Raw genomic sequence first — 72,089 nt, 5'->3', positions numbered from 1 at the left:
AATAAAGAAAATATAGGGGAAGGGTATTTGTGTTCTACTGTGGAAAGGACAATAACTTGGTATCTATAGGCATTCTTTTTATTTTTTAGCACCATATTGATAAGGTTGAGGTAGAATATGTCTTCTGCTTGAGAAAGTTCTTAAGGCTTGGACATGGGCCAGGGATTCTGTGTAATCACTTTCATTTACACACTTAGATGAATGTTAATATAGAGAGATAAGTGAAAATATATGTGAAAAATAATGGAAATCCAGCACTAGATAAAGCAGAGGATAAAACTACTGGAAAGCTTTGAACTAACAGGGTGAGTGGCCATGGCAAGGCATCCTAAACTTGTTAGATTCCAGTTTCATCTATGTAGAAAAACAACTTGTTAATTGTCCTGGCTCATATCCAAAGGACAGAGAGACTGCAAAGGGGCAGTCATTGAATGCTGTAATTGTAGTGAAAACCTTGATTATATTTGGTTCTCATTTCAAAAATGGTAAAAACATTTAAGATATATAATATGGAATTGAAATTGTATCTCTACGACAATGCTGAAGCAATAAAGATACCTGCATTTCACCTAAAATGCAATAGAGATGCTACAAATCCAATCATAAAAGTAAGATAATTGTACACAGATTTAAAAACAAAAGACATGATCATTTCAATAGATGCTGAAAGAGCATTCAATACAAGATTCTTTCATGTTGAATTTTACAAAAACTTTCTACAAATTGAGTATAGAAGAAACATACTTCAGAATAATAAAGGTCATTTATGTAGAACAAACACACAACTAACATGATACTGAACAATAAAAAATGAGAGCTTTTTTTCTCAGATCTGGAACAAGACAAGGATGCCTATTCTCACTGCTTTTATTCAAAACAGTACTGGAAGTCCCAGCCAGAGTAATTAGGAAAAAGAGAGAATAAAGGACATCTAAATTGGAAAGGAAGAAGGATACTTACCCTTTTTTACAGATGACATGATCCTATCTTAAGAAAAACCTAAGCACTCCACCAAAAAAACTGTTAGAATCAAAGAATGAATTCAGTAAAATTGCAGGACACAAAATCAACATACAAAAATCAGCAACATTTCTATACACCAACAACAAACAATTTCAAAAAGAAATCAGAAAAGTAATTCTATTTACATTAATAACAAAAATATAAAATACATAGGAATAAACTTAACCAAAGAAGTGAAGAAGCTCTACAATGAAAACTATAAAACACTGATGAAAGAAATTTAAGAAGACACACAAAAAGGAAAGTTATCTTGTGCTCGTGTTCATGGATTGGAAGAATTAATAACGTTAAAATGTCCATACTATCCAAAGCAATCTACAGACTCAATACCCAAATACCAATGATATTCTTCACAGAAATAGAACAAAATTATAAAATTTATATGGAATTACAAAAGACCTTGAATAGCCAACATAATCCTGAGCATAAGGAACAAAGTTGGAAGCATCACACTACCTGCGTCAAAATATACAGCAAAGCTATAGTAACCAAAACAGCATAGTACTAGGATAAAAACAGACACATAGACCAAGGGAACGTATTAGAGAACCCAGAAATAAATCCACACACTCACAACCAACTCATTTTTGGCAACAGTGCCAAGAACATACTTTGGGAAAAAGACAATCACTTCTATAAATATTGTTGGGAAAACTGGATATTCATGTGCAGAAGAATGAAACTAGACCCCTGTCTTTCAGCATTCCCAAAAGCCAAGTCAATATGGACTGAAATAGTAAATGTAAAACCTGACACTATGAAACTACTAGAAGAAAACATTAGGGAAACACATCAGGACATTAGTCTAGGCAAAGATCTTTTGGTTAAGACCTCAAAAGTACAGGCAACAAAAGCAAAAATGCAACTACATCAAGTTAAAAAGCTGCTCCACAGTAAAGGAAACAATCAACAGAATGAAGAGATGACCACAGAATGGAAGAAAATATTTGCAAACCACTTAGCTGATGGGGGACTTATAAGCAAAATATATCAGGAACTTGATACCAAAAAAGCAAATAATAATAATCAGATTAAAAAGTAGACAAATGATCTGACTAGACATTGCTCAAAGGAAGACATACAAATGGGCAACAGATATATGAAAAAAATGTTAAGCATCACTAATCATCAGGGAAATGCAAATTAGAACTACTATCAGATGTCATGTCATCCCACTTAGAATGGCTATTATTAAACTGACAAAGCATAACAAATGCTGATGAGGATGCAGAGGAAAGGGAACATTGGTAACTGTTGATGAGAATGTAAATTAGTATAAATTAGGTTAGCCACTGCGGAAAACAGTATGAAGGTTATTCAAAACACTAAAAATAGAACCAACATATGACTCAGTAATCCTACTACTAGGTATATATCTAAAAGACAAGAAATCTTTATATCAAAGAGATATCTGCACTCCCATATTTATTGCAACATTATTCACAATAGCCAAGATATGAAATCAAGGTAAGTGTCTATCAATGGATAAGTGGATTTTTAAAATGTGGTATATATGCAAAATAGGATACTATTCAGCTGTAAAAAAGAAGAAATCTTGTCATTTGCTGCAACATGGATGGAAGACATTATGTTAAGTGAAATAAGTCAGGCACGGAAAAACAAATATTGCATGTTCTTACTTGTATGTGGCAGCCAAAAACGTTGAGAGTAGAATGCTGGCTACCAGAGGCTGGAAAGAAAAGGAGGGAGGGGTTTGGAAGAGAAGTTATTTAATGAGTACAAAAACACAGCTAGAAAGACTGAATAAATTCTAGTGTTCAATAACACAGTAGAATGACTATAGTTAACAATGATGCGTTATGTGTTTCAAAATAGCTAGAATAGAAGATTTGGACTGTTTTCAACACAAAGAAATGATGAATATTTGAAGTGATGGATATCTTAATTACCCTAATCTGATCATTACTTACTGTACACATGTATCAAAACATCACTGGTACTCCATAAATATGTACAATTATCATGTATCAATTAAAAAAAGAGCAAAATTGTAACATAAAACAAAATAAGGACACATCAAAGATACTCTTGGGGAATAATTGTGGGAAATGATGTCATAATATAATCTATCTTCAGCATGACCAAAGCAGATACAAAAAATCTAAAGAGAAAAACTTAATTCACTGAATCTAGAAAGAAGTACTGTATATTTGCAAGTTTTTCACAGCAGAAGTTATTTACAAGCTGCTCTTTTCACTTCGTAAATAATGGGTCATCAAACTACACTCCTCAGACCAAATCTGGCCTCTCAGCTATGTTTGTAAATAAAGTTCTGTTCCAGCAGAGCCACATTCATTCATTTATATGTTGCCTTTGACTGTTTGTACAGTATGATGGCAGAGTTGAGCAGTTGCCACAAAGATCCTGTGGCCCGAAAAGCCTAAAATATTTACTATTTGCTGAGTTAAAATAATTTTTCCACCCCCTGCTCTAAAACATATTTTATGCTTCAATTCAAACACATGTAATAGTTTTTTGTTTGTTTGTTTGTTTTGTTTGTTTGTTTTTGAGATGGAGTCTGGCTCTGTCTCCAGGGCTGGAGTTCAGTGGCATGATCTCGACTCACTGCAACCTCTGCCTCCCGGTTCAAGCGATTCTCCTGCCTCAGCCTCCCGAGTAGTTGAGATTACAGGTGCCCGCCACTACGCCCAGATAATTTTTTGTATTTTTAGTAGATATGGGGTTTCACCATGTTGGCCAGGCTGGTCTCAAACTCCTGACCTAGTGATTCACCCACCTCGCCCTCCCAAAGTGCTGAGATTACAGGTGTGAACCATCGCACCCAGTCGTAATAGTTAAAATAGTATAGTTAACATTTTTACACATCAGAGTAGGAATTAGCAAGGCATGTGATGAAAGTATAAGATTATATCCAGTATTATATCATTAAGGACTAATTATTAAAAGGCCTTCAACTTTTACCTTTCAACTAGTTGGGAGTATACATTCCTTTATGGCTTTATTTGTGTAAACAGAACCTGTTTAAATATCTAATTATTCCTTTTATATAAGGACCATATGAAGAACTCAAAATGGACAACATGCTTGTCAATAGGAAACGGAGAAAACTCTTAAAGAATCACCATAATTATGGTCTTCAGACAATGTTTACATTTGGAATATTAAGTGAAGCTTAATATCTTTGAATTGCTTTTCCATGGGAAAATTTACATGCTTATGTATATATCTGCTGACTTATAGAGAAGTTCTATAAATTAAGTCTCCTTAACACATTATATTGCCCTTTAACATGGAATAGAATTCTCTGAAATACACACCTACACAGGTAACTTTAAAAATTAAAGCTACTCTTGGCCGGGCGCGGTGGCTCAAGCCTGTAATCCCAGCACTTTGGGAGGCCGAGACGGCCGCATCACGAGGTCAGGAGATCGAGACCATCCTGGCTAACACTGTGAAACCCCGTCTCTACTAAAAAATACAAAAAACTAGCCGGGCGAGGTGGCGGGCGCCTGTAGTCCCAGCTACTCGGGAGGCTGAGGCAGGAGAATGGCGTAAACCCGGGAGGCGGAGCTTGCAGTGAGCCGAGATCCGGCCACTGCACTCCAGCCTGGGCCACAGAGCGAGACTCCGTCTCAAAAAAAAAAAAAAAAAAAAAAAAATTAAAGCTACTCTTAAAAACCTAACCTACAAAAAACTGTTATATTAGATCAAAAGCAAGACATGAATCTAAATTAGAGGGAAAATTTGTTCATTTACCTGGACAAACTGTCCCCGAGGAATTTCTGCAAGTGATGATGCTGGAATTCTTAAATAGATCTTTCCAATGTAACTGCTTTTACTTCTCTTGGTGCATTATTTTTTATATGTTTATGTGCATGTAAATCAAATTAGGTGCAGTTAAATAACAAACTAAAGATACTTTGAGTTTTCAATCTGCCACACCTCTCCTGTCCACTAACCTAATATTCATTGTCACTATTATTTCACACCTTTTCTCATTATTTTGTCTGAATGCTTTTAATGTTAATTTACCTTATGTCAAAGTGGGTATTTGCCTTTCAGAACCTTGTAAGATGATCTTCAAATAAAAAGTTCCTTCAAACTCCAGCTTTGGTCATGAGGCTACCAGTGTGGACACTGTATTTAAAAAGCCATATTTCTCAGGGTCAGGAATCATTTTGGTGGGGTTTATGGGGAAGCAAGACTACATATATACTAACCTCTGACTTTGAAGGAAGTGGATTGAGTTTCTGAAAAATTATGCATTACTAAAACTTTGGCTTTTGCCCTATTTTCCAAATGATGTTTATCCCTGTGGTCATCATGAAGGATTGCTTTTCCATTTTAATAATCAGATCTGCAAATTTCCACTTAGCATCAAATCCAAACAATCCAGTCTGAAGGTGATTGACTTCCCTGTTTGTGCATCAAAATCTATTAAGCCATATGTTTTGCCTCTCCCCCTGCCAAGAGTGAGCATCTTTTTATGATCAATTGTCAAGTCTGTCCAGAGAAGCATCATTAATGTTTAGACAGGAATGCATAAGTCATTCAGCTGCAGTCATCCTATACCCTCTATCTAGGTTTGCTATTTTGCAATTACATATTTTTTAAGATGAAAATCAGTTGAGCTTTCCCTGAAAATATTTGCTAGTGTCAGAAAGTGCCTTCTGACCCTGAACAATATACTTTGCTAATTGCAATCAAAATGAAGCTCTGTTTATGTGAGGGAATAACTTGGGGCATCAAGACTGCTAGGGATTCTGAAAGATTCCATACTTTCCTCTTCAATTTAGAAGGCTATAAAGAAGCACAACTTTTCTTTCTAAAATGCATGTGTTATTTTCTGAGAGATTGCTGGGGGCTGAGGTGGCTAGGGACTGGAAAACACAGTTGTATTGCTGATGATCTTTACTGTAATCCTCGCCTCATTCCCCTTTCCAGCATAAAATAACATATTGTTTAATGAACATAAGAGGATGACATTTTAACATGGAAGTGAATTATACTGATAACATCAACTGGAAAATTTTATATCCTACTTTTTAAAACAAATGGAAAGTATGCTAGTCTTCATTGAAAACTGCAAACAAGTAATAAACGAAGCTAATTATTCCCTTGAGAGAACATTTCTAGCTATCAGAAGCAGCCTTTGGAAGATAGTTCGTTCGAGTCTTATTGTGAAATGAAATACAAACACAATAGCAATAATTAGTTCATTTTGGAATTTTTTTACTGATAGCGACAGGATCTTATGTTTTATTTTATTTTGTGTGATCTTAAAATTTGAACAATTTCCTTTTGGAGTATGTACTCTCTAAATATAATGTCACAGGGATTGTAATTTAAAAAGAGAATTGATGATTATTTTAGAACACCGATGGAAAGCCTTCACCTACTAGACTAATTCCTTTGTAGTTCGTGAGTGCTAAGTTCAGGAACAATGAGTGCTTTGTGTATGTTATTTCATTAACAAGGAGCACATTGATAAAATTATCAAAAATCTATAATGCTTAAAAACATTTGTCAACTTTCAGTTGTCCTAATGTAAGAAGTCCAAAATTGTATTCAGTTCTGAGATAAATTGAAGGATGAGATATTTTGGCTCTGTAGTAACATTTAAGAAACATAGTCTGGGAAAAGTTAGTAACCATTCTTGCTTATCTCATACATGTCCAGTAGTAGAGTGATAAAGAATGTTAACTTGAAAATTTGTGATATTATATTTCTTGGCCTTACCTTTTACGGAGTACTTTTTCTTCCTATTCTTTCTACTCCTTTTTTCCCCTTCACCTGTGTCAAATAGGCCAAAATCTTTGGCTAGAACTAAATCTAAAGACAGAAAAATAGCTTAACAAAAACAGGTATCACTATGCATGCTTTCATGAGTCACATGGAAGGTTGTAAAAACTATGTTAAGTATAAAGAATTTAAATATGAATGGATTCTTATAAATCCATTCAAGTGAAATGTAATACAGTTAGAAAAGTTTAGTGGAATTGTGAGTAAACAGAGTGTTAGTGGTAGCAAAGCATAAACTGTGTCCCAGTAAGAGCAAACCTCTTCGGGGAGTTTCTATAAAAGTGTAAAAATATTTCACTTCTGCTGTGCAGATTCCCCCGAGTATGACTCGTTTCCTAGTGAAAGGTTTGCAGGGAAGCATAGTCTTTATAACAACCTGATTCTGATATGAGCAGAAAGAACATTCTCCAGTGCCCAGACTATTCACCCTTTGTCCTTAAAACATGCTGCTGTTTCCCAGGGTATAATTTTCCATCTATAATGATAGGTACTATTTAGTTTGGTTTTATTTTACATGTAGTCTTTGAGGCCTTTATACCACAAGGATAAGAGAAGTTAACAAGAATATAGAGAGGGATTGAAGTCAGTGATACTTGTTTAGCAGGATCGTGAAATTTAATGAGCCTCTTCAGAACTCTGTGGAAAGAAGTGCCGGCGGCTGTTGGCTAAGACATAAATCTGGGCTGCACCAATGTTGTCCCTGAAGTCATCTACTATGGAGAGCGTTTTCTTCTCCTAAATTTTCTGAGAGGAAAATGACAATAAGCACTGTCATGTACTGATGTTAGAAAGGTCTCCTTTTGCTCAGTGTTATTCTCTCTGCAATTGTTTCTCATTTCTACAGATTGTTGTAGTGGAACAACAGCAAAAAAAAAAAAAAAAAAAAAAAAAAAAAAATCCCCTGACTCAGGGGAGAGAAAAGAAAGGGGCTTTAGTGATAAAATATGAATGTGTAGTCCTTCATTAAAGGTAGGACAATACCTTTTGATCATTAGTTGACGTGATTTTCTTGACTCCATGACTGTGTTCATGAACCCAGAAATGGTCATATAGGCAAGAAGAATGTCAGACTAGAGAATGCAAAGGTAAAATATTCAACATTAAGAAACTATTTAAGGAAAATTATTAAGAATAGTAGAAGACTAGTTGGAGATTCGTGCCCAAGTTAGTAAACAAGTTAGGCAAAGAGCACAGATGCACTGGAACAGGCTCTATTTAAAAAAAAAAAAAAGATTTACATCTTTTGCCATTGCCTCATCATCTTCATATGATCCAAGAACTTTACGGGGGTCCAGGCTTTCTAAGCTATTTCTGTTGATGTATTCAGGAAAAACCATGTTCAACACTACAAACAATCTTAGCCAGAAGACTGACTATTTTTCTGGTCATTCTTGCTGGGAAACCTTTAGTGACAAGAGGTTGTTTATATTCATTCAGTAGCAGGACACTCCTCAGTAACTATGTCCCAATTCATTTCAGGTATAGAAACTACAGATTGATTGATTGATTGATTGATTGATTGATTGATTTTTGAGATAGGGTCTTGCTCTGTCACCAGGCTTGAGTGCAGTGGCACGATCTCAGCTCACTGGAACCTCCGACTCACTCGTTCAAGTGATTCTTTTGCCTCAGCCTCCCGAGTAGCTGGGATTACAGGCGTGCACCATCATGCTCAGCTAATTTTTGTATCTGTAGTAAAGACAGGGTTTCATCTTGTTGGCCAGGATGGTCTCGATCTCTTGACCTCATTATCTGCCCGCCTCGGCCTCCCAAAGTTCTGGAATTACAGGTGTGAGCCACATTGCCAGGCCTAAAGATTTAATTTTATGAGGGCTAACAATGCTCTAATTAGGAACTTATTTCAAGCCGCAAATGCTTTCCTAAAGTTTCTAAGTTTGAAATATACATTCGTGAGTAAATAATGCTTTCTTCATTGCATTCTTTCTCTGTATACAATGAATTAAGTCAAAGATACTTTTTCTTTGTAGTAGAAAGCACAAGACAAACAAATGAAAATAAACACAAACCCATTATGGTCTCAGTGTAAATTAAAAATTCAGAAAAATGGAGCAATAGAAGAGAACTTATATTTAAAATTACAATTCAAGAAAAGCTTTCAGACATCGAAAAAACATAAATTTATATATCATAAAATTTCACTGGATATGTGGGAAAATTTATTATGACAAATCAGTTATGAGAAATATTACAGTGGGTCTATTGATTTTAAAGGTAAAATATAAATTCTCAAGGCCTATGCTGGGGGATTGAGGGTGGGGGAGAAGGGTCAAGAAGAAAATAAAACTGAAAATAATTAGATTGATGTCAAACTTAAAAAAAAAAAAAAGAAACATACAAAACAAGCCAGAAATGTAGCAGAGTTTTCTTTTTTAAATTTCAATAAAACAAATCTAATTAAAATTTATATCTAGACAAACTATTTTTCAAGTATAGAGGCTACAGAAAACAACTGTTTTAATTATACAATAATTTTGGAAATTCTATACTTATGAACCGTTCTTGAGGAATATATTTCATCCAATCAATAAAAAGCTAAGAAAACTTCTTCAGCAAAAGGGCTGATGTTAAATAATTGGAGATTAAAACACAGGTGAGAATGAGGGTGGAACACTAACATACAAATGTAATATACTGTAACACAGTAGAAATTATGAACCTAACAGGTGACAGGGGAAGGAAGGGTGAAGAACAAAAAAAAAAGTAGAGTAAGCTCACTAATTGTTTGCATGCAATAGGTAGGAAGTAAATTATACTATTAAAAACTGACAAAACAGATAGTAAAAATTTAAATGAGAAAACATTGAGATAAGAGCATTTTTAAAATGGTGTAAGTACAAAGGTAACTAATATAACATAAATGTGAATGATTTAAGTGCAATAATATTAATGATAACAATGATAAAATTGCAAAGAATGTGCATTTAATAGACAAAGAAGCATAGTTAATGTAATACACATAATTTTAAAATATTATGAGAGTTGATACTAAATATATTGGTTATGACAATGAATGTGAATGCGCTCAGTTCATCTACTGAAGAAAAAAGATTCACATTTTGACTCAAAATATCAAGACCCAACTATATTTTGTATGCATATTAAAAAAACCCAAAACACCTCAAACAAAGAAAGTAATACCAGAAAATAGGCAAGAAATAATGGGATGGATAAATGTATGTAGGCATGTGGAAATGATGCTTTTTATAATGCAGGAATAGTAATTGTAATACCGGGCAAAATAAAGTTCAACTCAGAACACATCAAACATGTCAAAGATGAACATCCTTCATGCTTAAAAGCATTAGTCATAATAACGATATAACATTTAAGAATATCTCTGCACTAAGTAAAACAGCAAACATGTTTATGAAGCAAAAACTATGAATACAAACATTAATAATAGTAGATTTAATATACCATTCTTAGTTAAGATAGATCAAATGAGAAAAATGTAATGTTTCATGGAAAAAGAGAATGCTAATATTATGTAAACATAAGAAAGGATGTTAAATCCTATTCACTATTAAAGAAACTCAATGTAAATAACAATGAAACAATTTCTGTACTGCCATATTGTAAAAATTATAAAATTTTGATAGCATCAGGCTTATCAAGTATGTGACTGTGGATGAATAAACTTATATTACTTGGAGGGAATTGTAGTTATCTACAATCCATTTTAAATTGTACATATTTTGACTCAGTAACTGCATTATGAGTAATCTACAATGAGTTTTCGGATTCATCTTTACAATAGAAAATCCAATGCAATTTTATGAAATAAAAGGCAAAATGAAAAAATTAGCAAATATCCATCAAAAGAAAACTAAGAATTAAAAAATATTCATACATAGACCAGTATTTTAAAATAATATAATAAACTATATTCTGATATGGAAAATTTTTAAAGATATATTGTTAACTCAAATAAGTAACAAAAGTATTTAAGAATACATAAAAAGTGTGTGAATGTGTGTGTTTATGTAAAATAAATGGGAGAATTCCTTAAAGATGGCCAAGAAACTATTATTCTATATTTAGAGGAAAAAATCTATTATCTCATGAACTTTAATTTCATTTCATTTTATAATGTGCATGTATTATTTTTATAATAATAGTAGCAAAATCAACAAAAAGTACAATTAGTAATGTTAACAGTGACAAGAACAAAGAGGAAACACTAACCAATCACTGGAAATTATTGTGACAAGTAGAGTCTTGAAGGGGTTGACTGTGTAAATGTTAACTTGTAGGAAAATGTGCTCAGTCAGTCCCTCTTCAGGAAATGTTTGTTCAGTCTTCCCAGCTTCCATCTAAACAAATGGCCCCAAATTACTCTTTGAGCTTAGTATTGTGGAGTTCTGGTGTTGCAAAGAACCTGTCGGATCATCTAATGTAACACTTCATTTTATAGCTGAGGAAAATGGAAGGTGAAGAGACTTGCCTTGATTCACACACAGTTGGTGACAGAGCTGAGACAATAAGGCATGTTTTCTGACTGGTCCATTGGCGGTCTTCCTGCGAAATGATGGAGAAGGGCCTATTTATCGTTCACAGAGAAAGTGACCCATCTGCTAATTGAGTAACATTACCGAGTAACTTGTGTTTGTTCATTATTCCTCTGCTGATAATTGTAGCTATGAATAACAGTCCAAAATAAGCCAAAGAAAACAGAAAAATAAGATAATGATGAGGCATGTGCCTATTCACATGTATAGTGAGCTATGCAGAGGCAGATTTTGACTAGCTTGACAGAAATAATTAACTAACTTACCTTTAAGAATTCAAAATGGGTTGGCTGAAAGATTAAAGTCAAATGTGTGTAGAGTAGTCAGGGCCCCAGTCTGAGGTCTTGTCTCCACATGGTCTTTAGTGAGAATACAGAAGATAAAAATGACCCAGGTAGTTTGAATGACCAGTGTCCATGATGAGTGTAAACATCCACAGAGAGCAGGAGATAAAACATAGAAAACCTTTACAACATTTACAACAATGCTTCTCTGCACTGCACATAACCATAATTGTTGACAAAAGCTTTTGTTTTTATCAATTTCACTTCCTAGGATTTGGTCCCTGTTTTATCTCTTAGAATATTTACTAAATGCTTCTAAACCAGTTCTGGCCTCTTTTTATCTTAGTTTCCAAAATTCTTACAAGTTTTCAGTCACTTTTGATTCGTAAGACTATTTTGTGAATCCCATTGTGCCTTGTGCAGCCTACCTGGGGACTCAGACAGTGTTGGACTCAAGTTTTAATCAAACATTCCCCTTGGAAAGTGGGCCTCATGTCAAGAAGGTCATTTTTAACCACCACACAGCTTGTTGTGATTCCTAGTGCAGTGAGGCTACTGAGATTCATCATGAATCATTACAAACATTGGCTGTTATTTTCAACAGATCTCCAAAGAAAGAACAGCAAATGTGGAATCAACTCAAAACGATTCTGAGCTCCAGTCATCCACGTAAATGGCTACACAAGCAACATGTTAGCACCTCTTACCCCATCTACCCCACGTTGAGCTGAGTCGTTCAGAGAGGCAAGGGGTTAAGGAGAGGATAAAGAGGAATGTTTTCCTCCAGAGTCTTCTTCATGTCTGGGGAACTTTTAGATGTTCTTTTGGAGAATGGTGAGTGCGGATTAATCCAGTTTGCAGAAGTGGTAGGGGCTTTTGATCCAAGTTATCTCTATCAGAATCTCCCCACAACACACAAGTAGCTGAGCAAATTAATCATCACTGGGCAGAGTTTCTAGACTCATTTGTGGCCTCCTGAGCTACAAGTGGAAGGAAGGTTCTTCTGCTGATCAAATAAGAAGTAATGACTATCCTGGGGCAAAATTCAACACAAGATAAAATAAAAATCAATAATAAGACATTGTTACATTAATGGAATTGAACTATGATTTTCTAGCAACTCAACTTCCTTACCAAGTAGATATTTGTCATGGGCTCATATTCGTTTTATTTATTTGTTCTGTTTTTTTATTACTATTTTTTGTTTTACTGTTTAGATGACTACAGCAAAAGTCAAGGCCTGAGTGGCGAAACATCATCTTTTAAAAAGTTATTATGCAAGGTATTAGATTTTGATTATGTGCAATGTTTGAAAGGGGCTGACTTTTTAAAAAATTGAATTCATCTTTCTTTATTAAACGATTTCTGTGACAGTCACACAAAAAAGTTTCTAGCTTCATTCATGTTGCTTCATTTATTTTTGCAATTCCTGGATAAAGTAATAACAGCTAACGCTTTTGCAGACTTACCACATAGCAGAAACTCTTTTTTTGTTTGTTTGTTTGTTTCCGAGACAAGAGTCTTGCTCTCTCACACAGGCTGGATTCCAGTGGTGTGATCTCGGCTCACTGCAATCTGCGGCACGGGTTCAAAGTGATTCTCCTGACTCAGCCTCCCAAGTAGCTGGGATTACAGGCACATGCCACCACTCCTGACTAATTTTTGTATTTTTAGTAGAGACGGGGTTTCAGCATCTTGGCCAGGCTGGTCTTGGACTCCTGACCTCGTGATCCACCTGTCTTGGCCTACCCAAAGTCCTGAGATTACAGACATCAGTCACTGCCCCCGGTCTAACTCTTTTAAGGACTTTGTAAGCATTAAAACTTTTAGCTCTTCCAACAACATTGTGAGGGAGATGCTTTCATATCTCTCATGTTACAAATGAGAAAACGGAGGCAAAGAACAGTTAAGGTGTTTGGTTAGGACCACACAGCTGAGAAGTAACACAGCCAGATTCCATGGCTTATTCCCTGCTCCAAACTGAGTCTGCAGAAAGCAGTGCAGTCCTTTCTCTAAAGAAGTTAGTGATGCTCGCACAACAGAGGAATAAAACCATAAGACCAAATTAGACACCTGATAATTGAGACGTCTAGTTGCTATATGTCCAGATATTTTTCTGAGTGCAGAGAGCCTGTGATTTGAGGGCAGTGGCTGTGTCCCATGCAATTTTGCATAATTCGCAGCACTTTTCACAATATTCAGAATAAAGATTAATGGATGCTTATTAAATAAGTTTTGTTTTTTAACCCTCCTTGACTTTATTTTTTAGTGGGTCTTTCCTGTTTACTTGTGTCCATTTGACGCGGGTTCCTGTACCTGCCTGCCTGGGCGATTGCAGCCCTGGACTTTCCAATTTACCAATTCTCTGCCACCTATCCTAGACTGGCTTTTGCAGAGAGTGCCCTAGCCTCTAAAATCACTCCTCTCTTTAATTCTCTGATTCGTTGGGAAGAGATATGATTTAAAAGGCAGGGAATTTAATATTTTACTTTCTAGAAAATTTTATTGCTGTTTGTCCTAAAGAAGATTTTCATGAGTCTCTAGTGTTCGGAGTAAAGCACAAAAGCAGGGTGACAAAGGGATAAAGATTTAAGCGAGAAACCATCTCCCTAATTTCTGGCATCAGGCTGTGTTGTCAGCTCTTCACTCTGCCTGCATGGGTAAGTGTGGTCCTATGCAGAGAGCAAGTCGTAAAAAGGAGTCCTGTGACCTTAAGTCCTTTTTCATGGTAAACAATCACACAATCTGGATTAGACTCTGACTTACTACTCTGTCCCTCCATCTAAGCTTGGCTCTTACAAGAATTTCAAGATCTGATTGCACAGTGCTGGTTGCACTTTCCTGAGTATACAGCACTCCTGGACTTTGTGGATGCTGTTCCTCTGCTTGGAATAACCTTACTCTTTCCTCCTCCCTACTCCATCCTTTATCATCCTTTGTGAAGAGTGCTGGGCATGAGCAAACTCCGTCTCACTATGAACTCATTGGGCAGCATCAAATGTCTCTCCTCTGTGCTTTTATCAAATGTTTATTCCCTAAATGTCTCCCTAGCAACTAGAGTGAGTCCCCGCATCATAAATTGACCAAAAAAAAATGGCCTCTGTATATAGTTTTTAAACTTATATAGAATGTGAGTTTTAATTTGATTTTTTTCATACATACATTTTCTTTGCCTTATATTTGCAATTTTCTAAATTCCAAGTATTATCTCTCTCAAGCTGTATGGACGCTAAATTCTTCTTTAATGAAGTCTATGTAAAAAAATAGAGTGGGATTTAAGGAGGATTCTTTTCTTTTACAGCATTTTATGACAGAAGGAGAGGGATAAAATCTCAAATTGCTTAGAAAATTAACTCAAATATATAATTCACTTTGCCTGTTATGAGCTGCTACTAAGGATATTTCTATTTTTGAAGATGGGATAAGAAATAAAATCACAAAATATATTTTAAATATCATGTATTTCAATTTAATTCTATTAAATACTTATTCAGTATTTACTATAGCCCAGGTACTATTCTAGACATCAGAAATACAGAGCAAAATAAGAAGTTCACGTTGGAGATTAGGAAAAAAGGTAACAATGAATCTGATTTAACATCTTTTAAATATAAATTTCCAAAAAGCAAATTAACCAGTAATGAATGCTGACCTATAATTTATTTTAAAGTCTTTAAAAACTCATTGTTTCTTGTCATGTTTACAAACGACTATGATAGGACTTCTAGTGTTTGTGCCTTTGTAAACAAGAGCCTGTATAGCCTGGTTAATTGCAGATACTCGAAGTGGATCAAACTAGAAGATTCTGGGAACGGATAATAGAATAAAAGGAGAATATGGGACAGTGAGAGAAAAGATTGCATAAAGAATCTGTGCCCTGATGAGAGTCTGTAAGAAATCCCATTAATGCTGGTACAGCAAATCAGGCTAGGATCTGGCTCCTGCATGTGTCCTGTGAGGTGGATTATTGGTTATCTTCAGAGAGTCAGAGAAAAAGAAAAGGAAGCCAGGTTAGGGGAAAAGTGACAAGTGTACAAAGAAAAGGAAGGAAGGAAGGAAGGAAGGAAGGAAGGAAGGAAGGAGAGAAGGAGGGAGGGAAGGAGAAAAAGGAAGAGAGTGGAGAGGAAGCAAGGAAAGTATCCCTTCGTTAGGCGTGGTGGCTCATGCCTGTAATTCCAGCACTTTGGGAGGCCAAGGGAGGAGGATCACCTAAGGTCAGGAGTTCAAGACCAGCCTGACCAACATGGCAAAATCCTATCTCTACTAAAAATACAAAAATTAGCTGGGTGTGGTGGCGAGTGCCTATAACCCCAGCTATTAGGGAGGCTGAGTCAGGAGAATCACTTGAACCCAGGAAGTGGAGGCTGCAGTGAGCAGAGATTGCTCCATTGCACTTCAGCCTGGACAACAAGAGCAAAACTCCATCTCAAGAAAAAAAAAAAAAAAAGTGTCTCTTATGAAGTGTACCCTCGTCATGTATTCCTTCATCTTGAAGTCAATACTTTCCACTGAGCCAATATCTCTAACTTTTCATTCTCTCACATTAGCACTACCAACCTCTTTTCAGAAATGTCTTCTCTTTTTTTCGTCAATCTTAAAGTTCAATTTTGTTTCCTATACTTTGGTGCAAATAGATAAACCTAACTGGAGCCTATTTGTTCAGGTGGTTTGGAACAAGTCCAATGCGATGCCCTCTTAAATGAAGACATGGCTGAACATTAAATCATTCTCTCCTCCGTTTCATGTGTTTTTTGCAGTCACCCAAGCAGCAACTGTAGCCACTCTTAGAGAGTGCAAGGGGCACTTCTCCCCAGTGGTCTGAATGTTTTCATTCCATGTCCTACGTGTGTGGTTAGTCCTCGCCATGGACAATGCTATCTCTTTAACTAGAAAATCATTTTCTATCCTAGTATTTATCTGAGAATGACCTAAGAAGTTCTAGAAAGTATGCTAACTTGGCCAGAGTAAACATATTTTCCTAGGAAGCAATGCTTACAGGGGTACTTGTACTTAGATTTTCAGATGCTTTATTTTATTAGCAGAATTTATTCGCAAAAAAATATGAAAAGGGGAGTTTGGTAGTCTTAATATTCAGAGAGATGTGTTGGCATGACAGAGAATCTGGCAATTTTCCAAGGAGATAAACTGCTTTATTGGAGCAAAAATTGTGCTTTTATTCCAACAGAACTGAGTTAAAGCTCAACATCCATTTACAAGTATTTAAAAAGTCAGGTTAATAGCTCTTGGTCTCTAGCTAAGACTTGCTCCATTCTGCTCAGATTTTATTTATTAGAGTTTAAATTCTTGCTGAGGAGAGGATTAATCCCAGAGCCCGAGGCAACTTTTGACCTGTGAGTAACAAGTGGCCACAGCTGTGGGGACTGGCGGACCAGCGTGGCTAGGATCAATCATGTTTCCTTATGCAAAATAAAGATAATCCATGTGTCCTATGGCCATCATAATCTCTTAGATTTTCTGGAAAGGACAACAGTAAAGTCATCCTAATATCCATAGTGGAATTAGTTCTGCAGAATCAAAGAGTTATTTTTAGTCTGTTAGAATAGCAAGACATATACTATTCTGGGTAAGAAATGAGGATGATTTCATCAAGGGAAGGGAAACCAAACAACTTAATGCAATAAAGCAGGCATATTTCATATGAACTGTAGTAACACAATGTTTCGAACCTGATGCACAAGTTATTTGGATGAAATTCTGAACTTGGCATCCCGTCACAGCACGAAATTTTAGGAAATTCTTTTCTTGTTTTCCATTACTGTTAGGAATAAAAATATGCAACAGGAGAATATAGAAGAGAGATAAATTCACTTGTAATGCGTTATCAGTTCCAGTGAAATAAATATAATTTTCTTGTTGTTTTTCAGTTGTTCCTGTGCCCTGGACAGTTTTTGCCATCTCCAGACTTTGTGGAATCCTTTGATCTATTGGAATAAAAGCACAATTTTCTCAGCATTTCATGATTATAAACTCATGACGTAAACATTATAGTGACCTAAATAATGTTGGTAACCCTGTCTTTAAGATAAAGTAAAATTACTTGCCTGAAAATTTTGCAATCTCTAAATTATGATACTCTTACATAGTATAAATCATCTTTTTTCTAAACATGAAAATTTTGTTAAATACATTATGACATTAACATGAATGCTTACGTGGGTTCAAGTGAAACCAACCTTATGATTAAATGCTATTAAAAATTTTTTCATATCTATTTCAGATTGTTTGCTCTTAGAGAGAAGTCCTAACCAAATATTAGTATGAAAAAAAGCAACTGATCCTACTATAGATATTATAATCACAAGCAGATTTCACTTGAATAAGAAGATAAAATATAAATGAAATATCATTATCACGTAAAATGTAAGTATAACATAAAAAGTTTTCATTGTATTAATTCGTTTTCAGTACAGTTATTTTAGTACCTACTATAAGCCGAATCATAATATTTCTCTGCGTATATTCTTCTCAAAACTTCTCACTGCCATTAGAGCAAATTCCAGTTTTCTTTCCATGTCCTTGAAGTTCTAATTGACCACATTCTTCTCTTGAACTAACAAACAAATGTGTAGATGTTTTTATACATCTCCAGAGCTCAGAGTTTTCACTTACTGTTGCATCTCTTGGCAACACTCCTTTCCTTCCCAACTCGGCCTCCAACTTCTGCTTTTTAAATGATTGGTTATTTTTCATCCTTTACAACTGAATTCAAATCTCATTCCCTCAAAGTGGCAGTCTTTGACTCATTTAGTTTCTTTTTCTATTTCAAATTTATTTGATAGTTTATAGATTTAAATAGACATCTAAATATATGAACATATTATGAGTAGTTGATATACCTTACATATCTCTTAAGCTATATGTCTTCTTCCATCTGTCTCATTTTATTTTCTTGCAACATACTGCTATTTATTGAAGAACGTGGATCAATTGCTCTGTAGTGTTTTCTGTGTCTACATTTTAATGATTGTGTCTCTGTCATTTTGTTTAATATTTGTGATCTTAATTGATTCTTTCTGTTAATTATTTACTTACTTTTATTTCTCCACATTATGGATTTCATACATAGTGTATCCTGTATACTTAGACATGTCCATCTCACAGTAGGTTTTTAATAAGTACCTTGTGCATGTTCTAGATGCTTCATATATAATCGTAAAGAGTTATAGTTTGGTTCTTAAAAGGGTTTAGAATCTCTAATGAACAGGACACAGTTTTTGAAGACAAAAACTTCAAAGCCAAATGAAGGTGTATTTTTAAATCTACATCACCATTCAATTTTGCCATATGAACACATGGTTTCGTAGGTGTAGTCATAGCCCTGGCATTGTACTTGAGAAAGTGAATTTCTCTCTATATAAAAGTAAAAGAAAAATATACAGGCCATATATATGACAGAAAAAGAAAATATTTAGGTTTGGAAATTTTTGAATAAAATCGTGATAGATTTACAATGTCTCATTATTCCTAGCATACAAAGGCGCTTTTATTCTTGGTTGCCAATTTTCTGAGAATCAAGCAACCCTCACGTTTTAGAGATTGCAAAGTTTTTGAGCAAGTGTTTTTACTTTATCTTAAAGACAGGGTTACCAACATTATATGGATCACTACAATGTTTATCTTGTGAGTTTATAACCATGAAATGCTAAGGAGTACCTATTCTTAGGTAGGTCTTAATAGTATTATTTTTGAAAGAAGAATAAAAGGGTTGGGAAATAGTAATAATAAAAATATTGCTACCTTATACATTGAAAGTGTATGGTTCAAGCTGTGTTTACAGTTTAGCAAATAACCAGATAATGAATAAAACTTTATTTAAATGCTTAGATGATTTGATGTAACAATATCAAAGTTATCAGACATCAAATATGGTTTTAAAATTCTCTGATTTTGTCATCCTTAGAAATGAAACTTCAGCAGCTTTCAAAACAATAAAATCCAAATATTTAAGATGTTATTTTAATTCTGCTTTGTCATTCTCTACAAAGATATTTTAAATTGTATTTTTGCTCATTTTTTTTCCTTTCTGATTTCCTCTTTTATTCTATCTCTACCTTTCAAAACTTACTTGGAAACCCTATCTTTTCTATGTGGGAAGCATTTTCTCAATTCTTCTAAGGGATTATGACCATTTGCTCAGTTCTCATAGCACCAGGTGTATTTCTAGTGTTCCTGTTCTGTCCAGCTCTGTTTTAAGTATTTGTCACAAATAATAAATTTTAATATACCTGGGAGCAGGTAGTGTTTTTCATCCATCTTTGCATCCCAGTAGTACCCAGCATAGATTCCAGGATGCCATTTTCAGTAAATTGTTATGAATCAAGTATCTCCATGACTTTAATTCCAGGAATATAAAAAAAGTCAGGTCTTGAGAACTAGGTGGAGAGAATCCATTATGATTGACAAATGCAGGACTAGTAAATATAGTTCCCCTTATGAGTAAAACATTTATCTTTTGGGTTCTGATAGCAATAGGAAAAAAGATACTAGAAATTTAAACCAATAAATTATTAACAAAAGAACTGAACATTCCAGTTGATGTCATTTGATATTGTAACCTATTAAATATAGAATAACTTACATTTCCACAAAATGCCTCAATACCTTAGTGACTCATGAAGGACATTTCAAGTCAGATGAAGCAATTATTTTTCAAAACAAAATTCCTGCCATTTATTTATCATTTTACTTGTTAAATTACATGCAATATAACTAATTTTTAAAAAAATGTTTAGACATCAAATGAACAGGTAAATAAAAATGGAGCCCCTCCCTCTGTCTTTGGACAGAGCATGAAGCTAAATCAAATGTTTCACCCAGAAAAATGGTTGAAGAAAAGCATGTCTAAAATTTAAAAGTATTTAAGATTTATTGGGAACTTTATATGTTGGGAGCACACATCGTTCTCAATAGGATTCGTTTTTCTAGACGGAGTCTTGCTCTGTGGCACAGGCTGGAGTGCAGTGGCGTGGTCTTTCCGCTCACTCTAACCTCCGCCTCCTGGATTCAAGAGATTCTCCTGTCTCAGCCTCCCAAGTAGATGGGACTACAGCCACCCACCACCACACCTGGCTAATTTTTGTATTTTTAGTAGAGATGAGGTTTCACCATATTGACCAGGCTGATCTCAAATTCCTGACCTTGTCATCCACCCGCCTCGGTCTCCCAAAGTACTGGGATTACAGGCATGAGCCACTGTGCCAGGCCTAGGATTTTTTTAAGATTCACGTTAGAAGGATATCGGGATCAAATAAAGTGAGTACGACTGGGCTGTCTTGAAGGGATATAGTGATAGAGAGGGGTGTGTATCTAAATGGTGACTTGAATATTCCATAATTCCATAGAGGAAGAATAACAAATGACAACACAGGGATGAGGACCTTAAAAATGGTTTCAGAAACTATGCTTACAGTTTTATTAATAAACTAACAACGATCAAACTTTTACTATAATTACTATCGCCTAGAAAATAATACTGAATATGTATTTTATAGAGAACAGAGGGTTATATGCTTAATCAATATATTAATGAATTCAATGAATGACAGAAAGGTAAAACCAGTCATCGGGTTAAATGAATTAGATATCTGTAAGGACTGGAGGTCATTGTGTTCTTTTAGTGTGAAGAATAGTCTCAACCTCTTTTTCCTTTTTAATAGCAATATTTTATTTATTTATGTTTACCTTTTAAGTTCTGAGGTACATATGAAAGTTTGTTCTATAGGTAAACTTGTGTCATGGGTTTTGTTGTACAGATTATTTCATGATTCAGGTATTAAGCCTAGTATCAATTAGTTATTCTCCATGATCCTCTCCTTCCTCCTACCCCTCACCCTTCCCAAAGGCCTCAGTGTGTGTTGTTCTCTTTTATATGTCCATAGGTTCTCATCATTTAGCTCCCGCTTACAAGGGAGAACGTGTGGTATTTGATTTTCTGTTCCTGTATTAGTTTGCTAAGGATAATGGCCTCTAGCTCCATCCATGTCCCTGCAAAGGACATGATCTTGTTCTTTGTTTGTGGCATAGTATTCTAGCGTGTATATGTACTTTTGCATCAATGTTCATCAAGAATATTTGCCTGAATTTTTCTTTTGTGTGTGTGTCTCTTCCAGATTTGGTATCAGGATGATACTGGCCTCATAGAATAAGTTAAGGAGGAGTTCCTCCTCCTCAATTTTTTGAAGTAGTGTCAGCAGGAATAGTACTAGCTCTTCTTTGAACATCTGGTAGAATTTATCTGTGAATCTGTCTGGTCCTGAGCTTTTTGTCATTATTGATGCTAGGCGATTTATTACTGACTAAATTTCAGAGCTCGTTTTTGGTCTATTCAGGGATTAAATTTCTTCCTATTTCAGTCTTAGGAGGGTGTATGTGTCAGGAATTTATCCATTTCTTCTAGATTTTCCAGTTTATGTGCATAAAGGTGTTCACAGTAGTATCTGATGAAATAAGGGACTGATAAAATAAATTTTTACTTTTATGGGTCAGTGGTAATATCCCCCTTGTTTCGGATTTTGTTTATTTGAATCTTCTCTCTTTTCTTCTTCATTAGTCTAGCTAGCGGTCTATTTATTTTATTAATTATTTTTTCAACACACAGCTCCTGGATTCATCCATTTTATTTATTTATTTATTTATTTATTTATTTATTTATTTATTTATCTATCTGTCTATCTATCTATCTATTGAGATGAAGTCTTGCTCTGTCGCCTTGGGCTGGAGTGCAGTAGCTCAAGCTCAGCTCACTGCAAGCTCCGCCTCCCCGGTTCAAGCAATTCTCTGCCTCAGCCTCCCGAGTAGCTGTGATTACAGGTGCCTGCCACCACACCTGGCTAATTTTTTGTATTTTTAGTGGAGACAGGGTTTCTCCATCTTGGCCAGGCTGGTCTTGAACTCCTGACCTCGTGATCCACCCGCCTCGGCCTCCCAAAGTGTTGGGATTACAGGTGTGGGCCACCGCGCCCAGCCGGATTCTTCCATCTTTTGAATGGTGTTTTGTGCCTCAATCTCTTTCAGTTCAGCACTGATTTGGGTTACTCCTTGTCTTCTGCTAGCTTTCTGATTTGTTTGCTCTTAGGTCCCTAGTTCTATTAGTTGTGATGTTAGGTTAACTTGAAATCTTTCTAACTATTTGATGTGGGCATTTAGTGCCATATGTTTCCTTCTTAACACTGGCCTAGGTGTGTCCCAGAGATTCTGGTATGTTGTATCCTTGTTGTTACCAGTTTCAAAGAACTTCTTGATTTCTGTAGAAGAGGCTCGATCTTTATCATTCTTCAATATTGTATTGATTCTGGACCTTTGCGTATGAAACAGATTTATAAGAAATGAGACCAAATAAACTATTAAAATGTGTTATAAACACTAGAAAGTTATTTCTTCATCCACGGTGCTTACTGCTAAAAAATATCATATTGTTATAATCATTGATTATGTTGATTATTTGCCACCTCTCACAATAGTATATATTAAATAGACTAACTTAGAAAGCAGTCCTTGTAAGCTTTGATGTTTTTCCCTTTTCTTGGCATTTTTCATCACTTTAAGTTAGACTTACATCATGTCTCTCCCAGACTTCCATAATCATTTCCTAATCATTCCCCTTGCTCCTAGGGCACTCCTCTTCAAACATTTCTCCATGTCGTAGCTGGAGTTTTCTTTCTTAACATTCAAATATAATCATATCACTCCTTTGCTTAAAATTTGACTTTCCCTCCCTCTGACTCCAGACACTCCCCTCAGAATAAAGAACAAACTTTGCGGTGCAGCAATTATCCCTGCTCAACTAACTCTCCCTTGTAGCCGCGCTAACCTATTTACTGTTTCATCGAAAATTGATTGAGTCGGGGCGTGGTGGCACATGCCTGTAATCCCAGCACTTTGGGAGGTCAAGGCGTGCAGATCACTTGAGGTCAGGAGTTTGTTACCAGCCTGCCAACGTCTTGAAACTCTGTCTCTACTAAAACTACAAAAATTAGCCGGGTGTGGTGGCGTGTGCCTGTAATCCCAGCTATTCAGGAGGGTAAGACAGGAGAATCGTTTGAACCCAGGAGGTGGAGGTTGCAGTGAGCCAAGATTGCGCCACTGCACTCCATCTTGGGCTACAGAGTGAGATTCTGTCTCAAAAAAAAAATAATAATAATAATAAAAGAAAGAAAAACAAAAGAAAAGAAATATTTATTGAATATGTCCTCTTTCAAATACTATGCCTATGCTTTACATGCATAATAATATTTATTTCTTGTAGTGGACACTGTTGATGTCCTAACCAGATCCCTTTATTGGCCCAGGTACCACCGCCAGTTGCTGTGAGAGCTAATAGAGATGTGTGAGCTTCTAATAGCTAATAGAGACATGTCCTCCATTAAATGGGAGTCACCTCATTTTTGAAATTACACACTGCTCACTCCCACCTCTTATTTCACCCCCAGCCAATGACTGACGGACTAGGTTACCAAAGTCAGCCACCTTCCTCAGGCTGGGACCAACTCTGGATATTTCATGTCCCTAAGCTTCCCATGGGATTAAACTGAGGCTGAAGCTCATCTCTAGTTGAGGCCATATTCTTACCTAACTTATATCTTCCTGTTTTATCCTTGGTTTCCATGACCCTTCTGAAAACTCTCTTTCTACGAACCCCTGCCACAGGAACTTGCTTGTCAGGCTCTGTCTCTAGGAAACTTAATCTAAGACGGATAGTCTTCAGGTGAACCTGAAGGTGGTGGTGGTATTATGATTGCTGTTTTATAAATAATAAAACTAAAGTTCAAAAACAATATAACTTCTTTCTCTGTTCTTTTATAAAAATTAATAAATTATTTAAAAATACATAGTAAATTTTACTACAGTGGGTCGCAAGCACAAATGACTTCAGAGTTGAGGCATGTAACACGCACATGTACGAGCTTAGGAATAAGCCAATTACTGGTAGAATAGTTGTTGAAACTGAATCTCAGATCACTGCAAAATCCACTCCGATTTTGTGTTTTTTAAATACATACTTTATATTATCATATTATTTATGTAGTTATAATATTTGCTCTGTTTGAGACAGTACATTAAACAATTTAGTATGTGATCTGTTTGAGCCTCCCCTCTGCCATGTAGACAAGGAGCTTGGGGTAGACATCTCTTTCTCCCTGTGGCCTTGTGGGCAGAGCTTACCTTGGATCATCATGGCTGACAATGGCGGATTTGTACCCAGCCTTCCTGTGGCTAGGGATGATCATGTGATCCCATTCTCTCCTTTAGAATTCTGGAAATGATTCTTTTCTCCTATTAAAAAAAGAGAAACAAAGAAAGGTGTCAAATAAGAAAATGCAACTCATCATTCCTAGCTTTTCTGTGAGAAGGTGATATATAGACTGCTGCATCCATTTTCAGACCACAAAGGGCGAAAATGACAGCACAATGGGAATGGAGAGCAGAGAGGTGGAAACAGCCATGGCACTGGATGATGAAGTTGCACACAGGTACTAAACCCACTCTGAGGATCCATTCTTCAGATTTCTTGTTACATGAAACAAATAATAGAAAACACTTTTGTTTGGGTCACTTTTCAAACAGGAAAGTATTCTATTATGTGCAGCAAAAAGCATCCTAAATGATATAATAGTAGAAAAGTAAGCCTCAGAGAATCTTAGTATCTTGACTGATTTTTATATAGTTAGTTAAGTGGCAGTGTTACCATTTAGACTCAGGTCACCTGACACTTCTGTAGAGAGGATTTTTTCTTCCATTGAACATATAAAGACATCCACATTTTTGTACAATTCTCACTATGCTTCTTCCAAATACTAGGTTGACCAAAGTGTTCAGAATGCCTGAATTTCTCAGTAAAATAGTATGTATAGGGAAGAATTTTCCTGGAAGTATAGAGGATGAGCGAGCACCTGGCTCATTTTTATGCACTATAAATTTGAAAATAAATCTTTGTCATCTGAAGTAATTGGATCTCAAATATAACACACTTTCCTACCTCCTGTTCGCATTTTCCTTGAGGAAAAAAAAAGCAATATTCTATTTGATTAAAGAGCAATGTAATCTGGATGTTGCTACTCAAACTTTCAGGATATAGGTATTATTTTCCATACTCAAGAGATTTTCAGAAGGCACACTTAAACAATCTGGAAAGTTTATGTCTTTACTTCAGTAAATGCAGTATGCAGAAAAAAGTGAAGACAAGACTATTTCCCTAAAGATAAAGTCTCAAAATTGTCCATGGAAGGTAAACATGTACAGATTCAAATAGAGATTTGTATAAAATCACCAAAGAAGGCATTTGCATCAAAGAATATTTTTTGGCAAAGCGTTTTCTGTTTAAAAATTTGGGTTTGGAAGAGCGAGTCATGTTCATGATCACCTTTGCATTCCACTGGAGTTTTATGTGTCGATTGCAAAATGCTTACTGATTCTTTTTGAAAGATACCTCTGGATGAGGCTTGATAATGATGGTCTTATTGCTACAGTAAAATGCCCTTCTAATATATCACAGATAATTACTCCTGTAGCAGAAAAGCCAGAAAAGCATAAATACCCAAGGGGATAAAATTTTAAATGAAGATATTTGTTACCAAGACGAAATCAAATTAAAGCAAATGAAGTATAAACATTTGATTAGCTTTTGAAAAGTTCAGTGATTTCCTGATCATGAGGTGGGAATGATTTCCTTTGGGAATATATCAGAAGAATTTGAAATCTTTCAAACTAATTTGTCTGATAAAAAGTAGGACTCTGTCTTTTATAGTTCTTTGAAATTTAAAATGGATTACTATGTGCATTTTCTCATTTGATTGTTATAACTTTTCTGTAAGGAATATAGACTAAGGATTATTATTTCATTATTTTGCAGATTAGGTAAAGGAAAGAGAAAAAGGATATTTGTCTGGAATCACAGTCAGTAATTGGAAGATTTTGGTCCAATCCCTAGAATTGTATTTTACTGTTTTTACAAATGTCACTGGTAGAGGTTTTAAGAACTGAGCTTGAAAGGAGCAGAGTTTTCTGTGGTTTCCTGTTTGGGGTAGTTAGTTTCCTGTTTGGGGTAGTTAGTTTCTTGTTTGGGGTAGTTAGTTTCCTGCTTGGGGTAGTTAAGCAAAAGAGGGGTGCTTTTTAATATTTAATTTTTTTTTTTAGATGGAGTCTTGCTCTGTCACCCAGGCTGGAGTGGAGTGGCACGATCTTGACTCACTGCAACCTCCACCTCCCAGGTTCAAGAAATGTTCCGTTTTCATTATTATAGAAAAATACACAGGGCTAAGAATCCAGTATCCTCTCCTAAAATTGATAAAGGGGAAAGTTAATTAAGAAGAGATAAAATCCTATCATAAACTGGAAAGATTTTATATCTTGATCTCAGTAATAAGTATATATGGTATCTGCATGTGAAAAATTATCAAGCTGTGTGTTTAAGATTAGCATACTTTACTAAGATTTATCCTAACAAAAAATGTAAACATAAATGCATAAATATATCTATATATGTATATGTACAGGTATATTCAAAGTATAGTCACATACACAATGATTCTATACATACATGTAGAACTTTTCGGTATATAAAGTTAATATTACAGTGGAAATTTTTCCATTGCTTACTTTGTTACAGAGGCATAGAGAAAACCTTCTGCTTTTTAAATTGTACATATGATAATTTGTTCAAAAAGAATATAAAATCTATTGTTGGTCATACAGAAAATGCTCAAATGACACAACCATACGTTTTTGAAATTGTTTTGCATCCTTCACTTCTAATGTCTAGAAGACCAATGGTCACAGAGAAGATATTCAATAAATGTACGTGCAATGATCAAATTAAAGAAACTTCAAAAACACAGGATGTGCCTTTGACGAATCTTATAAGCTCCAGTTCTCTCTCCCTTAACATCTGAAATACATCTCATCTTGACGTGCTTCTTGGCTGCCCAAATCACCAGGACTTTTTTGGACAATCCCCTTTCATGCTCCAGAACTTTCCATAAAGCTATGTTAGTTTGTCCCAACAAAGCCTATGTGCATACAGTCACCATCTTGACTCATCTGTGAAGTGACCTGTAAGAAGATGAGTAATGTGTACATGTGAGCATGTGTGGGTGTGTGCTTGTTGGCAGTGAGGTGTTGACAAACAAGGTCATAGGTATATTAGTGGATAGTTTCCATATCATAATGAATTTTTACATCATTGCAAGATAAGAATTAATCTCAAAGTAAGTAAATATTATGCCAACATATTTCAATTTGAAATAAAGTTGAGAAGAAAAATCAGGTTTGTTTCACTCTGTGAGACGTTCTGCTGTTATTTTGTCAGCCTTCTAATTTATAATCTACTAGAATTATAGAACGTCAAGGTGGGCTTTGTAACTTTCTTACGATAAATGTGTATCTATTCCTAGAGATTCCTGGGAACATGTACCACATATACAAAGGTGGTGCCATAAGGTTATAATAGTGTATTTTACTGTACCTTTTCTATAGATATGCTTAGATACACCAGTGGTTACCATTGTGTTATAATTGTCCACAGTATTCAGTAGAGTAACGTTCTGTATAGGTTTGTACAGGTTTGTAGCCCAGGAGAAATAGGCTATACCTTGTAGCCTACGTGTGTAATAGGCTGTACCATCTAGGTTTTTGTAAGTACACCCTATAATGTTTATATAATATATACATTGTCTAACAATGCAATTTAGAACATATTGCCATCCAGGTGAATTGTTCAGTGTTCCACAGATGGTGAAATAATCTGGACTAAAATGTAAATCTCATAGTTACTATTAGAAAATAATTTCTTGTATAAGAAGCGCCAAGGAGCTAAATGTCCATCCGATAATACATTGCCTCTCCAAAGAGTTAGTAACCATTTTTAAAAAGACTCTTGGAAAGAAAAAAATTACAAATGTGAAGTAAAACATCCTTAACAGTGCCGTAATCCTGTTCCTCCCTTATGTGTATCATAGCTACCCACACTTGTTTTACTGTTTATTTCAATCATCAGTACTTTTTCATTTCCATAATTGATAATGAACTTTGAAAGTGAAAAAGCTGTTCTTTCTCTGTTACTTGTTTGCCTTTTAATACTAGTCAAGACTTGGCACCTACTAGGTGCTCAGTCCTGTTTGCTGATTAAATAAAGAATAAATGGTCCATTAGATGGAAAGTGGAATTTCAGTCACCATGATAAGTATTATATTTTTATTCAGGGAAGTCTTTTGGGCCCTCTTGAAAATATCACTTACGTCACAGCCTACTTAACCTGGATGTAAGGACAGTGGCCAAGACAGAAATAAGTCTGTCATTCCCAAAGGGGCTATCAATCATTATAAAAACTATGTATGATCTATTCAAAGGAGAAAGATACAGTGTCTTCATTCACTGGATTTCATTCCAAGAAAAGAAAGTTGGTTAAACAACTTAGAATGTTGGCCAAAACAGACATGCTAGTTTCAATTGGTCTGTGTAATCAATCATTTGGAAAAGTTTATTAGATTCTACTATAATTCATTTTATATGTTAGTTTATAAGAATAATGTTTTTTCTTAATCTCAAATGGAGAAAAAACAAAACTGTCTCTTCCCTCCACTTTGCTTATAAATGACCAGATCTATCCTTCTCTTCTCAACCATCCATGCTAAATGTGTCCTCCCTGGAGGTCTGGCCAAATAAGATCAGAGACAAGGCCAAAATGAATTTTTTTTCCCATTAGTGAGTATGTTTGCTACGTGGAGGACACTGTGTGGGCTTGAGGTTATGGATGCAGATGTACGAAATTGTCAAAGGGGTAAAACAGGTTTCATTAGCTGGAAGTGGCTGAAATTTCCTTCATTACAATCACAGTAAGGTCACAAGTCTGATTAAGAATGCATATTTCATACTGGTAAGATTTAATTATAAAAGGTAGTTTGTCAAGTCACTGGAAAATGTTAACAAATGCCATTACTACCTATAATGACATTGCAAAACCTCGAAATGTTTGCAGTTGTCATCCACCTGGATCTTGTGGTCACCATGAGAAATATTAACACACACACTCATTGAAGAAGAAAAATTGATTACTAGTGTATGCAATTAAATAATTAGGCAGATTATTTTTCTCTTTTGTGGTTAAAAAAGGTTCTTACACAAACAAATTTATTAGTATTTCACTGAACTTCACACTGCTGAGGAAGAAAACGATCAAAGCCCCACATCTGTACCTTATAATACTGAAAAGAGATTATGTCGTTGGATTTTGCTTTCTCTAAGATGAAGAGCTGCTCCGTTCAAGGTCCCTGTACACCCTTCTGATGGCCAAAACCTCCAGGTTGCCTCCCTCTATCTCTAACGTTGAATGGGAATTCTAATGTCACCAAAGTGCACTCAGAACAGTTTGGCACCTTAAAAAAATCTGCTCTCAGTCTGGCATGGTAGGTTGCTCACGCCTGTATTCCTAGCACTTTCAGAGGCCAAGGTAGGTGGATTGCTTGAGCCCAGGAGTTTGAGACAAGCCTGGGCAACATGGTAAAACCCCATCTCCAGTAAAAGTACAAAAAACTAGCCTGATGTAGTGGCATGTGCCTGCAGTCCCAGGGACTTGGGAGGCTGAGGTGGGAGGATCAACTGAGCCCAGAAAGTCGAGGCTGCAGTGAACTATGATCACACTACTTCACCCCAGCCTGGACAATGGCAGTGAGACCCTGTCTCAAAAATCAAAAAACAAACAAGCAACCAAAACAAAAACAAGCCTCTGTATTGTCATCTGCAAAATGCTCCATCCCCCTGATGATCCCCTAAATCTACATAAATTAGACAGTGCTGTGGTATGAGGAAAAGGGGTCACTACCCAAGTAGGAATAAAAAGGCAACTTTCTTAACTGCCTCATTATGAGAACCATGTAGAATTGGGCAAAATATATTTCTTTCTGGCATTTTTACGCAGAGTGTCAATATCTTCACTAAAATTGTCATGCAAGGTTTGCTCAGGCCCAAAATGCACCAGTAAAAATATCTGGAAGGATCTTCTGTTTAATTTGTTTTTTTCATGTGTAACTTAACAATAATCTTTTTTCCAGAGTGACTTAAAGCCATACTATGAAATGTGAATTATATATAGCTGTCACTATAGCTACTTTTATGATCCTGAAACAATAGTATTCAGATATTCTTTTCTTATTGTGTTTTAATAGTATTGCTAAATCTTCGTAAGTAACTACTTTAAATCTTTGGTGTATGATAGCTAAAAGTCTTTTTTTCCCTGATTTTTTCTTCTTTTTTTAAGCATAATTTCCATTGTATTGTATTTTTTTTTTTTTTTCTAGAGGGTAGTTTTTCTTCAGTTTTTAAAGACTTAGCTCCTTACACGGACCTTGGTGGAGACTGGTGGGCAACACCTTGGGCCTAAATTGGGGTGGGATGTCTGATCCCTCCACGCTTCGCAAGAATGATTTCTTTCACAGACAGCCATGAGGAACACAAGCACTGAAGATACGAGCATCAGAAATGCCCTTGATGGCTGTGGACTCTGCTATGTGAACATAATGGCCTTGTCCTTGGACCCACATGGGACACAGTTTGTGGAGCGAACAGGCTGCACGTAGCTGTGGCCCTTTTTGGCATGACTGTTATTCCTTCTTTTTTCTTTTGTTATTATGGAAACAAGGTTGCAGGAGAAAAGAGTTTTTTTCTGACTTATATCTCCTTCTCTCATTCTCCCTTCTCCCCTTCTCCCTCTCCTCTTCCTTTTGTTTTTTTGTTCTTGTTTTTGTTTTTGTTTTGGACAGAGTCTCGCTCTGTTACCAGGCTGGAATGCAGTGGCGCGATCTCAGCTCACTGCAACCTCCGCCTCATGGGCTTAAGTGATTCCCCTGCCTCAGCCTCCCGAGTAGCTGGGACTACAAATGTGTGCCACCGTGCCTGGCTAATTTTTTATTTTTTATTTTTTTGTATTTTAGTAGAGACAGGGTTTCACCATGTCAACCAGGATGGTCTCAATCTCCTGACCTCAGGTGATCCACCTGCCTCCGCCTCCCAAAGTGCTGGGATTATAGGCATGAGCCACAGCGCCCGGCCCCTCCTTCCTTATTCTAATTTATGTAGGTGTTCTTTTATACACAGGTATGTGCATATGAGTCTTGATCTCTATTAGTCTTTGAGGAATATCTGTGTTTGCATATCTGTAAAAATTGATGGTTGCTTCTCTCCAAAGTTTTACAATTGAGTTGGAAAAAAAAAAAAAAAATGGAATATTGTATCTGTTGTGATGCCAAGATACTGATATTCATGGGGAGCAATTGAATACAGGAATGAAGTTAGGGAATCCAGTGTTACAAAGCTGTAAAGTGGGCAGGTATAGGATGGAGATAAATACTGGACATATGGCAAGGCAAGCTGCAGACAAACTGGACGACCTTTGCATGTCAGGGTGAGTGATTTCAAATATTTCTACATGTCTACAGCCCCTGTGTAGATTTTTCAGAAATAGATGACCTTATCCAGATTTTTGCTTGAGAAAGAATTCAAATTCAACTGGAATCAGACTATCAGCTTATCTCCAAATCTTTACGCTAAGTGTCTGGGAAACTAAAGGCAAACAGATGACAATAAATATAGATTATAGGAAATGCTGGTTACAGATTATATTACAGTTAGAGAGACTTAAGGGAAAAGTCAATTAGGATGAGATAACAGAAATTTATGCAGCGTAAGTGCAAAAATAGTACTTGGAGACTGGTGGTGAAAGGTGAGAGAGGATATCGTAGTCTGCTAATGCTACTGTAACAAAATACCATAGACTGGTTAACTTTAGCTAAAATAACATACATTTATTTTCTCATAGTTCTGGGGGCTGGGAAGTCCAAGATCAAGGTGCCAGCCCATTTGGTTTCTCATGAAGGCTTTCTTTCTGGCTTGTAGACAGCTTCCTTCTGAGTGTGTTTTCATGTGGCATAAAGAGAGGGAGTGAGCTCTCTGGTGTCTCTTCTCATAAGGACACTAATCCTGTCGGATCAATGTTCCATTCTATGATCTCATGTGACCTTAATTACCTCCTGATAGGTGCTATCTTGAAACGCAGTTGCAGTGGAGGTTTTAACTTCAACATGTGAATTTTAGGGAGACACAATTTCTTCCATAACAGAGAGGAAGAAACAGAATCTAGCTTGTCTCTCTTCAGTTTTCTTCTGTATTACTAAGTCCACATTTTTAGGTCACATATAAGGGTTAGCACATTGTTTTCATCTTCCAGACACTAAAAATAATTCTTTAATTAATACTTTTAAAGCTATGTATTTTAGCATTGAAAATAACTTTGTGTGTAGTAAAAAGGTGTTATCAGCACCAAAACATAGAATAAAATTTCAGGAAACTGAAAGACAGAAAAATTCTCTTTTCTCTGTGATGTTTCTCCCCTTCTACTCTGTCAGTTGCTGCTCACTTGACAGTCCCCCACCAGGCTAAGCTGCAAGCTCCATGTCATCTCCAGACTTCAGGCAGAGACTAAATGGTCTTCTAGCACCATAATGCAGAGAAATATCATAATATTACTTTTTATTTCCATATTCCATTAAGTCTACATAGAGGCAGTCTGGAAGTCAATTCAAAAATTCTATGGTTTTAAGACACCAATTGAGAAAAGCTTGTTAGTCACCTGGAAAAGTTCAAGGAGAGGATTTAACTCCCTTGGCTGCATCATTTTGGGTAAGAAATGATCTGCAAGGGAGGAAATCGTGTCTAGTGTCAGAACCCAGTATGTCCTGAAAGCCTGGCTTTCCTTCTTCCTCCTCCTCTGTCTGATTAGGAAGGGAGTGGTGAAAGTGCCTGAGGTAGAAACATACAAGCATCTGATGGTATGGCTTTGAAGCCTGTTCTTAAAGATAAATACTGCTCTTCACTTCCAATATCTCGGGCTCAAAGTAAATAACAGTTGGACCATTTCTTTCTAGGCTTAACGCAGTGTCTATGGGTCCAGACTATTCAAAATGCTAAGTTGCGGAGTCCTACATTCTTTCAATACAGGATACATGATTCTGTCTCTTATTTCGCAAATAAACAGTAAGCAATATATCAGTTTCCTCAACAACCCTACCATCATCCTAAATTACCTGCATTGTAAAAAACGTTTAACACTTGAATGATTCCTAGAATTTTTATGATTTAAGGATGTTATATTGTGCAATAGGAAGAGCTATTTACCTGGTGGCTCCCTACATGTCCCTTTCCTCTATTTGTAGAAAACTAAACTGATGTGAGTTGCTAATTGACAATGGAATTAGATACACTTTGGGGAAACGAGACACCTTTGCATTTCGTTTGATCTTAGACACAGAGGCACATGTCCACTAAGTGAGCATTTATCTCCAATATCTTGATTCCCCCAGGATAAGATGCAGGTTGCTAAAGTAGCTAATTTGTGCTGATCACATCAAATTAATCAATTCTTTGATATTTGATACAGAATTTACAATACAGTGAATATAAGTGTAACTGAATTTTTATTTCTCTTCCTGTTGTTTTCTGGCCTGTGATTGCATAATTGGGTGAGGGGAAGCACTAGAAGAACATCCAGAGATTTGGGGATTATTAGCTTGAATCTTAATGCATGAGCAGTCCATTCAGTCCTGAGTATATTACATAAATATTTTACAACAATTTGTTTTCTTTTGTTATTAAGCACAGTTTATTATATATAGAAATCTTACATAAAAGAGCTTTTACTAAACATAAGGCAAATTGTTCAGGATATTTGTATACTTTTATCAATTGCAAACAAATCATTTAAATGAAATCTGGCCATGTCACCAGTATGCTTTTTTTCCCCAAAATTAAAGTCTAAAGATTACTCCAATTCTGGTAATTCCATTCCCTTCTCAATGGACTCTGCCTTGTTTTGTTGGAATGGTTGAACTAAAAGCTGAACTGAAGGTAAAATTAGGAAGTAAAGCAGAGACTATTTATTAGTTGGTTGAGAAAAGTTTTATTTATTTTTTGTAATAATTTCAATACTTATTTTAGATTCATGGCATAAATGTGCAAGTTTGTTACATGGGTTTATTGTGTGATGCAGAGGATTGGAATATGATTGATCCTATCACCCAGGTACTGAGCATAGTACCAAAGATTCATTTTTTAGCCCTTACCCTCACCTGTCCTCTAGTAATCCACAGTGTCTATTATTGCTCTTTATGTCCTTGAGTATCCAATGTTTAGTTCCCACTTAGAAATGAGAACATGTAGTATTTGGTTTTCTGTTCCTGTGTTAATTTAATTAGGATAATGGACTCCAGCTGCATCCACGTTGTTGAAATGGACATGGTTTTGTTCTTTTTTATGGCTGTGAAAATATTGTTATAAAGAGGAAATGAAGATAGGAGCAATGGCTTATACCTATAATCCCAGCACTTCAGGAGGCTGAGGTGGGAGGATTGCTTAAGCCTGGGAGTTCAAGACCAGACAGGGCAGCATAGTGAAACCCCATCCTTACAAACTTAAAATAAACAAAAGGCATGGTGGTACATGCCAGTAGTTCTAACTACTCAGGAGGCTGAGGCAGGAGAATCACTAGAGCCCAGGAGTTTCTGGCTGCAGTGAGCTATGGTTGCTCTGCCGTACTCCAACCTGGGTGACAAAGAGAGCCAGTCCAAAAAAAAGAGAGAGACAAGAAAGTAGGTAGAAGCTGTAGGGAATGTAGGATCAAGTGGGGTTTTGCTTCACTTTGAATGCTTGTTTTGTTTTGCTTTTTGTGAAACCATGCTTTTCATTTAAGATGGGCTATTCTACAGCAAGTTGGTGTGATACAAAGCAAACTCCAGAGTAAATGAGTAAATGAGAAAGAATCCAGACTGCCACTGGTGTATAGTTAACAACAGTTCCATTGTCATTAACAGTTTGTTTCATTCATTAGCTGTTCTTTACATGTAAATGTATGTATCCAGTTCCAGGTCCCAATGACTCAAAATCTGCCCCTTCCATTCCAATTCATTTCATTTATGCCCCAATTTTATATAAAAGATCAAGTTACAAAACTATGAACTCAAAGATATCTTACCGAGTTTCTCCTATTTAACATCTGTTGTTCACATGGTTTACTTGTATTTGAGCCTCTAAGTGTCAAGGTGTCACAATGGGAGGGTGAGGAGAAAGGCTTGGGCAGGGGATCAGAGAAGGCACTGCTTTTGGACGTGCTTCAGACACAGCACTAGTTGTTCCACTGATATTACTTCATTCAATCCTTACAGAAACCATGTGAAAGTATTAGGGTCCCTATTTTATCTATGAGGAGATTGAGGCTCAGAAATGTTATGTGTTTGTTAACAGCTGTACTACTTGGAAGTACTGGTTTTACAATTACAACTCAGATCTCTCTATTTCCTTCAAAGGGTCACCTTGGTCTTTTTCATCACACTGATAAATATCGCTTTTCAGGGCAGTCAGAAGGGGGTGGTGGGGAGAATTTGGCTTACAAGGGTATAGAGTATGGCTGCTGGCTGAACAACATCAGATGTAGGACAGTTGATTGCTGACATCTGTGTTTTCTCCCACTATTATTGTCTAAATAAAATTATAGATGATTGCCTGATGACTTGCAAGAACAGGTACTAATATTTTCCCCATATGTTATAATCATAATCAGCTACCTGAAATAATTATCAAAATTTCTGGTGAGTTTGGATGCCGTTTGATATATGCATGGTCCTGATATTTGAAGTGTTACTAGCATCACTCCATAGATATATTAAGCTCATTTATAGCAATCCATTCTTTAACTTTTATCATTGAATGAGATCCCAAACAAGAAAGAACTAAAAAAATGTGGCAACATATACATAGACTGCCATCTGCCAGGGTGGGCTCTTGGAAAGTCAGCAACCATTCCAGGCTTCCTCTCTTTTTAGAACTGGACTCCATTTGCCTTGGCCTAAAGGCAGAACAAAAATCTCACATTCAAATACCTCAATTCAGTACAGCAAAATCACTCAGACTGTGCATGAATGGGTGGGAGAGTTTATTGAATAATCCAAATGTCATTGCTTTTCTTTATATTCTCCATTGTACGATGCCAGCTGCCTTTTAATTTCTACTATATTTGTAACACATATTTGCAAAAATTTTCCATAACATTTTATTCCTGACAGATGCACCGTGGTCATATATAGCTGGGTCCAAATTGTTTCCATTATAGAAGAAAAATGTGGATTTCAGAAAAACATTTTTCCTCAGATAAACCATGAAAAACTTTCAAGGATGCTGGATTTTTTTTTTCTTCTTGTAAACAATTTCAGCTTTCATTTATCAGATTGCCAAGAGCTTGGGCTACTTTAGTAAATTGAATTGAAGTTTGCTTTTTGAAATTAACTCTTTGTGACTTTGGTTTATTACCTTACTACCAGGATAAAATCAATATCTAACAAATTTAAATTAGTTGCCTAGCTTTACATTATGCATTGCTGAAAATCAAAGATTGGTAAAGGGTAAAACATCTAAAGCAATAATAGGTCTGTGAATGCAGGAGCTAAACTCTGGGGGAAAATCTGTAGAATGTTTTCTTCCAAAGCACAAAACAGGGAAGGAAGAGCTGGAACTAGAACCACTTGCCAACCCTCAGTACTGAATTCATTTCTCTATATTATTGCTTAATAGGCATGACTGGTCTGCAGATGAAGAACTTAAAAGTTTGGTTGAAAATAAAAGTTTTCAACGTATTTAAAATAAACAATTCTATCAGTTTGGGATTTTGTTTTTGTTTTTCACTCTATCTAAAAGTCCCAAACTATGTGACTTTGTATTCAATCCACTTAATAACTCTAAGTTTATTTAAGAATTTAAGACTTAGTTTATTAATTTATTTTATCAAAGACTTCATATATAAAATGGCATTTTTATGACTTATTTGTAGGTTACATCTGAATGTGTCCTAAAAGCAAGCTGTATTAGTTTGTTCACCCACTGCTATAATGACATACCTGAGACTGGGTAATTTATAAAGGAAAGATATTTAATTGGCTCACAGTTCAACATGGCTGGGGAGGCCTCAGGAAACTTACAATCATAGTGGAAGGGGAAGCAAACACATCCTTCTTCAGTAGAAGTGCAGAGTGTCAAGGCAGCGGGTTATGGGAAAGCCCCTTATAACATCATCAGATCTTGTGAAAACTCATTCATTATCATGAGAACAGCACGAGGGTAACCATCCCCATGATGCAATTACCTCCCACCAGGTCCCTCTCTCAAGATGTGGGGATTATGAGAACTACAATTCAGGATGAGATTTGGGTGGGCACACAGCCAAACCATATCACAAGCTAAATATGTATGTTATTGTAAATGCATCAACTGATGGGATGGGAAGACGAGAAAATTACAGTACATTCCACCTTCATTTCTTAAATTTGAGTTTATTTCCTTCTGATTTTTTGTGAGTCATTTAAGATCCAGAGATTCACGGAGTTCTGACAATGTCTTGACAATGAACGTCACATTCCACAGTGAGAAACTCGGCTCTGAGCTGGAAACTCAACTTTCATTCACCATGCTCAGTCTTGCTAACTCCCTAACATGTCTTGGTTTCCTTCAACATCATGGGAACTTTCTTTATTTTTCCAGTCCATTAAATAGACCTCTCCTTTTCCCAAATTTCTGATCTCTTCAAGGGTCTTAAAATTTAATTTAATCAAGTTATAAAGTGATGCAAATAAAATATTCCCATATATTAGAACAATATTTATGTATAAGAAATGATAAATTTTAAAAAAACTCTGAAAAAGATTAGAATATACTAAATATCCCACCTTCAAGAATGTTTAAGTACATTCTTGGATAATCACTCAATGGAATTTACATAATTTTTTAAAGCTTGTGAAGACCTGCAATAACATTAAAAATTTGTATTATTACTTTTATAATTAATATGACAATTATGGAATAAAAAACTTTGCATAAAAGTGCTAGGATTTGCGCAATATATATTAACAGTATTTTCCCATGGGTAGTGGTATTATTTAAAGGCACTTCTTACTTTTAAATATTTCTTAAATTCTATTTAATTTATTTATTCAGAAAATACTTATAAATCATGAAGTATATAAGTCACGTTTTCTACTAAGTGTTGTAGATAGAATTGTGATCAGGATAGGCAAAAGGAATTCTCCAAGTACATGCTAAGACTAATAAAAATCACAAATCAAAATAACGAGCACACAGTTAATTAAGTACTATGATGGCAAAGGCCAAGTTTTCTAAGAGAATATAAAGCACCCCAAATTTGGAAGGCAGGGTAAGAAAGGGAGTCTGGAATGGAATATATTCAGCTGCAATTAGTAGAAACTATGGCACAGCATGTTTTAAAGCATAATTAATATATTGGCTTATGTGGTTTGAATTGCATCTCTTGAAAATATATTTTGAAATCCTAACATCTGTACCTATGAACACTATTTGGAAGTAGCATTTTTACATATGCAATCAAGTTAAAATGAGGTCATCCTAGATTACAGTAGGCCCTAATCCTCCATGGTAGTGTCCTTATAAAGATTTGGAGATAGACACAGAAGAGATACATACACACAAAAGAGAGTGCCATGTGAAGATGGAGGTAGATATTGGAGTGATGCAGCTACAAACCAGGAACTCCAAAGATTGCAAGCAACCACCAGAAGCTAGGAGAGAAGCACGAATCAGATTCTCCAGCAGGGCCCTCAGAAGGAACCAACCCAGTGGACACCTTGATTTTGGACTTCTGACTGTGTGACCTGTGAAAGAACAAATTTGCATTGTTTTAAGTCAACCAGCTTGTGACAATTTTTTAATGCAACCCTGATAAACTAACATAGATCATATAATTGGAAATCTAAAATGCAGCTAGATTAAGAGCTAGCTTAACTCAGTGGCTGCCATTTTATTTCTTCCTTGTACAGTCAGTTATCTGTGCCTTCGTCTTGGTGATAGCATTGTTCTCTCTTGAATAAATGACTGTAACAGTTTGTAGTTTGTCACACAACACATGCAGAAGATGAAAGAGTTTGTCTCTTTGCATGTCTATTTGTTTAGAAAGGAGACAAAAGTTCCTAGAAACCCCTCACAAACTTTAGATTGTGTTTCATTAGCCCAGATATCTTCTTCCAAGTCAATATCCTTGGCTTAGAGAATGCTGTGAGTAATTAATTCAGCCTGGCTTCTTGCCCCATTCACTGGAAAGACAGATAGTATGGCTTCTTTACAATCAGGCCATCCTAGGGGCTTGGAAGTGTCCTTTGCTGAGGTCTATGGACTCTATGGTGGCCAAGTGGACAAGAACAAGAGCAGTAATCTTTCAGGTAGGAGGGTAGGAGTCCAGGGTTGGGGCTGGGGTGGATGGATGCTGGGGGGCAATGAACAATGCCACTTTTCAGTCTAGGTCAATTCCCAGCTGAGATGGAAAGACATGAAAGTTAAATAGGATTAACATGGCAAAAGAGGAAATAGCAAAGGAGAAGGTCCCTGAATTGGGACACCTATGAGGGTGAGGACAGAGAGGAGACGGCAGGTAGTGGGCTGGGCCTTTCAAATCCCCTTAAAGTACTTTGACTTTATCTTAAGAACCAGTAGAACATTTCTTAGGAGAATGATGTAAACATGTAGTATTATTAGGCTGGTATTTTCAGTAGGGCACTCTCATTTCAATGATGAGAATATCTTACAAGTTAAATCTAGAAATTATCACATTGAGTGGGGGAAGTTATTGGAGTAATTCAGGTAAGAGAGAATCATGGCCTAGCCCAGAGAGTTGGCCTTCAAGATGGAAAGAAGAGGATGAATTTAGATCCATAGAGGAGGAGACATGGACTATTAAATATTTAAATGTATTTAAATATGTGTGTATGTAATTACACATAAACATGCACACACATATAAGTATTAATCAATTACTTCACCGGAACAGAAGTTGTTTTGTATTAATTTCAAGCTGTTTCATTATGCATGAAAGTTGAAAAATCAAAACATGGGCAGGGTCATTAGTTCCTCCTTATCTGCTAGCTGCTACCACCTTCTTCTACTCATAATAGCTTAGGATATTTTAACTTGACTAAAACAGCAATTAATTGAAAGAATACAACCTATTTATCCTACTTCCCTCAATAAGTCTTCTAACTTATTATTCACACTCGCTACAATCTCATCAACAGCTCTGAATTCTGCTGTGACAGACAATCTTGTCTACAAAACCATCCAGCGTGCATAGGAATTTGTTTAATGGGGTCTTGTCTAGACCAGTTCACAAGATGCCCCTATGCTTAACACCATAGGGGAGTGTAGCCAACCACCACCATCTCTACATGTATTAGATAATAACTCTTTTATTCGGAATTCCTTTTATTATTCCTTCGTTCTTCTCTACTCCATTCAGAAAATGTGATGTACAGCAAAGAGGTAATGGGATACCAAGACACACACAGAACCCCTTGATCATACAGAAAAGAGAAGGATTTGTACCAATTAGAAACCTTTTCCATGGAGTAGTGAGGGAAAAGGAGGGAAAGAAGTATGGAGGGAGAGTGGGAGGAAGTAGATAGAGAAATAAAGACATGCAGGTTTTAAGTGAAAAAAAAAGAAAAAAAAGAACGAATACTAAATATCTTGCTTCATAAAAACAACACCAGGAAGATATCAGTACTCTCAAAAGGCATAACTGTGGTGAACATCTGGGCAAATAGAATCATAGACAGTGTCACAAAATTTGTAGACCCTAGGCAGATAAGAAAATAGCAGGACTCTCCTGGACTTAGAGAGGCCTTGTCCACAGACACAATTTTTATTCAGCCTGAGTGAACCCACAACAGGACTGATGAAGATTCTCTTCTTTCTTTCCCCAGACCTTGGTGCAACATAGGACTCCATAACTGTGTGATAAATTTGATTCAGAGAAACAATGGAAAAGACAGAGTTAGTGTTTTATCCTGCCTCACAGTGGAATAAAAAAATAGTTATATTATTTGCACGTTTGAACTTATGGACTGAAATTCACATCCACATGCCCTTTTAAGAAATTGTACAATCAACAATTTCAAGTCCAGCGCTAATATCAGGAATTACAATACATTTTTCATTGATTTGTATTATCCTGCAAGTAACAGAAAAAGTATGACTCAAGCAAACAGGTGTTTGTGTTTGTCCATTTTGCTTTTTTTTGTTTGTTTGTTTATTCCCAGATAATAAAAGGTAGACATTTTCAGGTATTGGGTTCAAAATCTCAGTGATGTCATCTGGGACCCAAACATGTCACTTTTGCCATGTCTTCTATGTTAGGTGTCACTCATATGCCTGTCTCCTCATTGTCACACCCCCGATATCATGTTCATTTTGAAAGTAAGTAAAAGAGAAAAGATAGGTGCCCCCTATGCCTGAACTTCTTTTTTTTGTTGTTGTTTTTTTCCAAGAGATTTCCCAGGAAGCTCTAGTTCTCATTGACCATCTAATGGTATGCCTAACTACAGCATACCATTATAGATATGGTAGGGATACTGAGGCCAAGCACAATACTGTAATAAAAAAAATCAGGATTATATTAGCAAGGTGTCTGGGGAAGGTTATGGGTTATGCAACTGACAGTGTTTCCAATTCACTAATGAAGAAATAAGAAAGGGGGAAAAAAGCCTTCTCTAATTATTTCCTAGTACTTGTCATTAATCTTTCTTACTTGCAAGCCTAAAGTTTACTTTAACATTGCCAGGACAGGACAATAAAATGAGTAATTTAATATGGCTGTGTGTTGATGATGGATTTTACATCTACTATTTTATAGTATTCCCGTTGCCTTCTCTGTTTATCAAACAGTGATTGCTATCAGTGCCCTAAGCCTCCAATAAAAAAAATAAAAAAGAAAGAAAATTGTGACTCTTTTCCTGTTTACTTTCTATTTATACTCCTTGAATTAAAATAAACTTCAGCCATAAGTAAAAGCCATATGCTGTCAGGGTTGGTGAGTTTTGATAATACTGGACAAATCCTAAATTAAGAATGTACACTTGAGTGCTGATTGTGAAACCCAATGGCATAGAAGCATAAATCCCTCTACAGTCATTCCCATATGTGAAAAGAGGGAGTAGGGATGGTGGGGCTTGAGGACAGTTCTTCAGATGACTTATTTAATATCCTCTCATATTGATGAAGGTATGCTAGCCAAACTGGCATCTATCACAAAGTGCAAAGTACAGGCAAGTAGGAATAAAAGGAAAGAGATGGTATGGCTTTGCAGACAGTACCTCTTCTTAAGCCATTTATCAGTGATGATGGATGTCAGCCCTGAAGTTAAAACTGATAAAGCACAAGTCTTATATATGTTACTTCTTTGGAAGAAGGACAAAAAAGGCCAGTAAAATTTTCATCAGACTCTGACTTACTTTGGCATTTATTTATCATCAAGACTGAGCTCACATTTGCCTGATAACACCATGGCCTTCCTTGGAAATGTACACAACCTAATCATGGTCTAAATACGCTATGCCACTTTTAATTTATTTGTGATTGCTTGGTTTCTATTAAGATTCAAGCCATGCCAAAATATTCTCATGTGATTTTTTTTTAAATGTACGCTTGTATTTACATATATGGTGTGATGATATTTGTGCTGGAATACTTAGTTACATTCATTCACTAATTATTTCAACATCAAATATATATTTAATATTCATTTATATTCTTGCTGCTACACATAGGGTGGTCACCAAGACAAAAGGAAGCTTCAGACCTTCTGAACTGATAACAGCTGTTTGGGAAACACAGTTTGGCACCCTGCAGAATTTGTGAAACACAAGTTCTGTGCCTTTACACATATTTAGTACTGAATATAACCTAGTTTTTCTCCTATCAGTCTCTATCCTACACTTAGAAGTATGAGGCAGAAGCCATATATGCATCTGATTTAGAATAAAAGAGGAAAGAAGAGAAATTAGGAAAATGTCCTTGTGAATACAACAGGATTTGAAGTCCCTTGGGCGCTGATAGCCAGCCTCTAGATTTTTGTTGCCCCAGAACCTTCCTTGTAACTTCTGTTTCAGAATTGTGTATATTAGAAATCATCATGCCTGTAATCCCAGCTGAGGCGATTTGGGAGGCTGAGGCGGACAAATCACCAGGCCGGGAGATCGAGACCATCCTGGCTAACACGGTGAAACTTCATCTCTACTAAAAATACAAAAAAAAAAAATCATCCGGGTGTGGTGGCGAGCACCTGTAGTCTCAGCTACTCAGGAGGCTGAGGCAGGAGAATCACTTGAACCCAGGGGGCGAAAGTTGCAGTGACCCGAGATCACACCACTGCACTCCAGCCTGGGCGACAGAGAGAGACTCTGTCTCAGAAAAAAAAAAAAAGAAGAAGAAAGAAAGAAATCAAACTCATTCTGTAGTGCTTTGGAATTTGTTGCACATTATGAATCTGTTTGCCTTTATCCTCCGTTCTTTAGTCATTGTTTGACAAATATTTACATTTCTACCAAGAACATGGAGAAATATTAATGCTTTTATCAGATTCATCAGTTTTGCTACACATATCTTGCATTTTTTGGTGCATTCACATTTAAGTTGCTATGGCTTTTTAATGGATTGACTTTTCTATTATTATAAAATGTCTCTCTCTGCCTCTTTTAATTTATTTTTCTCTGAGGCTTACTTTATCTTATATTTATATAGCTACTCTTTCTTTCATTTCATTAATAAATGCATAATCTATGTCTTCACTATTTTAAGAATGAGTTCCTCATTATTTTAAGAATCTTTTGCCATACAGAATATTTTGTAGCTTTCAGCTATAATTATTAAAATAATCTAGAAGAAAGGACTCTCAATAGAATAATAGGTCTGGAATACCAATAACATGAATTTGAAAGGATGCTAAAAGATCCACAAAGAAACGATGTATTAGGTAGATCTCAGTTATTCAAGCAGCTATCCAAACACCAGTCCTCAGTGTTCTAACGAGTCTTGAGCTATGTACTTCTCATTCTTTCTCTTCACCTAACCTGAACTTGGTCCTGAAAGCTATTTTTACTGAACTATGTGCCTCAGTTTTTCCCTGAACAATGCCTTTTTCTGATTAGAATGCTCCAGCCTAATAAGTTCTGTCTGTCTCCTAAAAGATAAAAAGAAACACAAGCTCCTTCTGGTAGAGCTGCTGTCTTTATTTTTGACCTTATTCAAAACTCCATGATTTTGCACGTCATGAAAATAGGCCTCCAACAACAGGCTTATGTTTCATTTCAATGTAATCATTCTCAACCCTACACCTTCCTTAATATTTAATTGTCAATAAGAGGAATTTATGAAACAAAACAGGCTTTCCAGAAGCTTTTATCAAGTTTTCTCAAATGTCTCAAGTCACTTGATACTATCTTAAGGAAGTCCAAGACTGAGTTAAATGCTTATAAAATATTTAGACAAGAGAATAAAATGGGCAGTTTTTAAGGATGTTTACATTACAGTATAATTCTCTTACTTGAAAATGAAAGACATTTCAATATTGTCTTAAATAATGACTTCATGTTAATCCAATAATAATAATTGCTAATAATTTATTTTTTTTCTGTAGCTGAGGTGACCTATGAGATTATCTAAATTAACTGCCACCTTTAGGCAATAAATGATTATTACATTTGCAGAATTGCAATGGAAGCAGTAAAGGCTAAATGATTTGTTCAAGGCTGTACAGGGTCTTCCAGCAATTGAAGTTTCCTGGTCTCCTTTTTTTTTTTTTTAATGTCATTCTTTCTGGTACTGGAAAAACTTGGTTTACTGCCTCAGACTACCTTTTAGCATTATCTTTGATCTACCTCTTACTGCTATGTGACATTCAGCAATTTGCTTATTAGCCTAAATTTTCTTGTTTCATAAAATGCATATAACTCCTTTCCCCCTCCTCGTCCTTTTTTTTTTTTTTTTTAATTGAGAGAGGGTCTCATTCTGTCACCCAGTCTGGGGTTCAGTGGCACAATCTCAGCTCACTACAACCTCCACCTCCTGGGCTCAAGCAATTCTCCCTCCGCAGCCCCCAAGTAGCTGGGACTAAAGGCGTGCACCATCACAGCCGGCTTTTTTTTTTTTTTTTTTTTTTTACATTTTTAGTAGAGATGGAGTTTCCACATGTTGCCCACGGTTGTCTCAGACTCTTGAGCTCAAGAGATCCACCTGCCTTGGCATCCTAAACTGCTGGAATTACAGGTGCAAGCCACCATGCCTGGCCTCTATTTTGCACAGATGCTGTAAGGATCAGAATTAACATAAGTAAATCCTTTTGAACAAGATTTCCAAATAATGATTGTGATTTTCGTGTCATTTAACAGAGTATTTACTGAGTGCCTACTCTATGAGATAATACCAGGTGCCAGAGAAATAAGATGAATAAAACTGCCGTGTAAAAGAAACTCATAGTCACATGGGGAGAAAACATATAATTACTATATATTATAATGTGATACTTTCTTTAAGAGGTAACATGCATCCACCTGAGATGCATGAACCTGGCTCTTCTTAGCTTCTGTTTGGTAGTAACAGTGATACGTAGGCAGAAGAGCAGTAGGGCAACCCACTTTAAGAACTGTATGAGTTTCCATGTGGTGGTAATGGAATGACTCACCTCATCTTTCTGTTCAAAAACGTCAATCAGTTTTCAAGAGTTCTCACTTTTTGTCTCACTACAGAGAAGTTTTGTTTAAGTATGAATGGGACCTACTTCTACTTCTTTTACTTCAGCAACATGGCTGATTAATGACTTGTGGCAAATAGTTATGTACATCGTCAGATTTTACCAAGGTCATTGAAACCAGGGCATTGACTTTTGAGTAAGTCTTGCTAAGGAAGCTTGTCTTGCTACTGGTAAAGTATTTCCATAATCTCCTGACCTTAATCTCACAGGATATTCAGAGAGATCCAGGCAAAAATTCACAGTTCATCCAAATGCATGTTTGCCTTCCAGTACTGTGTTTCTTTGCCTGAGTGATGAGCAGCACTGACCTGTTCTTTACCACCTGCAGGTTGCTCTGGCATTTCCGCTCCAGACCATCAAACTTTAAAGCATCATGAAGACCCCGAGCCAAGCCTGGAAAAGTGTGTCCTTTCTGGTCCAGCACTTGCCTGTGTGCTCAACTCCATAAACTGCTGACTTCTAAGAGCTACTCACACAGTGTGTGAGTAATCCAATTATCAAAGCTTAGCCAGGAGGGTTTATCCCAAACAAAGCACTGCACATTGGCATTGGAACTAAAGGGGACAGGCAAATGTGAGAAGCAAGTCAAAAACTTTACAGTTACCAGAGCGGCATTGCAGAGTGACTGATTAAATTCTTTTTGTCTTTTCAATCAGAGCTTTCACAGAAAGAGTAAAGAGCATCTCTGCTTGCTGCAAATCTGGGTGTCTTAACAGACAGATTTAATTTGGCCTCACTTTCTGCCTGATATAGAGTGACATGCAGTAGGGGCTGGACTAGCATATCAGATGAATGAGATTGCATGTGGCCATTTCAGTGGCCATTCCCTTCCTCTTTTCTGATCATAAGCAAGAATGGAGGTGGAAGGTACTACATCTGGGTCCCAAGAAAGAAGATGACACTTCCTCTCTGGAGGCAACTTCTGCAAACAGGAATGGAATTGAATCAACTGGTGTCATTATTACTCCACTTTACCTGCAGTTTCTGAATTGGATTCTGCCATTTCCCAATCGTGCAGCTTTAAGAAAGTAATTTCACACCTGATAGCCTCAGTTTTCTCATCCCTAAACTGGGAAAATCATGAGTTCATAACTCACAGGGTTGTGGTGAGCATTCATTCTTATCATGTTCTTAGTAAAATATCTGACACAGACTAGGGATTTAATTAGTGTTAGTAATTAGCGAAATATGTTACCATTTAATAATAATAGTGTCAACAGTATGAACTATTCTGAGGTTTTTAGATAAAAATTATTTAGGTGCTTGGCTGACACTATCCTAAGATTAAATCTACCTAATGACAACTATAACTTTGACCTCTGCAACGCTACCAGTTTGTCATGCTTTATTTAACAGAAATGAGATTAGCATTTTGCAGCAGTCTTTGTAGGGTCTTTAATTATTAGCCTATGAGGAAGTGGAGGTCTCTGGAAGCCAGGCATGTTGGCAGCGGCAGTAGAAGAATTTGAGATCTGAGGGGGGATCTGACTGAGTGTGGGGCAAATGATAATGAACTGAAATGGCACCCCAGAAACAGAGAAGCGGCGAAGATGCTATAGCTGATTCCCCCCACCGGGCCATTCCACTCACAGGGCGACTTCCTCTTTGAAAGCCACAAGGAACAGCTTTAGGGGAAGGTTTGTTTGATAGCAAAAGAGAGTACTATAAAGTCTAGAAATCAATGTGAAATTCTAGCCATTATGTTCCTTTAAATCCAAAAATGCCAAACAACTTTGGGAAACAATGCATTTTTTCTGCCTCATTAAAATGACATAGCAAAGGATTCATGAATTAAGCACACTGAATTCAAAACAATAGACATAAGACATGCTATGTTATCCAAATATTTATATATGGAATATGCTTTTTTATTATATATGTGGATGTGTAATTTGCACACCTTCACCTCCTCTGGCCTTCTAGAGTCATTAGTTCCAATCATTTCTGCTTTCTGTGCATTTGGGACATTCGGAGCTGTCTCAGGCGAGCTTGCATGGTCCTGGCTCCTAGCCCCATCAACTTTACGATCTTATTTGTTTTGAAGGCTCTAGTGCTGCTCCTTGTCACCTTCCCATACTCTGTACTTACCTGCTAGCCATGTTTCCCCACCTGATTTTACTCAATGTATCACTAACATATGGTTGATTCATGAAACGGAATTTTACTGAAAGAAACTTATAAACAACCCACCAAAAATAACCATCTCAAAAATTACCATCCCGAGGTACTTCAGTGTTTTCTAATATGGTAATATTTTTATTGACCTTTGTGCTATTTAGCCTCCTCCCTGCCAGCAAGTTACTGGAGATTCTAGTTGTCTATTGAATCCTTCTCCTGTCTTTCTTTTTCACCTATTTTATTCCCCACCATCACCCTTGTCTTTATCTCCCTAAGGAAGAATAAAAATCCTTGTTATTTTATTATAAAATGCATTTTAACTTACTAAAATGGAACTTCTACCATGCTCCAGAACTATTTTAAAAGTTGCTATAATTCCTTGAAAACAGAAAGCTCATCTATCCTGGGTTTCAAATTGTCTTTTTTTTTTTCTTAAGTCATACTGTCCTCCACATTTCTAAGAAAGTGTCCTTCCCATCAGTGCAAATCCCAGAGACAATATGTGGGTGTGGAAAGATTTCTTTCATTTACAAGAATCCAATATACGTGTGTATGCTAATAGTAACAACTCAACACTTGTAGAGAGCTTGCAGCATGCCAGGCATGGTGCCCAATGATTTACTTGCTTCAAATAGTAAATCCTTGCAAAAACCATTGGAGGGAAATGCTATTTTTTTTTTTTTTAATCTTACATTTGAGGAAATTGAGACTTGGGGAAGAGAAGTAATTGACTGTGACAGTGAATAAGATGAGAATGAAGCCCAGTTGAGCTGGTCTGATTCTGGAGCTTTTATTGCTGTCACTGTGTGACTCTACTGTTAACCCGAATCATGGGAGAATTGCAGAGCCATATAAAGAGAACTTCTGCCCAATCATAGCAGACTCAGCCTTGCGTTGTATCCCAAAGTCCACCTAATTTAACTGCTACTTGTTTTCTGACTTTGGTACAGTGAGACTTTGGTAGAAAGAGAATCAGAGAGAGTCATAGGTGCAGTAGATATGACATTAAGAAAATCAGTTAACATACATGGGTCTCATTTTTTTTTAATCCAAAAACTGGGGAAACAATACTTCTCAAACTCCCTTCTATATCAGGAAGCACCAAATTTGAATTTTAAAAACACATGAAAGAAATTATTGAAATGTGAAAATTCTGTAGAAATGTTTGCTACAGGCCCATTGTACTATAATTATTCTCTTACATAGTTGCACAGATTTATGTGTGAATACATACAACCTACTTATCTTTCCTAGACTTTGTTATTACATTAAAAAACTGTCATTCAAATTATATTACATTTAGCAAAATGTAGGAGATTTGCAAACTGAGTTCTATAGGGAAAGCTACATAGGCACTACCTTCCTAAATTCAATACCAGTTCTAATATTCCTTAGTAAAGGGCACAGTTTATATTACTCCCCGTGGAAAGATGGAGGAACTGGCAGCATGGGAGTTTCTGGCTGTCCTTCACTCATATTTTTTGTAACTAGCTCATGAAAACTTCAGTGTGAATGTAACTGTGCTAACAGGGTATGGGCTTATGTGAAACTATCCCCTACATGGTAGAGTCTTGGATTCCCTGTGCAGACTTCACTTTCTGGGATGAATTTCAAAGCAGATTCATTATCAGACATCTGCCAGGGTCACTTTGAGTGTGATATGGGAATGAGCATTAAGTCAGCATTGAAAAATCAAAGGCAGATGCCCTCTTTTTTTATTTTAAAAGAAAATGGATTTTTTATTTCCCTTAAAAAGTAAAGTTATGGCACTTAATTTTATTTCTCTTCTGCCAATCAATTTAACCCTTCCTACTGGTAGGAACCAGAGGAAATACCCAAAACTCAACCTCAATAGACCAATTTCAGGAGTTTTTCTATCAAATCACTACGCCTGGTTTCCAGAGACTATATATTCTGACTTCAAATATGCTCTTTCATGATATCTCTGTGTCCTACAGAACTACAGTTTTAATAGATAGAAGAACCACAGTTCTAGGTTTTGGGGTGTCCACTATTGCTGTCAGTTGTCATACCTAGGACTGTAGAATTGCTCAGAGCAGACTTGAACAGGATGACAATGGACCTTCACCAGCTGGCGACACAAAAGACCTAACTCATATTCCAGCACCAAACAAAAGGGCAACAAGGGAACGACTGAAGTTGTCTTACTTAGCACAGTTTTACCATCAGTGTGCACTACCTGATACTGAGCAAAACCTCATTAAATAGTACACTTAGTAGAATAAATTTAATGGAATAAATGATTAAGGAAATAAACGAGTGAACACAATGAAAGGGTTTCTAATCCCTAGTTCCACTTTTTAATCTCAATCTGATTATTCCAATCTATAATTTATTCTCCCTTTATTTCCCTTCAAAATATATTTGCAGCTTATTTAAAGCAGAATAAGCAATGCATGCATGTGCGCGCGCACACACACACACACTCTCTGAGATAAACAGGTGGACAAAAAGCATAATGGGATTTGTCCAATAACTGCCTTAATGCCCTTCAGAATGACCTTGGCTTTGCCCAAAAGCACTTGATTTGGCTACTGCCATCACCTTTGGGCCTATATAAGCCAACTCAGGTTGATCAGTAACTGTGGTGAATTTCAATTGTTCTTAAAATCTCTACTTGCCTGTGGCTAAAGGCAGGATATGAGTTTAGCAAGAGCCCTGCTTTGTTACAGGCAATAAGGAATATTGAAGGTAAAAGTTCAACACAGAGGACGTGGCCCTTGCTCCTCTGGCTTACACGTATACCATCATAGTAAGAAATGCATACACAGGTCACTTTCTATATTACAATTTATTCTCAGCCAAAGGGCCATAAGAGGCGAAACTGTCTTTAATGGGATTTTGTAGAAGCACTCAAAGACATAGAAACCTGAGTTAGTAACTTGTTTCAGAAGACTGCAGAGTAGTTCACGATAGTAAGTATCTGCTCAAGGTTTTATGTGTTTCTCCTTGGAAAGATCTTAAGATTTTTAATTAGAATTATATATATATATATATATATATATATATATTTTTTTTTTTTTTTTTTTGAGACGGAGTCTCGCTCTGTCACCCAGGCTGGAGTGCAGTGGCCTGATCTCCACTCACTGCAAGCTCCACCTCCCGGGTTCATGCCATTCTCCTGCCTCAGCCTCCCATGTAGCTGGGACTACAGGTGCCTGCCACCAAGCCCAGCTAATTTTTGTATTTTTAGTAGAGATGGGGTTTCACCTTGTTATCCGGGATGGTCTCCATCTCCTGACCTCGTGATCCACCCGTCTCGGCCTCTCAAAGTGCTGGGATTACAGGTGTAGAATTATATTTTAAGGAGAAAAAATATTTGTATATTAGAATATGTAGACAAATGTATACATATAATATATAGTAGATTATATGTATATGTATTACATGCATATATAGCAATCTATGTACATGTATACATATCTAGTACATATAAGTACATAATATATAGAAAATTTTATGCATATGCATGTCTATTTTTCATTACATATAAATACACAACTAAAATTTTATGCATATGCATGTCTATTTTTCATTTCATATAAATACATAATTTATTCAGTACTTCAGCAAGTACTATTTTCTTTTGTGAGTTTTGTAGCTGTGGACAAATTTGCCTCCCTTGGTCTCACCAGTATTTTTACTTGTTCTTTTCTCTTGAATAATACCACTACACATTTCCATTTGATTTTCTCCCATTTCTTGCTTTTTAGTGGAGTATTCAGTCACGGTGCCCAACATCCCAGGGCATAGCCCTGCCTTTAGCCGCAGGCAAGTAGAGATTTTGAGAACAACAACTGAAATTCACCACAGTTACTGATCAACCTGGGTTGGCTTATATAGGCTCAAAGGTGATGGCAGTAGCCAAATCAAGTGCTTTTGGGCAAAGCCAGGGACTGGTCTCCTCACAATGAGACCCAGTATGGATCTATTATCTAGGACAACCAATCAGACTCCCTGACAGAATTTTTTTGTTTGTTTGTTTTCCCAGTAAATTCTGGGATAACCTGGAGAGTTGAATGGGCACCAACTTTTCTATCTGTGGAGAGACACTTTAGGAAGAATAAAGCTTCAGGAGAAGAAAAAGACAAAAGTATGGTAATCTTTTTTTAGTTGTTGTTTGTTTTGTTTTGTTTTCCTGAATCTTTGCATGAAGCGTGACCCCCAAAAAAGCTGCATTCTTACTTACAGGAGTCATAGTAACTCCTATTCTGAATTCCTTAACTAGTTCCTTAACTAAGGAATTAAGAATAATATTCCTGGTAATAGTTAAATAACAAGATGGAAAAGTTCTGTGTTCTTGGAGGTAGGCATCAAAATATATTTTTCTCTACTGGGAAAATAGCTTAATAAGCCTGCTTGGGGAATTCAGCTTGAGCTGAGATTTCTCATCAGGGAGCAGATATTCTGAAGACGAGAGGAGACTGTGCAGCAGCTGGGGGGTCTGGGAGGGAGAATATGAAGAGCAAACGGAGAATGTAGGAAGAAAAAAAAATAGAAGTCGTTTTGAGCACAACGGGGGTCATATAACATATGAATTGCCCTTCCCTGCCCTCCCTCTTGGCCTCAGCGATGTCCCTAAAGTCACTGGAATTTGGGGATCTGTGTACTTTTGAATAAAATGATAAAAGATGTTGTTGTCATTACAGGGACATGAACAATACCAAACATAGCACAGATTGTTACTGGTCCTCAACCATATAATCCTAAGCCTTAGGAGGGAAACAAAAACATTTTTGGAAAGAGATTTGGACTCTCCCGCACTGTGCAAGTAATTCCTATCTCGTTATACACAGATTTCCAAGAGTTCAGTACACATCAGCTGATGCCCGCATCAGAGTCACAAACTGAGCAGATAACACCACGAACATTAGAAAATAAATAGGGCAGCGTGTTTGTCATTTTGGAGAACAACATTTTCCACAGGCCTATTTTCAAGATGGTGCCACAGGTATTAGGTCTGTGGAATATGCTCATTCATAATGGTGTTGTAAAGCCTGATGATACTTGTGGCTTTTCTACTTTAATGCCTTTTAAGATGCTCCCGACAACAGATAATTAACTTTGTTGTGGACAGGAAATTCAGATGGGATAGGGCTTAACCAAAAACCCATGTTTTGCCCACTACCACTAGTGAGGTGTATACCTCCCACTCTCTCTTCCCAAATGCATATTGAATCAAAGCTAAAATGCTATCTCTTCCAGGAAGTTTTGTTGTTTTGGTTTGTCTTGATTTGTTTCTTGAGACAGGGTCTCACTCTGTTGCCCAGGATAGAGTGCAGTGGCACAATCTTGGTTCACTGCAGTCTCTATCTCCCAGGCTTAAGTGATCCTGCTGTCTCAGCCTCCAGAGTAACTGGGACTATGGGTGCCCACCACCACACCCAGCTGTTTTTGTTTGTTTGTTTTCTCCAATCTTTGCAGACATTGCGTTTCACCATGTTTCCCATGCTGGTCTCTAACTCTTGGGCTCAAGCCATCTACCCACCTTGGCTTGTCAAAGTTCTGAGACTACAGACATAAGACACAGCACCCAGCCTCCTGCAGGCAGCTTTCTAACTAGTTCTTCCATCTGCTCTCTTATCAATCAAATTTTCTCTCTGCGTTGTTATCCCCATCCGCATTTGAACATACTGTAATATTCCCTAACTTAGTTTCTGTGTCTCCTACTTGTTGTCTGCTGTTAATCTGTTCCCATTTAAAGTAGAACTCCATGAATGGTTTGTCTATACCAGCTACTTCAATTGTCTCATCTATCATTCTTGTCTTGGTTCACTGTACTCAGACTCTTAATCACCCCTTATCACTCTCAAAGCTATCTATGACCTCCAATCTGTGCCATTGGTTTAGTTCTTGATTTTGTTTCTGTTTTTTTTCTTGCTCTACCTGTCTGTGCCATTGGACACAGTTGGAAAATCCACTATGTAATGGATAATATTGACTTGAATGCTGTTCACTCATCTAATAGTAGCTACTACCACAGGGTTGATAATCAAATGAGTCAACAAATGGAAAAATATTTCTAGAAAAATTAATCAGTATGCACATTTACTGAGATTGCTATACAAAACCCAGTTACTACATTATTTTTAAAACTAGCAGAGCCAAAGAAACATAGATGACCACATACTATTCCTTAATCTTTATAATTTCTAATTTATGGCATGAGATTTTATTTTCTGTATTTACAAAGGAGCCCTAATTTTATAAAATCTATTATTCTTCTCCCTTTCTGGAAAGTAGGACTATTATGAAAATAATAGAAGATATAAAGATGCAAGCATATGCAGTCTGATTCTCAGTCTGTGTTAAATACACAGCTAAAAATGTTATGTTCAGGTCTCTTTCCTATTACAATGACAGCAGTATTAGATCTTTCAACGCCTACAATTTGAAAAATAAGAGAGAAGGTTCCAATTGAAAGGGCATTCAACAACAACAACAAATTGAAGGTCATTATTTTGTAGATATAGAGGCAGTTTCCCATAGCAAACTGCTAGTGAATTGGAACTATGACTCATGGCTCTTGTCACATGAGCCTGTTCTTCCTTTGCCATCTAGGTTGCCCTCCAACGTCCCTAGATTTCAGAGGATTTGGGGTGTGGTAAGTTACTGTGGTGGTACAATGAATAGAAATAATTTTTTTAAAGTGGATTCTGGACTAGACTCTTATGCTCTTCCTAAAGTAACTTTATTGCTCAAATCAAAGTGATCATTCCTTATACTAAATTACTTGTAAGAAGATCAAATACGTAAGTTTGGATGTTTTAGAGTAAAGAAGCAGGGGAGTGGGGAAAGGTTTCCTGTGTTGTCTTCTCGTATCTCCAGTTCCAAGTGGGACACTCTCAAGATTCATGCATGTTCTCCTTTAAAAGTAATGTGGTTGAGATTGAGTGTGATTTTAATGGTCTCTTTGGGTTGGGACTTGGTTGCACAAAGCTCTGTATTTAGCTGTTTTACTTGTTATCATGAGACAAATCATTAAGTTGGTTTCACATTATCAACTGAAAAATCCACCACTGACAGGTATCTGAATCCTATTTGCTATCTTCTGCCTACTCCTGCATGTGTACCTGACTGACTCCTACAGATTTCTACTGAATCAGGGATGTGAGATGTGTTGATCATCAGCTCATCTGTGCCTAAGATCCAATTGAGGAGTTAAGTATCTGTACATCATCCCTGACTCAACTGACTTTCCTTTTCTTGCTTTGGGAAATAGTGTTGGACTTATCTTCAAATACAAAATGTTTTCCTGATCAGATTGTGGTGACCACTACAGAGCTCTCTTTGATGGATGATAAATTTGAAAGCAAACATACACAATATCTAGTCTTACCTTAACTAATATGACATTTTCATCTGTTTTTGTCTGAGGAGCAAGTTGAAGATGATCAGTACATGCCCTCTAACATATGCTGCCTTCATATATGGATTACTCTGAGTGGAGGACATTTGAAACACAGCAAATGCAGGAAGAGGCTTTCTCGGAACTCTTCCTATCTGTGTAAAGACAGATATTCCAAAAGGAAATCAATTATCATCAATCCTTTCCCTGGAAGTTTCATCAATCTGGGAGTTTCATTTTAAAAATTCTTTTTCTTAAGATCAAATAAAAATTTTAGACAAATTATAATTGTACATAATTATGGGGATACACATTGATGTTATTATACACACACACAGGCACGGTGCTGAATCATTGAATGAAGCTAATTAACAAAGCCACCATACTGAATACTTAATACAATTCAATATACCCCTTTCTAACTGCAACTTTGTACCCTTTGACCAACATTTGCCCATTCCCCACACAAGATTAACTCTTACCACAGGAGAGGAGACTCTAGAAGTTGGCACTACACCCAGACAGACTTTGTCACAAACTATCACCTCTTCTTCTAAGGGTGCATTTATCTTTCCCCAAAATAATTTACTCTCCCCTAAGTTGTCTACGTTTGTCCTCTCCTCTCTCCTCAGAGGAGGACAAATATTCTAAATCTCACTTATTTTTTGTGTATTCACCCTTTTTCTAGTGATGCCCCCAAGCATGTAACACATTTGTATACCTTTTGTCCTGCTGATCTGGTTGTTTTTACTTTATTTCACAGACCATTAAAGAAACTTTAGAGGGTGAAAAAAGTCTTCCTTCCCCTACAAAGTTGTAACAATAGTCTATAAGAAAATTCCCATTCACAGACAGATACCTCATTGTTCTTTTCCTTATTCTGCTGGCAGGATATTTAAGAAATCGCCACATTGTGACAGCTATTATTGTTGTTGTTTGTAAGAGTTGTCAAAGAGAAACAAAGCTGGACACTAGTTAAAGGCAACAGAGACAGATTTTATCCAATGATAACTATTGCAGTAGGCAAGAGAGTTCGGAATAAACTGAGCTCAACTTTGCCAAACCAAAAGGCAGGAGAATTTTAAAATGCTGCCTGGTGGGGTCGGCTGAAAGAAAGACACTGAGAGGTCATTAAGAGAGTTTGGTTCATGTGACTCACTTGGTTATCCAGGTTTGCTAATGGGCACTTATCCGGAAGAGAAACAAAATTCTCATATCTTTATGACAGGAGGTAGTTTTGCAAGTTGGAGCAAGGAGCCCATTGCCTGCCCACTGAAGTTAGCCCCTTAGCCTCCCACAAGGAGTCAGAGTGAGAGTTATTTTCTTGAATCTTTGCATTTCAAAGAACTATTTCCAAGTCCTTGAGGAGACAGTTCTGGGTGGTAGATTTCCATCTCAAAGGCGCAGAGAAAGGATTTATAATTGGAAACTTTCTAAAGTAACTGCTCTAAGAGGAGGTCTAGAGAGTTATCAGCCTCACCAGGTTTTGGCTGGAACAAATGGTAAACTTTCCTAGCAGCATTGAATTTCTCGGACAGACCTTTTAGGGAGAATTGGAGTCATAATAGGGGCACCACCTTAAGCTTCTAGAAGCCATGCTAGCATTTGGTGAAGTCTCAGTGCAGGAGTTTGAAAAGAGTTGTATGTTGAGAATTTTTGCAGTTCTCAGGGCCTACTCTGGGTCAGGTGCAAAGTTTGCTGGAACATTGCATATGATATTGAAAACCCTCCCAAAAATGCTGAGAGAGTATATTTTCAAACTAATTTTTTTGTGGATTTTAACATCCTTTGTACTACCTTTCTTTTAAATTAAATTAGGTTTGGGGGTACAGTAAAATGAAGAAAAATGAAGAAAAACATGAACTCTTTTACTTTCTAATGTCCTCTATGCTATTTAACTTTTTCTCTATCCTTTCAGGTTTTTCTTATTTTTCAGGGGAAAAGATAGTGTATAACCAAAGAAAGGGAAAAATGAGAATACAACTGTACAAACGCAATGAAATTAGAGCATTTTAATAATTATTCAAGAAGAGGCAAAATGCAGGGTTTCTCAATATCTGCCAATATCTGTACTACTGACTTTTTTTCATTTATTTATTTATTATTATTATTATTACTTTATTTATTTATTTTTTTTGAGACGGAGTCTCCTTCTGTTGCCCAGGCTGGAGGGCAGTGGTGTGATCTTAGCTCACTGCTTCAACCTCTACTTTCTGATTTAAGTGATTCTCTTGCCTCAGCTTCTCAAGTAGCTGGGACTACATGCACGCGGCACCTTGCCTGGCTAGTTTTTGTATTTTTAGTAGAGACAGGGTGATACCATGTTGGCCAGGCTGCTCTCAAATTCCTGACCGCGAGCGATCTGCCCTCCTTGGCCTCCCAAAGTGGTGGGATTACATGCGTGAGCCACCATGCCCGGCCTTACTGACATTTTTGAGTCAGGTGATTCTTGGTTTGGGAGCAGTCCTGTGCATTGCAGTACATTAACCCTGCTCTTTCCCCACTAGATGATTTCCAAATATCCCCTGGGAGGTAAAATCATCTTAGTTGAGGACCTCTGAATTAAAGGATCTAAAAAAACTGTTAAAAATTGTAGTCACTCTATGTTCCTGCTGCTGCTCTGTTTCGGTTTGTAAAGCTTTCTGAAATACACTATTGTGCTTTCGGATCCTGAACTGTTTCAAATTCTGGCTAATACATTCAAGAGCAAGTTGGCATGACTCTTCCGTGACCACATTGCTCGGCCCAGGCACCAGTTCATCGCCAAGTCCTTGCTTTCGTTGTTTGTCTCACGTTAACGGTTATATTTGATTCAATTTCTTAAACATTGAAACACCAACATTTTCAGGTTGACTAAAGTACCATCCTGCCTCTACAGCCTCCTTGAATGAGATCTTATTTTCACCTTCTTTGCTTTCTTACGGGCTGGTTGGCCACCCAATGAGGACTTTGCCACCTTCTCTGCAGCCAGAAACTCTTGATGCTATGCCCTGTCTTTATACGTAAGCCTCTCCTTTTTGTATGCTATTTAATAAAGAAAGCCCCACTCAGATGTGCTTCAAACACCAAGTATGAGAGCTAAGGTCAAAAAAGCTAATATTCGCAACATTGTAGGGACTGGCAGAAAATAACAGAATTGATTTATACAGGGAAATAGGACAAATTAGCCTTGGTAAGGAGACCATGCATTTCTGCAGAAAAAAATTCAGTATACAACACAGGAACCAAAATAGCAAAATTAAGGTAAACAACAACAATAACAACAAAACTTCCCATTAGTAAATTTCTCTCTTCAGTCACTTGTCCCTTTTCATATGTTTGTTGAGGCCTTTTCACTATTATCAATTGCTTACCCAGTTTTATTAGGTGTATTTTATATGTTCTGTGGTAGTGGATATGTATTAACTCGTGGGTTGGTTGGTTTATGTCCTTTGATGGAGTTGTATGTGCAACGCTGACTAAACAGCAGCTGAGTAGAGCCTTCAGTTTCAGTTTCCTGAAAAATTAGGGGTAAATCAAAGTCATCCTGATTGGTTTTGCCTGCTTTGGTTTTGAATTAGAAGGAAATAATAAATCTCTGTTTTAATTCAGAATATAAAGTAGGAAGAAAACCCATGGAATTAAATCACCAACCTCAGGAATTAAATCAATAAATAAGCAAATCTTCCACATGCAGCCACTTTATTTCAAAGCTTTCAGTTTCTAGCCACACTCACCTGGTCAACATTCTTTTACCCAGCAAGCACTTAGGGAAATTTGTTCCATTTAGTGGGAGCCACCTTCATCGAAAGTCTTTCATGATTTAAAGCTAGGCTGGAGTAATTAAATTTAACAGAAACTCCATCTTCTAAGGGCTGACAAATAATATATAATTTATTTTGTTGCTTTATCTGAAAAGTTCATGGAGATATTTGGAAATCTACATGTTTATTTCACCTTTACCAGAAGGTCTTGTTCCATAATAAATTTAGAACAGAATAGTTTCTAGATACCTAATATATTGAGCTAAAATATATTGGCAGAAGATTCACAGCGGTCTGCAGCAATTGTGCCTTTTGAAAAAGAAATATGTTTTAATGCTATGGGAAAAGTCCTGTACTTGTATCAGTGATAGGATCCAATTGCAAATTCTGGGAATCTAAAACTGGTGGTGTACCTCCTTCTGACCTTTTATTGTTCGCTGCACTAACAAATCTCTGAACATAGTCTTTAAATAATTTCCTGGAAGCCCAGAAAATTTTGGAATTACTTTTGGCATATGAAGTTAGTAACTCTGCCCTTCCCCTTGGCAGAGCAGGGCAGGAAAAGGGATTTATAGAACTGTTCAGTCAAAATAAATCTTTTGAAATCCTTTCTCAAGCTTTAAGTCCTATCACCCATTGTATCCTTGTTACCAGTGAGGGTATCAAAGGTTAGCTGGCATTTCAATAATCATTATAAATATTTTCAATTTTTTTTAGCATCTCCTTTGAAATATATCTGAACTATTTTGGTACTTTCCTACTGTGTATTCTTATTCAACAACCGTACATGCTCTTTATAGTTTTAGAATTATATTACAAACTTCTCATTCTTACATGTTATTTCAGTTGCAAACATTCTTACATTCTTCTTTTTTTGTGATCGTCAAGCCTATTAAATGTTCTGGCCATGTTTTTTCCCTACATGGACTCCAACTCTCTTAATCTTCATAAAAGTAATATAATGTCTCATTACCAAAACAAGTCATTTCCCTTTAATGTCTTTTATTTTACTCCTTCATCCATTAAAACACTATTGATCTTGTCCCCGATACTAAATCACTATGAATGAAGGAAAAGTTCATACAACTTATCTAGTCATATTACAAAATTAATTACAATTTTGTTGAGGAAAGATTGCTATAAATTAGGATGAATATACAAAATGAAATGGTACTGAAATGATAGATGCAGTCCGTTAAGTAATATTTAATCCTGCTGATATTCTAGAGATACTCGTTCTCTCACTATTTAAATTTCTTTCAATGACGCTAGATTAAACACATTTTATCATCATGGAGAACTTTCATTACATGGCCATTATTTAAGTAAAAGAGTACAGATAACAATATTTCAGATCTTTTCAGTAGTGCATGCTGTTAAACTTAGCTGTTTTTGTTTAAAGATTTTGAATAGTTTTGCAAATGAACATACGAGTAATGAAGATTCTCCCATTTTGTTCAGTTTTGCTTAGATGATGGAAAAAAAAGTTTTCCCTTCCTTCTTTCCTTCCTCCCTGCCTTCCTCCCTTCCTTCCTCCCTTCCTTCCATCTTTCTTTTCTTCCTGTATTTGTTTAAAGTACAAAAGAAGTTGATGTATGAATCTATTTCCTCTAAATTATATTCATTAGACATGTATATCACATCTACCTAAACGTTTGTTACAATCAAGTGTTCCCAGACCAGTTACTATAAAAAGTTAATTTTTGGAATCCAAGGAGGAAACTAACATGTAAGTTCTCACATATCCCTCAATATCCTCCTTCTACATATAGAAACGACATAGCAAAATTTGTTTCAAAATGTTTCGTGTTTTTCAAGAGAAAAAAAGGTAATTGGGAAATGCTTTTAAGAGAAATTAGTTTCTCTTGTCAACTGTCATCAAGATGGATTACGCTCAGCTGCTTCGTGGAAGCAGAAATGAAATCTAACATATTAGTGGCTAAGACAAGAGTGTGCATATTTTTAAATTGCATCAGGTAGGGCCTATTATTTAAGATTCCTTGCTATTGTCACTGTCACAACATCCTACATTATTCAAACCAAGCATCAATTCCATTAGTCAGTCTCTCCTTTGCTGTCAAAGATGCAAATACAGGCTTGTGTGGCTTAAAGTAAACGCATCATCTGAAGAGGAAATGTGCCAGAAAATATTAAATGAGATAAAGTTTAATTCAGAAATAAAATAAATAGATGAGTTCCTCTCTCTCCAATAAAAGGGAAATTTTCTTGTAAAAAAAAAAAAAAGAAAACCTGAGATTGAGTTTTCTTGTAATCAAAGAGAGTAAGATATTTGTTTCTGCATTCTTAGTACCTACAAAATAGTTAGTATTCAATGACCTCACACTATAGGTGCTGAATACGTATTTTTATAATGAATGACTCAATGAATGAATGAGTAAACAAATGAAAATCAAAGAATTATTGTTTAACGTGTTGAATACACTAAAGAGATAATGTGATCTATCAACATTTCTCTGGGTGTCCAAGAAAATATTCAATAAACATACATTATTTCAATTTCCCATACATTCCATAATGAGTCATATTTACGTCAACGTGTGTGGTTCAAAACATACTTCATTCTATTGAACAAACATGAAATGCTGCCATAATTAACTATCTTTGAATATATTTTCTTACATGCCTGCTACTTGCATGTTTTCATTAACACGTATATCCAACAGTCCAAACTATAGGGGAAATTACATTTTTGTGATTGAGAAATATTAGATCAAGAATCATTTAATAAGTTAAAGATGAAACTTACAACACTTTCCCCAGAGCTAAGCCTGAGGCTACATATCAAATATGGATATTGGTCAAATGCTTTAAAAGATTTTTGGCTTTACCACCACAGAAGTGATTCTATTAAAACATCTAGACTATCAGTGAAATTTATTCAGGTAAATAAAATAGCCTACTTTGTTTTGTTTTGTTTTTGAGATGGAGTCTTGCTCTGTCGCCCAGGCTGGAGTGCAATGGTGCACTCTCGGCTCACTGCAAACTTTGCCTCCCGGGTTGAAGTGATTCTCCTACCTCAGCCTCCCGAGTAGCTGGGATTACAGGCACCCACCACCACGCCTATTTTTTTTTTTTTTTTTTTTTAGACGGAGTCTCGTTCTGTTGCCCAGGCTATAGTGCAGTGGCTCGATCTCGGCTCACTGCAAGCTCCGTCCCCTGGGTTCACACCATTCTCCTGCCTCAGCCTCCCGAGTAGCTGGGACTAAAGGTGCCCACCACCATGCCTTTTTGTATTTTTAGTAGAGACGGAGTTTCACCATGTTGGTCAGGCTGGTCTCAAACTCCTGACTGCAGGTGATCTGCCTGCCTCGACTTCCCAAAGTGCTGCAATTACAGGCATGAGCTACCGTGCCCAGCCCCTACTTTGTTTTAAAAAATTAAATGAAGAGTATAAATATTTTTATTTATTGGACTGATGATTTAAATATTTTGTACCATAATGTTTAGGTACTTAGACTACAGTTTATTTAATTTACTACCAGTATTTATCATATGAATATTTTGCTAAGTATTTTAAAATTTCCATATAATGTCTCATGGAGTACATAATATGAACTGAATTAAAAACACAGAATTTGTTTAAAATAATAACTAAAAATAGTTATTATTTACTAAGGATCTATTATGGTACATGTGCTTTATATATGTGATTTTTATCCTCATTTCAATTAAATGAGTTGGTATTATAATCCTTGTTTCATCACTGAAGTAGACATTCACAAAGTTTGGGCAACTCAGCACCTTGGGAGGCCGAGGCAGGTGGATCACCCGAAATCAGGACTTCAAGACCAACCTGACTAACATGGTGAAACGCCGTCTCTACTAAATACAAAAATTAGGCGGGCATGGTGGCAGACTCCTGTAATCCCAGCTACTTGGGAGGCTGAGGCAGGAGAATCGCTTGAGGGAGCGATCCCAGCTACTTGGGAGGTGGAGGTTGCAGTGAGCAGAGATCTTGCCATTGCATTCCAGCCTGGGCAACAAGAGCAAAATTCCATTTCAAAAAAAAAAAAAAAGTTTGGGTAACTTGTTCATGCCTAGACATCCAGTTATTTATGTTTAAATTTGGGTCTGTCTTTTCACGATGCCTAACTTTCATTATGATATAATGACTAAAAGACTCTCTCATACATAGACACCGCTGCCGTGCTAGTTCTCTATTGCATCCCTAACTATTCCATACTTTCTTATCAAGGTCTCTTCAATTTTTTTTTTAAAAAAGCACGGCAATCTATGAACATACAGAATGTGTATTAAAATATATGAAGTATTAGCCTGGGCAATACAGTAAGTTTCTGTCTCTACAAAGAAATAAAAATTAAAATTAAAAAAAAAAATTAGCTAGATACAGTAGCCCACACCTGTAGTTCCAGCTACTCAGGAGCCTGAGGCAGAAGGATCGCTTGAACCCAGGAGTCAAAGGCTATAGTGAGACATTATCACTTCACTGCACTCCAGCTTGGTGACAGAGCACAACCCTATCTCTGAAAACAAAGAAAAGATGTGGGATATAATTTATAATGTATATAGAGAGTATTGTGGGAGATGTGTATTCTCCACTCTTATTAGTTTCATCCCTATGACAGAAGCTCAACAATGTGACATCCCTGTCCTCTCTTTGTCCCATTATTTATTCTGGCCCAAGGGAGGTGTTGTGACTCATCTGACTGATAAATTTGGAAGAGTAAATTTGGAAAAATAAAGTTTGGCTCAGCGACTTCTTCATTTCTCTTAGGAGCAAGCTACTTGCTGGGATCAGGTGCTTCAATGTTTTAAGTATCTTTAATGACTCATTCTTTAATAGCTTTAGTACTACCTGGGAAGACCTCACCTGTGGCCAAATCTGTTTCAATCCAGTATTTTCACTGACAGGGCATGCACCACCATGCTCGACTAATTTTGTATTTTTAGTAGAGATGGGGTTTATCCATGTTGGTCAGGCTGGTCTTGAACTCCCGACCTCAGGTGATCCACCTGCCTCGGCCTGTCAAAGTGCCAGGATTACAGGTGTAAGCCACCGCACCTGGCTACTGGTGTAGTTTTAATCACAATATCAAAGCAACAAAAGGGAAAGCATGAGCTACTATAAGAAGTATGAGCAATAATTCCCTTTCACTTTTTGTCTTTTCCATATTATATACAATGCACATGTGTGATATTTTAATTAGAATCAAACTAAAAATACCTTTTTTAAAGAAAAAAAGACTGATTTCATCATGTTTTATTTAAACAGCGACCTGCCTTATTGTAAACCTTTGAAGGGAAAAATTGATGCATTTTATTTTTTTCTTCATTGACCATATGGAAAAACATACATTTAACTATCCAAATGACATAAATATTGACACACAAGTGCCTAATTATATGTCTGAGCATGAAATATTTAATTTTAATGTCCTAAATGCTTTATTTTAGCATCTGTTTTTGGAAGGGTATGCTTACAAATTAGTCTGGCATTTTGACTGAAGTATCTTCTGGAACAGCAAATGTTACAAGATCCATAGGGTATAAATGTATTATGCTTATATTAGTGATGTTCTTTATATTTTTCTTGGTATTTTGATAGGGCTGTCATAGTTCAAATTAATTTTATGGTAATAATATACCTTTAGGTTATGTACATCAATACAGCTAGAATTACAGATCCAGAATAATTTATGCTAAAAAGTTATTACTGAGTCAATTATTCAATGAATTATCATCTAAAACAAAAGTAGGGATAAGAAAACAGAAACTTAAATATAAGCAGTCCTGATAGAACTTTTTTACTCATCAAATATGACCTAGGTATGTTCTTTTGTTTTAACTCATCCAGTGTGCATTTCTACCTTAACAGGTAGTATATAATACATAGAATAGAAAACAAGTCTTAGGAACCCTAATTTTTACATGTATGTTTTGGCACTTGAGCAATATACACTGTCCAAAAATAAATGTTTGGAGAGTAATATTAATGTGAATTTTCAGTAAAAATAAACATGAAATGAAAATAAATATTCATCCTTTCTAGATGATGTTATGTATCATAGTAGTACGGTGGAATTCTTGGGCAGCCAATAAAAGTACAAAAATTGTCTTTACTGATTAAAATACATTCCTTTTTATCCTTATGGTGTATTGAGACTAAGATCAATAAAAATAGACCTACCACAAACTTCCTGTATAAAATCTATAGGGGGAAAAACAAAAACCCCAGGGTTTTACAAAGATATGGCATGTGGCTGTGCATAAAATTACAAGCACATGCAAACCAAAAGAAATATCTCTAACATGTAAATTCAATGAAAATGAATTAAGATATAATCAAAGGATTTAATTTTTTTTTTTTTAAAAAGAATGCTTTTAAAATCAACTTTCTTTTTTGGAGTGGAGGGATTTTTATGTCAGCTCTTAAACGTTTATGGTAAGAGGTTATTGGTTTGGCCAAGATTCAGTAAGGGTTAGCAAAGCTAGTCTCCCACTGTGAACTGCTGTAGATCCGGACACAACATATGCAGCAATTATTTTCAGGCACGGGGTAACAGACTGTGCTGGGCAAATGTCCCTAAAAGAGGGAAGATATGCAAGATGAGCTCCTTATTCATACTGGGATTCTGTCTGGAGGCATTTTATAAAAACAGGCAATGGGACCCGAAAAGAGAGCACTGGTCTTGCTGGGCAAAGGAAACAGAAATAAGAGTTCAGGGATGCAGGAGAAAATAGAGGTGGAAGAGAGAAGGAGGTGAAAGAGGAGCAGGAGAAGAGAAAAAGGTGATGGGGCGCGGTGGCTCACGCCTGTGATCCCAGCATTTTGGGATGCCGAGGTGGGCAGATCACTTGAGGTCAGGAGTTTGAAATCAGCCTGGTCAACTTGGTGAAACCTCATCTGTACTAAAAATCAGAAAAAAAAAAGCGGGGCTTGGTGGTGCTCGCCTGTAGTTCTAGCTACTCAGGAGGCTGAGGCAGGAGAATTGCTTGAACCCAGGAGGTGGAGGCTGCAGTGAGCCAAGATCACGCCACTGCACTTCAGCTTAGGCAACAGAGCAAGGCTCCATCTGACAGAGAGAGAGAGAGACAGAGAGAGACAGAGAGAGAAAGACAGAGAGAGAGAGAGAGAGAGAGAGAGAGAGAGAAAGCAAATAAGTGGCATCAAGTTTGGAAAAGAAGAAATAAAACTACTCATTTTTAAAAAATGATTACATGAGCATGTAAATAAAATAGTAAAGAATCTAATACGAAGAGAGCAGCATATTCAGTCACAATCAAATTAAATCACAGTGAAGTGCTTTTGAATAATTAAAACCATGAATTTCTACTTACTATTAATAAGGACTACAGAAAATTTTGTTGATCTCTCTCTCCCAATTCATTGTCTGACAGAAAATGTTTTGTCAGAAACATTTAAAAGCCCTAAACACTGTAAGATAGAAAAGGAGAGATCGAGGGAGACATCGAGATATTTAGATTTCTAGATATACAGATAGAAATATATGGATCTATATAATTAGATATATAACAATACATGAAGATAACTTTTCTACCATTGAAAACACAGATTAATAATTAAATATATTTCAGATTTGTAGGCCTCTTAAAAAATAAAATGAAAAATATCAAAGTTAGTACTATGGTCTGAACGTTTGTGTCCCCCCCAAATTCATATATTGAAATCCTAAATCCCATGGTGATGGTATTAAGAGGTAGGGCTTCTTGGTGGTAATTAGGTCGTGAAGGTGGAACTCTCATCAATGATATAAGTGACCTCCTAAAATAGGTTCAAGGGAGCTCATTTGTCCCTTCCTCCTCCATGTGAGCACCATGAGACGGTTTCATCTATGAGAAGGCAGGCCTTCCTCAGGCACTGAATCTGTTGATGCCTTGGTCTTAGACTTTCCCGTCTCCAGAATTGTGAGAAATAAATTCCTATGTTTATAAGACATGTAACTGATGGTATTTTTTATAGCAGCCTGAAAGGATGAAGACAGTAAGCATCATGAAAGAAATAAACATTTGACTTCTAAAAGTGACTATTTTGAAGCGGAAAGTATTCATTCAGATGTCATGTTTCTCATCTGCCTGCAAAGACAATTCATTGTGCTTATTATATATGCAGAAATAATAATTATCACAGAGAAGTTTGCATGCATAAGATATAGTATATATTAAAGTCCTCTTCAATATGTTTGCAATGTATATTAGGTTATCAGTCATCAGTTTTGAATATGTTTTGAATCATGCTTATTTTGAATTAAAATATGCCTTAATTCCAAGTATCTTCACATATTAACTTTTGATGCCTTTCACAAGATGATGATGATGATGATGATGATTAGTATTTATTGAGATGGAGTCTCACTCTGTTACTGAGGCTGGAGTTTAGTGGTGTGATCTCAGCTCACTGAAACCTCCACCTCCTGGCTTCAAGCGATTCTCCTGCCTCAGTCTCCCGAGTACCTGGGATTACAGGCCAGCATGATACCAATATTTTTTAATGTTAATATAATGCAGTACAAAGATAATTTTCCAGCATGATCAAGGAATTTAAAAGACTACACAAGCATTATTTTTCAATGCTTAAGAGCTCTGTATTGAGCCAAATTGTTCTGGTTCAAATACTGACTCTGCCACTTAATTTTTATTGTTTCTTTGTTTCCTTAATCTTGATAAAATTAACTTATCTAGGCTTAGTTTCTTCATTTGTAAAATGTAAGTGATTATAGTCTACTTACTTCATTGGATTATTGGGAAAAATAAATGAAGATATATAGAAAAATTTAATATATAGAAAAATCATTCCTGGCCCATTATAAAAAAACTTTATATAAGAGTTCCTGGTAATTGCATATCACCTTTTTCACAGATCCATTGTCCAATCTTCCCCTCTTCTAATTGTTCCTATGTTGAATAGTAGCTTGAATTACATCACTATTGCATTTTATTACTATATTGGTTATGATTAGTTGATCACCTGATGTGTACAGGCCATTGTGACAGACACTTTATTATACTTTATTCCTCTGAAAAGCCTTATAAAATAGATAGTATTCAAGTTTAACTACTGGTACGAATGAAATTCAGAGAGTTTAATTAATACTACTTTCAATATTTTGGATTTAAACTCAGGTTTATCCAAATCTAAAATCATTCTTCCTTTCGTTAAGGTTATTAATGAATTTATCACATTTTCACTCTCTTGGCTTTCTGTTCTTACACTTTCCTGGTTATGAAATAAGAAGTTACTGATAACTCCTATAAGTGAGCAGGAAAACAAGTAAAGTGTGTTTATTTCTTGCTCTCCTGTCTGCACCACATAATATGCTACCAATATTTTATAAAGACACCAGCTACTAGTAATTCAAATATCAGTAGCCTAAATAGGTCACTGTTATTGAACAAAAGATAAACAGCAAAGTAAACACAATATTGATTTTCCAATTAAAAGAAAGTCATTTATCTAAAAACATTGGAAGCATAATAGTATTTGAAAGTAAAATAAAACAAAACCAAATTAGTGATACTTTACTGAGAGATCTGTTGAAAAGGCCACGTTAATGAGTGTGATGCTACACAGCTCCCTCTCTGTACCGAGTGTCCTCTACAGCCCCTTGGAGCTCTCTGCTCTTTCCACAGACCCTCTCTCTGCTAATACAAAGAGGAAGGGTGACCTTTCCATTTATCCTCCCATGGAAGTTCCCATTTTCCAGTCCTAATTAGTAACATTAAGCCATAAAGAGAAAGAAAGCGTCTGGGTGACAGGGTTCCACACCAAGCCAGGGATGAATTATAGCCCAGCTTAACCTCGAGTAATACTGACATTTAAAAAATTGAACTTCTTAAGACACATGCATAAATCTCTAATGTTGGAATTTCGGAGGAAATGTTTTTGAGCAAAAGGTTCCTCCTGGAGCCAATAAAAGTGTTATATTTGGGTGAGAACAGTCATGATTCTTTTTAAAGATAGCCTTGTGCTTCCAGTGGACAGTTTTTTATGTAGAGTTGATGTTCTTCTACAATACCATGACATGCCATTCAGCATCATCAACCTAGCCTTTTAAAACTCTTTTTTGCACTTTAGTCTTCAAACAGAAAGACAGAAACTATACTGTTCCTGCTATTCGTTCAAAATTTCATTCAGCAAACACATATTGACTGTTTTCTCCACAAAGGCAATGAACGGATATTGCTACCTCTCTTTGAAATGCTGTCTTCTCTTCCCACTTTCACAGTCCGGCTAACACCTTCCCATTCTTTCAGTCACAGATTGGATGCCCTCTACTGCGGAGACCTTTTCAACACTCAATAAAGTAATTTTGCAATTCACTAATGTATTCAAAATGTAACCCCTTTAAAAATATATGGTCACTTTTGTAGTTCCAACACAGACAATTTGTGTAGAATGAATATATAAAAGGTACTATGAAGAATACAGAGAGATTAACAGCATATCAAGAGGCTTTTTACTTAAGTGAAGACTTTACTACTGTTCATTTATTACAACATGAAAGTAAAAAAATAACAATTAGCATCATGGGTCAGGAGCACATAACATGCTCTGAAAGTGCCTATGTAACACTTTATGTTTTTAATCACTTATCCAGAAGGTTAATGGAAATATACACTTCCTCATCATGCAATTAATTACCATTTTACTTTTTTATAGGTGCCATCATAACCTTAAATTCTCTTTAGAAAAAAAAACAGTATTATTTGCAACACTAAGTACTTCTATGCCAATTGCCATAGAATTTTCCTTGGAAATTGTCAGGTGTTGTTGTTGTTGTTGTTGTTGCTGTTGTTTTTGTTGTTGTTGTTTTGTTTTGTTTGGTTTGTCATCCATTGCTTGCACGAACAGGTTTGGCTGGGCTTGTCAATGGCTAATGTAAAGTTTGTGAGTCAGAAATTGGATACTGCTTATTGAAACAGAGTGTATAACTGATGGTACACTAATGTAAGTGGAGAATTAAGATAATTGCCTACTCTATAATCTGGGCCATCACCTTAGGAATGTTATGTTCTGATTTACACACCTGATTTGAAATTCTAGAATATACCTTTAAGTGAACAATCAGAAATCGCCAGCATCATTGTAGAGTAGGGATGATGGAGGACTATATATCCTTACCTTCTCATATCAAAAATATACTCTCAGCATCTATGTGTAAGTTGTTAAAAATACATGGATCTATTTATGTAAAATAGAAAAAGACATCATGGTTCTATTTGTTTATGATGTGGTAAATGTTACCAAATTTGCAGAAAATAAAATGTTAAACAAAAACTATAAGTGCTAAGAAGAACTAGACAGAAGTCACCAAATTTCCAGATTTCAAGAAATAATTCAGCCTGTATAACGTTTGCCTTGGTTTGCTGGCAATGACATAGTTCCAAATGAAAGTACAAGGACAGACTCCCCATTATTTCAGGTGAAGGATCAGTACACACGTGGCAGAGAAAAGTACATGGGAATTTTGTTCATCTCATGGATTATGAAGGCCTGCATCTATCTGTCTTGTCAGATCCTAAGAGGTACAACAATTTTATCAGAGAGTTTCAGAAGATGTAAAGGCAATAGCATCAACTGGCATGTGTGTCTTGTTTCTGCAGTCTGCTTTTGCAGGAGAGCCCTGGAGACCTCTATTTTGTGAAGCTAATTGGGAATAATCATGGCATTTATTAAGTGCAGTCAGGTATTCAAAGGCAGGCTGCCTATGGCCAGGCAAATGCCAATCATTTTAAACTGTACCTCTAGGGTCAATTCCTCTCCTTCATTTTAGACATAGCACTGAGCCGAAATTCACACTACTTCAGTAATAAAAAATTCCATCACTCTCTTTTTAATTTAGAGTTTCAGATTTGAATTGATTTGGGGGATAATCAGGTGACCTTCTAGAAACAGGCTTATTAGATAGTGGCACTTCACGGGGAAGTCCAGAACCCAATTGCAAATTATCTTTTGAATCCATATCACTGCAAAGACCTGGAATCCTTGGCAATGTTATGTGCATAAGCCTCGCAGCACCTATACCTCTTTGTCTTCCTGCCCACATACACACGCTTCTTAAGTCTAGCTATAACTAAATTGGAATTCAAGTCATATAAGAACAGGCCTTACACAAATGTAATAATACTAGTCAACACATACTGAGTTTTTAGTATGTTCAGGCACTGTTTTATTCATTTTTCCTAACTTTTTATTTTAGAATAGTTTTAGATTTACATGAAAGTTGCAAAGATAGTACGAAGAATTTCCTTATACCCTGCGCCTACTTTCTCTTATTTTAAAAGTCATATATTGATAAGATACAGTTGTCACAACTAATGAATGAATCAATATTGAAACATTGTTATTAACTAAAGTCTACATATCTTTGTATTTCTTAAGCATTTATCTAATATTCTTTTTTTGTTTTTGTCCCAGGATCCTATCCAGGATACTATATTACATTTATACATCGTGTCTCGGGCTTCTCTGTGACAGTTTCTTGGACTTGACTTGATTTTGATGACTTTGGTATCTTTAAAAAGTACTGATCAGGTTGTGCTGTAAAGTGTCCCTCGATCAGGATTTGTTTGACGTTTTTG

The sequence above is a fragment of the Papio anubis genome, chromosome 7, assembly GCF_008728515.1.
Source record: "Papio anubis isolate 15944 chromosome 7, Panubis1.0, whole genome shotgun sequence".
NCBI lineage: Eukaryota > Metazoa > Chordata > Mammalia > Primates > Cercopithecidae > Papio > Papio anubis.
This window is presented reverse-complemented; position numbering follows the sequence as displayed.